Below are 72089 nucleotides of genomic sequence, written 5' to 3' on the forward strand. Positions count from 1 at the left end.
TTTTTAGCCTAGCAGTCTAAAAACAGACTCTGATCACTCCGCTGTGAACCAAAAATAGAAGTCCATCTATTTTTCCCAACATGACCAATCATCCATAAATAGCATCCTGCAACTCATAGACCATGATCCATATGTCTAAAAATAGACATAGTCTAAAAATAGACTTTGCGCCATAATTTGCCTGCGGGCCCACTTAGTGAAGGTGACTCCTTTCCACTAAGCTCCATCATATTGTTGCATTCTCAACAAGCATTTCTTGTTGCACACTTTTCAAAACTCCCTCTCAACAAGAAAGGCTTCCTCTCAAACCCAATCTTGTAACTTTGGAATGTTCTGCATGCAACACATCTGCCCAGTCCACTTTGCTCCAACAACACTTGGAACAAAAACACTCCCAACTGACCACTCTATTGGGCTAGGAACATAATCTGATGCTGGAGCTCTACCTTCTGCTGACAAGTGCTCCCTCTTTGACATCTGCATTACTGCAACATCCCCATGCATCTCACACCATTGCACACCTCTCTATGCTACCTAGCACTGTGCAAAACACTTGTGCCTCTCGCATTGCTACAGCCTGCTAGCTATGTGCCGTCCTGTGATTCCCTGCACTTTCACTCTCTCTGGCGCTCCATCCACATCTGTCTCTACCCAATCAGTAAGTTCGTGCTGCTCCACATCGGGGTTCCCGTAGCAGGGTCTCATCCAAGAGGTTGGGTACGTCAAGGATCCTGCCCGTCCTCCTTGGGACGATCACTATATATCACCCCACCTCCTACCTGGAGGTATGGTTGCATGCAATCCCTCAGCCCACCTGGCTCGAAGTTTCCCCCTACTGGAGGTCTCTGCATGAGTAGATGTCTCTACTCGATCTCCTCTCAGCTTCCCTTGTTGTGGCTACTCCACAACCTCCTGAAGCTGCTGCACCAATCGTGGCTCCTCCACAATCATCTGAGACTTCTTCTGGCTCTACATGTTGAGCGGTAATATACACTCCCTCTCAACCACCAAGTCTCCATCAGTTTCCTTGCTGCTCAAGGCTTTGCATGCATCTACATGCAACTGAGATAGGTTCTTGACTCGAAACCCTATCTTCCAGGTTTCTCCAGTTGTCTTGCTGCGCAGGAAAGCCTTTCCCTCGCTGAAGACAACATCATATCCCTTGTCTTCTAACATCGCCAGAGAGATAACATTCTTCTTCAATCCTGGAACATGCATCACTTCCTTCAATCTGAAGGGTTTACCAGACTCCCTCTCAAAGGAAATGATACCGATACTGGCTGCACTGCGTCTACCATCATCGCTCATCTCGATGTGCACTCCAAGATCTTTCTCATCCAGATCAGAAAACAAATCGGGATCTCCTGTCATGTGAGAAGACGCACCACTATCCAAGAACCACATCGATCCCATCACACTTGAAACCAAGCATGCGATCAATGAAAAATCAAGCTCAAACTGCGAGGCTAGAGCCTCTCCTGCTGCAGATCCAACAACGTGCTTGCTCTTCTTCTTCTGTGGACAATCTATGGCATCTCCATCCTCAGCTTTCATGTTTCTGAGTTTATCCTTGAGCGCCATTCCACCAACTCAAACCTCAACCGCTTCTGATCTAAAATTCGTGAGAACAAAGAATTTCTTGTACAGAGATTGACTGTATGGGCATTCACCGGATATCTCACCTTCCAAAAGAAGGATGAATCCATAGGCTACCTGGCCTGATTACAGAGTCGGCTTGAAGAAATAAAAGGTAAACACTTTCTAAATAATAGATATGATGATCAATCCCGCTTTGATATCCTGTAGAACTTTTTCTACAAATCAACCAGCTCTGATACCATGTAGAAATTTTGAATAATAAACACTTATTCAACAGAGATTATCCTGATCATGCACTATTGTGAAATACATGCACAATACATAAGCTCCTCTATGTTGATCATCAATTTAGCAGCATCAAAAACAATGAAACATCAATAGCATGCACGCATTAGCACAGTATGTAACCTGGGGAAAGCTTACAGCTGAAAACCCCACACTATATGTATATTAATGATTGAGAACATGTAACAATACATAGTACAATACTCCTCACAAGTACTTAGTACTATCTCCACCTATTACACACAATACAGCTCAAATCTGATCTCCAAATCTCCTCCGCTGCTTGCCTGCCTCCACTACACAATCCTGCAAGAGAATGAATGAGTATGGCTGATCGAAACTCGTGTTTACTTGGCTGAACCACGTGAGCACAACCTAAAATTTCCTTGGTATTTTCCCACACTACGCAATCCTCATTGGCATTACTCAATCCATGCATGTGCAAAATCTTATGCACAACTGATAGTCACAACTCACCCTTTTACTTACCTCTAACACCTATCTCTGTTGAACTCTCCATGCACTAAGTTAATTGATGTATTCTTCAATTGCTTTATGAGTTAATAATTAGTGAATTAATTAACAATAAATTCACACAACTCATCACTAGTGTATTCTTTAGTTAGACTAAATACAACTAGTTCAACTAATTCAAACTGAACACAACTCCATCAACTCCACATCCAACTCCACAGAACTCACATGCATGAGTTCTAACTGAAGTCCTCCATGCAATAGCTCAACTAACACATAAGAAACCACGTGGTTCCTTCTGTCAGCTGCATGTGCCACATCCGTAGCTCGAACTAAAGTGCTCCAAGAGAATAAGATAATGTTTAGAGTCCAAATATTACTAAGGGCTAATAATATTTGACTGTTTCTATTTTTAGAGTGGAAGTCTAAAAATAGACTCAGATCACTCCACTGTGAAACAAAAATAGAAGTCCATCTATTTTTCCCAACATGACCAATCATCCATAAACAACATCCTGCAACTATTAGACCATGATCCATATGTGTAAAAATAGACATAGTCTTAAAATAGACTTTGCGCCATAATTTGCCTTCGGACCCACATAGTGAAAGCGACTCCTTTCCACCAAGCTCCATCATCTTGTTGCACTCTCGACAATAATTTCTTGTTGCACACTTTTCAACAAACTGCAGATAAAGAATGATGGTGTATGAAAAAGTTGTGCTCTAGGAAAAACATCAAGAAAACATTTCCAAATAGTGACAACAGATCAAAGGAAGCTTTGGACTTGATTTATTCTAATGTATGTGGTCTAATGCTTGTGAAATTGCTTGGTGGTTCATTGTACTATGTGACACTTATTAATGAATTATCTCGTAAGAAATGGATATATCTCTTGAAGACTAAGGATGATGTATTCGATAAGTTCCATGAATTCAAAGTTGAAGTAGAAAAATTAACAAGTAGAAAGATCAAGATACTAATATTTGACAATTGAGGAGAATACACTTCGAAGGGATTGTTTCTTTCTACAAGCATGCTGTGATTAAGAGGGATTTGATTGTCCCCTATAATCCACAACAGAATGGTGTAGCAGGATGAAAGAATAGATCCATCGAATAATTTTTCAAGGCCATGATGCATGATTTGGACATGCCATTATTATTATGGGGGGAAGCATCACAAAAAGTTGTGTTCATTCAAAATAGAAGTCTTCATAGAGTTATGGAAGTTATGACTCCTAAAGAAGCTTCCTCTAAAAGGAAGATAGAGGTTGGTCACATGAGAATCTTTGATATTATAGTATATATTCTTGTTCCTGAGGATAATAGGAACAACATTGAGCCTTTAGGAAATAAAGACATATTTGCTAGATACAATGAATCATCGAAAGATTACATAGTATACATTCTAGAGTAGTGATGAATTGAGGTTAGAGGAGATGTCACTTTTGATGAGAAAGTGGCATATTGGAAATATAAGGAGGTCTCTATAGATTTCTTGGATGAGGTTAAGCATGAGGGATCAAGGGAGGAACATTCAAGTTTTAAAAAATGTATTAGAAGGTCAGCAATGCCTCACGACCTAGCAAAACCAATGTTATTTCATAGAACAAGAAGAGACTCGCATGGATTTGATCCACATTAGAAGAGATAGAAGGACATATAGCTCTTGATGGAAAATTTAGAGAGGTGAAGAAACCTAATATGTTCTCTAGCTATGCATCTCTCATGAAAAAACTCATTGACAAAGAACCTTCCACATATGAAGAAGCAGTTGGCTAGTAGGTATGGAAGGAAGCAATGAACGAAGTGTACGAATCTATCATGAAAAGAGATGTCTGGGAGATTGTGCCAAGGCCTAAAGGGAAGTCATTGGTTACTTGTAAGTGGATATACAAGATTAAGCATGCTACATGTTATCACAAAATCACAACTGAAGGGCTGCTGATCAGGCAGACTCTGTGTAACTATTTCAGACCAAGCTTTTGACTAAGGATTAGCCTCCCTAGCCTGAGAGGGCTCTCTCAAGAAAAGGTTATTGATTTTGAATGTTGATAAGAGGGCTAACTCTTGTACAATAGATTTAATGTAAGCATAACTGGTTGGAAACACACCAAAAGATATCTCATTGGGCTATGGAGTCTATAATATCAAGTAAACAAGAAAAACACAGTGAACTCATAGAAATCAAGGCTCTTAGCATTACAAGTCAAACATATCCCACCACACATAGCTTGCTGTATACACAGGAAGTCAGAGCATATAAGTATGAATTCTGAGTGATTGCATACAACAAAACCATAAAATAACATAAGGTATAACACATCATCACTTCATTTGACCGTGACAATCCTTCGAGAATCTTGAGAAGAGTATAACTCTGTTTTACTATTACTGTCAAAAAAGATCTTACAGTGGCCCAAAACAACACACTTTTTCTATTAAGTATCCAACCTTTTTTACATATCAATTCTTCCTATATATAGCCTATCAAAAACTACTGTACGAGGCTCCTCAACGAGCATGAAGGGAGCTCGTGTTTTTACATAAATGACCTTAACCATGACATAAACCAACTGATTAATTACAAAAGTTATGATGGTACGAAAACAGGGGATTCCATCATACTGGCCCTTTAAGTCTCCTTCCTTGTATACCCTGCTATGTTCTTCAAAGCTCACCACCTGTATCATTGCCATAACAACCATATCCAAACTAGAAGCATGTTCAATGTATATACAGCTTCGGATTCCTGATGCAGAGATGATTCACATAACCGAAAAGAAAATGAAGCCTATATTCTTGGTTATTGTCCCCCTCGGTGTCCACATATTAATGATCCATATTTGAGCCTCTTACACCTCGGATAACCTCGTCTGATTAAAAAGAATTCATGAACCAGCCATCCCAGAGCCAGACAAGTGGATTATCTTACACCTCAGCAGCTCTATCCAAACCCTAAATTCTCGGAGATAAAGTGACTTTTTAGCAAAAAACAAAACTTCGCCCATTTTTTAATATTTACCCTTGGCCTCTTTAACAAAGTATCTGACTGATCTTCTAAACTCCCCAGGCTTAGTATTTGACCATTTGTTAAAATATATGCTGACCTCAGCATTCCATTTCAAGCTTTAATCATAACCAGTCATCTACAGCAGTTTCGTAGCGCGCTACGAAACTGCTGTAGGTCATTAAAATCAATTTTATGAGCCTCAAACAGTATCACTTCAAATTTATAATTCTTCAATCATTCTATACCAGCAAAAAGACACAAAAAGTCTCAAAAACTTTTGACAAGATAATGACCCAAAATATATCAAAATTTGAGAATACACAATCCTTCTTGAATCATTTAGCTAGCTTGTCTAGCTTTTCTCTCAGACTGATGACCTCCTTCTTCAACTTCTTATTCTCTGCTTTCAGACTTATGTTCACTTGTTTCATAGTTTTTGCTTGTTTTAAAGCTGGTACTGTCCATACATAGGCATCAGACACCGAACTAGCTTGACTGATCATTCTTGCTTTACCTTTCAACACAGCTTTCCTATAATTGGTATACCTGACTGCCTTCTCTTTAAAAACATTTGAGACCTGAGGTATCTCCTTACTTACTCCAGCTTGTTTTTTGATGGCAACCATATTGCCACTTGGACTTATAACCACCTTTTTGTCCTTACTCTTATTTTTAGCTGCTTGGACCATTTCAGAGAAAATTTCAAGTGCCTCTGTCCTAGGCAAGTCTGAAGAGACTTTCTCTTTTTGAACCTTTTCTGCTTCCTTCATTTGCCTCCTAGTCATTGGTCTACGGGGTTTAAAAGCATACTCTACCCCTGGTTCTTCAAACTTTAATTTTTTAGAAGCCTTTGACTTCTTTGAACTTTCAGGAGAAGACAGTGTTAAATCAATATGCATTGGTGATACCAATTGATCTTGTTCAATTTCAAGGGGTTCAACTTGAATTGGGTGCTCTTGTTCTAATTCAATAGCTTCCAACAAATCATTTAAACTACCCCTAGACACAGGACTTTCTTCCACAGGAGCTAGTTTTCCCTTTTCTTTATTTAGCTGTCCTCTAGTTCTTACTCTTGAAACCCTTTCCACTTTATTAGACTCAAATTCATCTTTTCCTTTGTGAGTCTTCTGTTTAGATGATTCTGGTGTTTCTTTAAGAGATAACTTAGAAGCTTCCTTTTCAGATACTTTGGATGACTTTGAAGTTTTGATTGTTGATGCTTCAGGAGCTTTTTCAACTGCTAACTTAGGAGTCTTCTTTGTTTTAGCTCCAGGTGTGTCTTTGTCTGTTACAGGCCTCTCTGGCTTCTTTGTTTTAGCTTTGGACTTGCTATGGTCTGTTATTTCTCTTCTTAACTCAGCCAAAGTAGTACCGTCACTCCTATCTTCTTTTTCTCTTACAGGTAAAGGAGTTAGGCTCGTTTTACTAGGGAAACCGGCCATGAATACAAACGAGTCCCAGTCCTTACCAATTTTATGTAGGCTATCCAACACCAGTAATTTAACCAGACCATGATGGAAAAGAGAAGTTTCATAGGCTTCCTTCTTCAACTGAATTTTATCACACATCTTAGAAATACTCCTGAATAAGTAAAAGGGTATGTCTATGGAGCTCTTACCAGTAAAGTGTAGCAACAGCTTGAAATGATATGAGTAAACTTTGTTGTATCGGCCTTCACACGTCAAATACTTCTGAATGCATGACAATAATGTAGCATAATTCTCCTTAAGATAACTCCTTGGGACAGCTCTGGAGAGATCTTCATTCACATATGGTGCCTTTAAGAACTCCTTACACGGACCCATATCAAACTTGAAATTCTTGAACCACTCTTGACCACCTCTTGGGATTTCTGTGACTTTAGAAATAACTTCAGGTGAAACCGGGAACTCCAGCATGGCCACTTTTGAATTTAATCCCGTAAAATTCACTGCAAATGCCTTGGTAACTTCTGCATTTCCACCTTTGAGCTTTTCACAAAACCGCCAACAACCAGTAGCTCTGAATGCCTTTGCTATTTCCTCATCCCTGAGGGTTACATCTAATCCCTCCGGTTCTGTTCTCACACATCTCCCTGAACGATGCTCTTTTTTCTCCATATTTCTTAACACAATTCTTCACGAGGGAATGACAATGGTTTGCAGCACAATAACAGATTTTACGCTGTAGAAATCAGGCTCGCTTGCAGAAGTCTATTTAGGATAAAGCTCAAGCTTTCATCAAGCAGAAGACATTCATTTGTTATGAAAAACATATTATGACACGACCACTTTCTATAACGTCCCCCAAACTGACACCTAACTCAATGAGATCAAACCTGATGGCAAAGTAATGACGAATCATGACAGACAAATGGTGTGAGGAAACAATCATGACCGGACACGTGACTCATCACCTCTCGGATTAGACAGTTAAGGAAAAACGCTGCATAAAAACCCGAAACCCCGATTTCGTAGCGCGGGCAGTTCAAATTTAAGGGAATGCGCTACGAAATCGCTAACAAACAAGCCGCTACGAAAACGTGCAAACAGATTTGAGCAACAGACTTGACCAATCATACCCGCGCTGCGAAACTGCGCAAGTACCTAAGACATGACACCCGCGCTGCGAAACTGCGCAAGTACTTTTGACAAGACATGACATAACTAACTATGATGAAAGATGACCAATGCCCTTGTCTTTACACGAATTTCATTCATAACTCTTGCATTTTCAAAATTTGAAATTGACACAAGTTAACAAAGCTATTTACAAGACCACAAGACTCTTCAAAATTTATGGACAATTGTCATATACATGGACTATAGTTTCTGGTGATAACACTACAAATGATAATATTGACAAATAAAAGGTGTAGCTTTTGCCTAGAGGATTCTTCCAAAAAGAGGGAGACGACTATGATGAGACCTTTTCTCCAGATATCAGGTACACATTTATTAGATCCATCATTTCTCTTCCTACTTTGATGGGGTGTAAATTTCACCAGATGGATGTGAATACTGCTTTCTTCAATGGTGTGATTGAGGAAGAGGTGTACATAGATCAACCTCAAGGCTTTGAGGTATTTCAAAAGGAATATCATGTTTTCAGGTTGAAGAAGGCCTTTTATGGACTCAACCAAGCTCCAAGAGCTTGGTATACTTATATTGACAACTATATGATGAGATTAAGATTTACCAAGAGTGAATCCAATCCAAACCTTTATTGTTAAGGTTGTTAAGAATGCACTTGTGATATTCTTATTATATTTTGATGACTTGTTTCAAATAGGTGTCGAGTCTCTTATCATTTAGTGCAAGAAGTAGTTGGCTTCTGAATACGATATGAAGGATATTGGGTTGATGCGCTACTACTTGGGATTAGAAGTATAATAGAAACCTAGAGAAGTCTTCCTTAGTAAAGGAAAGTATGTGTTATATATCCTTCAGAGATTTCGCATGATGGATTGAAAATCCATAACAACTCCCATGGTAACTAACTTGAAAAATTTAAGAGGCTCTGACTTCAGATTGGTAGATCCACCTATGTACAAGAAGTTGATTGGTTGGTTAACACCATGATGGACATATGATTATTCGTGAACACATTGATCCAGTACTAGGTTGAGCCAAGATATGAGTATTTTATTGCATCAAATCACATTTTAATATATTTTCATGGTACAATAAATTATGCCTTGAGATCCGTTGCAAACAAGGATGTACAACTTCAGGGATATACAAATGTTGATTGGGCAAGAAGTGTTGAAGATAGGAAGAGTACCTCTGAAGTATGCTTTAGTTTGGGGTCTGCTATAATATCATGGATGAGAAGAAAGAAAAGGTTGATTGTACTCAACACTCCTGAATCAGAGTACATCATAGCTAATGAGGCTTGTACCATAGCAATATGGATCAAAAAGTTGTTTACAATATTTTTTAGGAAAGAGTTGGAACCAATGGTGATACATTACGATAATCAAATTTGTGTGAATCTTTCATAGAATCAATTACCAATACATTTGTGACCTAGTATAGAGGAGAGAAATAAGGCTCGAGTACATCTCCACCAATGAGAAGATAGTTGATGTTCTAATGAAATTGTTGCCGGGAGAGAAGTTTGTTTACTTCATAGAAAAGGTAGGGCTCATGGAGATTACCCCTCTCATTGAGAGGGAGTGTTGATAAGTCTAGAGCATGGATGGACATTATCCCAAAATGGTGAATGGGTTTAAGAGACCCGGAGGTCTCAATAAGAAGTGTTGAGTGAGTGTCTCTTGGAGGAGGATCTTGATCACACACCAAGAATAGTGGAGTGAGGTCTTGGATCCTAATCACACACCAGGCATGGTAGAGTCAGTTGCTTCAACATGTGGACCTTAATCACAAACTAGGAAGTGTTCAGTGAGTTCCTAGACCCTAATTACACATCAATTATCATGGAGTGAGGTTCTTTCAGCATGTAGACCTAATCACCAATCAGGAAGGGATTGAGTGAGGTGTTGGCCCAAAGTGCTCACCAAGAAGGGTGAGTGAGTGCTTGTTAGTTGAAGGTCTCAACATTTTGGCCTAGGTATAGGCCATGGGATTTGAGGAATGATAACTATGGAGGAGTGAGTCCTAATATACTGATGACATTTACATGGGTTTAGTACCACCCTAGATATGGCCACTGGAAGATGTCGATGATAGATGATGATGTTGGTAATGATGGATGACCTTTTTATTTAGAGAAATTTTCTCAATTTTAGAACATTTATGGTAGTGATTATGAATACATCCCTAATTAAGAGACAGTGTTGAATTTGTAACTATGGTGAGTATTCATAATGTACATTTGGTTACTTTATGTAACTGTGTTTATCATTGTAAATCTTATTATAAATGCTTGAGTTAAAGGAAAATTTAATTTGATTCAATGATGGCACCAAAATCGCACTAGCACCAAGATCATGAATCCACTCCATACACATCTGTGCATTTACATTTATTTCACAAGATTTCCTGAAGCATTCACCGTGCACACTCAATATAAACATATAATTCATGACCACCCATATCTTTCTTTCCATTAAACACATTGAATACTTATTCTTCATAAAATAATATCACTCTCCACCATTTAACACATGCAATAAATTTAATTTCACTAACTCTTAAATAAGATTTATTTGCCCAATTAACACCCCTAGACAATTCTACCAATTCCAAAATGTAAGAATTACTCAATGATCGTGCACATAGACACTTCATACATGAAATATATTAAACTTCATTTCATTAGAAAAAAGTGTACATACAAAAATACTCAAAACCATTTGTTTCTCTCTATGAACCTTATTTCACATTCATTTGGCCATTCCTTCCCGTTGCTCATAGGATTACAATAAGTAGAATTAAGAAATGGAATATATTTTCTAAATCCTAAAAGCACTCCATAAATCACCCATAAGTCACTCCATAAATCGAATTTTCCTAAATCCTAAAATAACTCCATGAATCACCCATAAATCACTACATAAATCATTTTTTCCTAAATCCTAAACTAACTCCATAAAGCACTACATGAGTCATATTTTTCTAAATTCTAAAGTCTCTCAACCTATCCCTAGAATATCTCATACTTTTCAAGGTATCTATTTTGTCTTATTTCTATCCATAGTTGTTTTATAAATAAAGAAATTAAAATTATTTACAATAAGGAAACAAAATTCCTTTTCCATGTTGAAACCACGTTTGGAGATTTGTCTCCAAACATATTGATGCCTTGGAAGCTCTAATTCTCTTCCATTAGACTTCTAAGGTAGAAAAAATTTCATCGTCTCTTGACAATGATTTTTTGTCGATAATGTCCTCCTAGATCCCATACATAATTTTGTTGTTGATCATTGGCTTTTTCATGTTGTTGTATAGTTGTTGCAGCTTGAATTCCACTATAATTTTTCTTTTTCCTTCCTTGCTAAAAAATAGTTGTTTTCACCATGTTGTTTCTTACTATTTCAAGGGAAAATTTTTGTGCCACGAAAACAAACAAAATATACAACCATTGAAGCATACTTTTAGATTCATTCCACACTTGTAAAAATTCTCTCTAAACTCTCTGTCTCACTTTGATATGTTGATCAAGCTCTATCTCCACGTTGCCAACAAACTCTTCCTCCTTTTACATTGTTGTGTCCTTGTTCACAACAATTTTTTCAAATTGTTCACCCTCATTTTCTATTCCACTTGTATGAGTTTGCAAATTGATAATCAATTATTTTTCACCTACATGCACACAATTAGTGTGAAGACAAAAATCTATCTCTACTTTTGGCTTATCATTCCTTATGAGCCTCCCAATCAAGTATTGCTCCTCTTCTCTGCTGAGAACAAAATTTGAACTTTTTTCTCCTCTATCTTCCTCTTTCTTCATGACAACATCAAAGGGATGTTAATCATCGATAATGCGTGTAATAATAAATAAACCATTAGGAAAAACGTAAGGCTTTTCAACCTCATTTGATGTATCAATTAGCATCAAATCTCCACCAACATATCTATCTTCTCCATGGATTTATCCTTCCTCAGGTTCATCTCCGTGAACTGACTCCTCACACTCAAAAAATTTGAGTTCTTCCTTCAACCTGTGTCTCAACTTCTGTCCCTGCTTCTTAGCACATAATATTTCAACATGTCACATAACCCATTTCCTCAGGTTCTTCCCATACTTCAAGTTCTCCTCATTCTATTGTAGCAGATCTGTAAGCACATTCAACTATGCCTTCACCTCAATGAGTTCCTTCTCAAACTCTTCATCACTAATTTTACTTATGCTAGCTACTTTGGCATCTCTATGGATTCCCTCTTAATTATTCAAATGAAATCCCATAATCATCTTCATCTTCCCCTTTCTTGAGCTTCGGGCTACCCAATGTGATGTGAAAATCACCTCTATAGTAGCAGACCTCATTCCTGCTAGACATTCCTCACCAAGCTTCTCCTCTAAGCTCAAACTGTTTTTATCCTTGGTCCCCTTCTCTGGAACCCATTTTGAGCACTCCTTGTTATTCAATTTTCTATAGTCACTCTCCTTCCTTCATCATAGTTGTGTTAGTGGTCATAATTCTGAGCACATCCTCCTTCTCAATTGTTGCTACTTGTCAACAATATCCACAAATTATAAAAAACCTAAAATCAATTTACCTGCCACTTTCTTAATCTCGTTCTATTTTTTCCCCATACTTTTGTGCAAAAGTATTATGTTGTCTCCACATGTCCTTCTATGATACCACTTAATAGCACCAAAATCACACTGGCACCAAAATCATGAATTCACTCCATACACATATGCGCATTTACAGTCATTTCACAACATTTCCTAACACATTCACCATGCACACTCATAATAAAAATATAATTCATTGAGCCCACTATCTTTCTTTCCATTGACCACATTAAATAATTATTCTTCATAAAATAATACCACTCTCCACCATTTAGCACAAGCAATAAATTTAATTTCACTAAATCTTCAATAAAATTTCTTCGCCTAATTAAGACACATAAACAATTCTACCAATTCCAAAATGTAAGGATTCTTCAATAATTATGCACATAGATAATTCATACATGGAAGATATGAAACTTCATTTCATTAGAAAAAAATTATACATACAAAAATACTCAAAACCATTAGTTTCTCTCTATGAGCCTGATTACACATTCATTTGGCCATTCCTTCTCATTATTCATAAGCTTATAATAAGTAGAATTAATAAATGAAATATCTTTTATAAATCATAAAAGCACTCCATAATTGATAGCACCAAATCTACCTTGATACCATGTTCATGAATCTACTCCATACACATATATGCATTTACATTCATTTCACAACATTTCCTGAAGCATTCACCATGCACACTCAATATTAAAATATAATTCATGAGCACCCATTATCATTCTTTCCATTAAGCATATTGAATAATTATTATTCATAAAATAATACCACTCTCCACCATTTAACACATGCAATAAATTAATTTCAATAATTTTTCAATCAGATTTCTGTATCCAATTCACACACATAGGTACTTAATTATACCAATTCAAATTTTAATAATTCTTCAATGATCATGCACATAGACACTTCAAACATAGAATATATGAAAATTCCTTTAATTAACAAAACTTTTACATACAAAAATACTCAAAACCATTTTTTTCTCTCTATGAGCCTAATTGCACATTCATTTGGCCATTCCTTCTCATTGTCTGTAGGCTTACAATAAGTAGAATTATGAAATGCAATATATTTACTAAATCCTAAAAACACTCCATAAATCACCCATAAATCACTCCATAAATCAACTTTTCCTAAATCCTAAAATCATTCCATAAATCATCCATAAATCATTACATAAATGATATTTTTCTAAATTCTAAAGTCACTCAACCTATCCCTAGAATCTCTCATACTTTTCAAGGTAGATTCTCATGATAAAATCTTATCTATTATGTCTTATCACTATCCATAGTTGTTTTAGAAATAAAGAAATTAATATTATTTACAATAAGGAAATAAAATTCATTTTCCATGTTGAAACCTTGTTTGGAGCTTTTTCTCCAAAAGACTTGATGACTTGGAAGATCTAATGCTCCTGCATCAGTAAAAGTCCCAATGTGACTTTTAAAAGATGAAAATTTGAAAATTTGAAATATAAATTTTGGCTCCAAAAGTGACAACTTGGCTTCCCTCCAAGTCAAGTCGGCCCTGGCCAAGAGGCACATCCATTCACCCAAGACATAATACTATATAAAGGAAAATTTACCTCCTCCATTTGGGTATTCACATTATCTCACATAAGACAATTTCTAGGCAAGAAAGTGAAGGAAAATAAGGACAAATTAGGACAAAAAAGAAGGTTGATATTTCCCTCTTCTCTCTCAGACTAGAAACTCACATTTGTGGATTGATCTCTCTCTTTGTGGTTCACATTTTTCTGGGGAAACTATTGCACTGGCTCAATATTTTTGGGTAACTTGGGCAACAAGCTATTCTATGAAGGCTAAAATTTTGGGTCAGATAGGAAGAGTGAAGTGAAAGATCAATTTGGGTGACTTGACTTGGATAAGAACACAAGGTTTTACCATAGGTCTAGGTGTGTCTCTCATTGAACAAGAAAACTTTCTCTATTGAGAAAGGTTGCTAGGTATTTCCACTTTGTGGGTTTCACCAAGGTAAGTATTGGCTTCTTTTGTATGTTTTGATCTCTACTATTCCATTCTTATTTATGGTTGGATTTATGAATCATAATTGTTGAATGATATATTGGAATAAGTAAAAAGAAGATATACATCAAAATTAATTATCATAATTTCATAAATATTCTGCTAACCCTAATTGCACTGAGAAAATTAACATAGTTAAGAGTCATAACCTTCATCTGACTCTAAAGCTTTCATCTTTGTCACTAGTGACTTCTTTACACAACACCCATTTATGTTATGAGTGGGGCTCTTATGGAACTCTCACCACTTTCCTGTTTCTTTCTTCGCCTTCCTATTGTTATTCTTTTCTTGCAACTTTGATGGGTTATCTTGGGTTGTTCCACCTAGGCTTTGTCCTTTTTTTTGTAGTTTTGGTGTTCCCTTGCCCTACTTTAGATTGGTAGAACCAAAGTATCACTTCTTCTGTTTAAATTTTTTTCTTGATTCGATATTGGTATGCTGCACTAAGAAAGGAGGTGTCTAAGAACTCCATCTTTTCCTAGATGTATTTGTGTAGACAACCATAATACTTGAGCACCATATGTCACTTAGGGTGTTTGATACCCAAATTCATGTAAAGGGCATGAAGGATATCCGTGAACTCTAGCACTTCTTGGTCCCTTTCCTATCATAGTATGGTCCATTTTATATATTTTTCTTCATATCTTCTAATAGGGTAATAGTATTCCTTAATGGAATCCTTAAAAGAGTTGCAAGAGGGTGTGGATGAAAATAGTGCAGTATCCTCCATGGCCCTCTTCTCACAATATGCTTCCCACCAATCCTTGTTAAAGGGGGTGAATTTAAGCAACGTTATTTAGTATTCCTTTCTTTATCAGAAAAATGATGGACCAAAAAATACCATTCTGGCATATTTAACCATTTATCTAGAGAATATTCATCTATCTAGCCTTCTAATACATGAATATAAAAATTAAATTATACCTTAAAGGGGGCCATTCATCCAAAGTGGTTGTTGGAAGAAGATGTGTCACCTATTGGTATCTTCCAAAGGGTATGGGAAAAGGTATCCATCATTTCATTCCTCTATCGCTCGAAGGATTCTTCGAGCAACAATTTGATATGATATCCTACTCCCTTGTCTTTATTTTATTCTGTCATGGGAGGCTATTAGGGTCAACAATGATGGTGTTTCAAGGAATTAAGAGTTTCTAGTCCCAAATAATTATATCATGACCTCGTGGGTACATGCATAGAAAATTAGAGAAAGAGAAGACCACTCTTATACTACTAATAAAAATTTATGAAGGAACAAAATGAAATACAAGTTTAAACAAAAACATAGATATACAGTGACACTAAACTTCAACTAATAAATAACCAATGTTGAAAATCGTTTACAAGAAAAATGAAAGAAAACTAGCTCTAACACTCATAACTTTCCTCTGAGAGGATATGTGACAACTACTCTCCTCTTTGAAATATATTACAATGATCCTCTAAGGCCTATTTATCATCATGAAAAAAATTGAAACCATAAATATCCAAAACCATAACCCTAGGAGATGAAGTGCCAAAGGATTGTGTCCTCATGGGATAAGTTGGAACAACAACTTCTCATGGTCGTAACTTTGGCATAAAATCTTCATTTGGAGTGCACGATAGCTCGTTAGAAATGTTTATCTGAGGATGAAAACATTTTGATTGCAAGGCTAGTATTGACCTTAGTTTTTCCAATTTTCCCCAAAAATGTCATTTATGGCCTCAAACAACTTCAAAAGTTTAGGACCTAGAAACTACCAAAAATAGAAAAATGTCGAATTAGGAAGATATGTTTAAAAATGGGACACTAATAGGAAATAATGTTGTGTGTCCAGGTGCAATAGGTTGGTGGCCACCAATATCCTCCTAGATTAGTCCTCCCCCCTTAGGAAGAAATTGTCCCATTACATTGAGTGCCTCCATGAGATGGGGAAACTTCTACTAAACTTTGCCCCTCGTGAGCTACTTCCCTTGGTGTAGGAGTTGGCCTACTTTTACAACCTGATATAGTCAGATGCTCTGTTGGTGATTTTTTTTATCTTATGCTTCCAATACATAACCTTTGCCTCCCATGGAATTATAGGTGTATAGCTGAAATTAAATGGGGAGGATATATTTTGGATTCATAATTAATAATTCAAAAAATAATTGTTTGGTTCAATTAGTTTTATATTTGTCTATTTCATCTATTCATGCTTTGTGCTCACGCGAGCATTTCATGTTTCACTTTCATGACAAAACATCTTCTAAAAGGATTGACAAGCAACAAAAGAGTCAAATATTAGCATAGAAATGAATCTCCTCCAAGGAACAACTTAAGAAGAAATGATTTATCCTAATAAGATCATCCAACTAGGTATCAAAATTCATTTTTTGGTTATTGTTTCTCATGTGTGATATTTGTACATAAAGCAAGGGATTGCAAGACCTAAAACTATTCTAGAAATCGATAATATTATCAAGATTCCAAGAACAGATGTATAGGAAATTAAATCAGAAGTTATAATGACAAGTCATATAGGCCATTCACACTAGTATTCAACCCCAATGTATGATGTTACAAGTTCCACAATGAAGGACATATAAATTTGATTGTACAATGAACATAAGATGGACCAAAGAAGGTTTCTCTACTAAAATAAGGAATGTCACTATGGTATGGTGAAGAAAGAAGGAAGAGTCAAAGATAGATCTGACCACTCATATCTAATTTATTGGTGAAGGCTTATTCAAGTATACGCAAGATTTAGATTGAGTTGGAACTTAAAGAAGAAAGAGCACGCAAGAGTATGGGCATGAGATTGAAGGAGCATATGCATAAGGGGAGATACTATCAAAAACAGAAATTGAGTAGTTCAAGAGTGGATATTGGGAAACATATAATGGATCAAATATTTGCAGGTGATTACAAGGGGATTTTGACTACAGAATGAAATCATGCATGTAAAGATGAAGAGCCCACTTATCGGGGTAGTTCATTCATAAGAAGGAATGAATCACTTACCTTGGCCAAGGAGTATAGGAGTTCCCTCTAGCCTTTGACAAGAGGAATTACACATAGCAAGAAAATTTCACAAGAAGGGAATTTATTGACAAAAAAAGAGTTTATTCACATCACATGTAGCATATTCTCATAGTAATAATTCATCTACGAAACATCAAGTCCACATGAAGATATAGGAATGGTTATAATTAGTAACCTAATAAGTAGTCATCATCAACGTGTCCCTTTTCCATTGATGTTGAAGGGAGAGAGTACGTAGACACTAAAGAAACAGGAGGAGTTTGGAGAGAAAGAAAAAATTGAAGGAAAGAGAGTAGATATCGAGAAAGAAAAGGAGGCATTTTCTATCTAGCAAACTTTAGACCAACAATTTGACAAGGGGAACTACGAGTAGCATGACATGGGGAGTTTAGTCCATTATTGTCAATGACCATCAATGTTTGATGGTGTTTCCATCCATAATAAAGGGGGATATTGTTGGACATAGTGTTGGAATTGGTGAGAACCAATGCCATTGATGTCAAAGGGGAAGTATAAGGAATCACTAATATCATTAATAAGCCAAAGGAAGCAATTTAATAGTATGATGTATTAACAATCTCACATCAAATGATGTCAAAGTACATAGAAGTTTATTGAGTTTTTTTTGAAGTTGTGATGCTCAAATGAGTCCATGGTTGGCATGGTTGGATAGAACTCTTCACGATATTTCCAATGGTATATCACACTAGGCTAAATGCTTCTTGGTTGATAAGTTATGTTAGTTTGAAGTTAAGAGTTGCAATAAGGGGAAAAAGACCAAATTTATAAATAGAAACACCAAATTTGTTAAATTTCATGCAACTTTGGACCATATATTTGTCCTTGAGAGAAATTGATCACATATGTCATGTGAACTTGCACACTATTTAACAAGGTTAATAATCAACCATATATGGGTAGATATGACCATTGAGATTCACATGAATGATGGATGAAGCTTCAAGGTATGTGAAGGTTAATGAGGGCAATTCCTTCCATGTTGGTCCAATCCCTTAGTGACACATTGCAAGTGTCTATTAGACCCCTTAACTTAGTGATTGTGATGTGACACCCCTTACATGGATGCTAAGTTGGAAAATTAAGTCTGGACACGTGGAAAATAGTGACACATGGTGATTCGAGATTGACTTAAAATGATTGTTGGAAATAATACTGAGAGGGGGGGTGAATCAGTATTATCAAATCAATATAACTTTTTCATTTCCATATTCAGATTCATAAACCATGTATAACCAGAGTATCTATGATTCAATTAATCCATTAAATGATGATCTTTAGTTAGTTCAACAGAAATTCATTAACCATATGAGCAGTAAAAAAGTGTAGTAAAATGGAACAGATCATCACACACAAGAAGCACACACGAACACCATGATGTAACATGGAAACCCAATGTGGGAGTAAACCACCTATTGCAATATGTATCTATCTTCTTTCAATTAGAAACTTCTTTTACAATGCTTTTATACTGGAGCAGTCTTATACCAATACACAGGCTTCAACATATAGAATTCTAAAACCTTCTCTCGTTCTCCAGATTCTCCTGGAAGGGAGCTACAACCCCCTTAGCTCTTGTACTAGCCGATCCATTTACTAGTATGTAGGTGCCAGCCTACTGAAATGCTCCAACCTTTACTCGTTTTCCAGCTGCTAGTGGAAGGGAGCTACCACCCTGTTAGCTCTTGTACCAGCTGATGTACTCGTACATAGGTGCCGACCTACAGCAGGCTACAACCTTCGCTTTCATCCTCTAGGTACCACATTTCACACATTTTCATACTGGATACTCATGGAACAAAACATCATAATATGAAAAGCCATGTTTGATCCAATTTTCATACTGGACCCATCAATATCATGGAAGCACACAATCAATCAATCATTTGAATCGCCCAATCACCATATCATTACATATACAAGGATAATATGTGTGTTAGCAACCAGATCTAGTCTATCAGATCACATAAGGATAAGTCATTATGAACCTGATCCATTATAGATCTCATCCATCAATACTGAAGCTAAACACAATCAATCAATCAATCACTTCTCAGAATGTTGTTATCAGAACATAGTACCAGTAACCAGACATCACTTCAAAACCCAGACCACTGCAGTAATAGACCAAATCAGCTAAAACATATTTTCAGAGAAGTTCGCAACTTCACCAATAGAAAACTTGTGGGTATCCGCACTTCTACCTTGTCGAGGTTGCGGATCACCGCACCTGCACCTGCGTCTCGCCTGCGTACCTCCGCACCTGCGCTATGTCTCACTTGCATAGCTCCACACCTGCACTGTGTCTCGCTTGCGCAACTCCGCACCTGTGCTATGTCTTGCTTGCACACCTCTGTACCTGCACCTTCACTTCCCTGCGATTCTCCACATCTACACCGTATCGTGATCTGTGGGTATCCACACCTGCAGCGTCTTCTGATCTATGGGTATCCGCTCCTACATAGCCTACTGATCTATGGGCATCTGCACTGCACTTTCTTCTGATTTGCGGGTATCTGCACCTGCACTGTGTCGCACCTTCAGTCCTGTGGGTATAGATAATTTTTCAGGCTTTAAGTATACCCCAAACTATTAGATTTACAGATCTGATCATGCGTCAAGGAGATCTCGACCCATCAGTAGATCCGTCTTGTAATGCTCAGATTTCTCCTTGATACAAATCCAGCTATCACTCACCAACCGATCACAAGTATTTCAGATCTTGCTCACCTTAAGATATTCAACACATGAGTGTCATGTCCAATTGATCTCCCTCGCTTTTTATAGTCTAGGCCTTTCTCAAACCATGGACCAAAACCATAGAGATCCAATACTAGGGATCCAAAACCGAGGTTCAAACCTTTAGATGCAAAAACTACGGACCAAATCATAGGTTCAAAAGTGTTGGACTAAACACCATGGACCGCCCATAAGATTTCCCACGTGCACGCGATTTTTTTGCATGAAAGTGTGTGAACTGGGGTCCGCACCTTTTGAACTGTGAACCTGCGAACATGTCCGCATGTTCTAAATGATATGCCTACAGAACCTGCCGATGACTGCACCTTTTGATCGGCACACCTGCGAACTTCTTATTTTCTTCATTCTTTGTAGGCTAATCATAAATCTTTTCTACTGATCTATTGCACTTATGATCTGTCATTTGTATGAGTTGCCATCAAGGACAACACTTGAGCCGTAATGCCAACAATCTCCCCCTTTGGACTTGATGGCAAAGGTAACTTGTCATACTAAGGACTGTCATTTGATTCCTTTGAGTTGTCCTGCATCCCATGTATTATGTCACATCTGATATCTCTTCTGTAGATTCATCTGATTGTATATAAGTGAGATTTTCTTCTATGAGTGGGTTGCCATAAAGTACAACACATGCATCATAATGCCATCAATCTCCCGCTTTGGACTTGATGGCAACAACCAAACTCACTCTCCCCCTTTGACATCAAGGGCAAAGGGCGTACCAAGATATTCTCTTTCCTTGATAAACATTCTGCTGTCCACACTCCCCCTGAGTATCTGCTGAAATCTCTGAATGAGCTCCCCCTTTGTATATGCCAAGGTGTACCAATCTGACCATACTCCCTCTGAGTACTGCTGAAGTCTCTGTTCTATTGAAGAGTGTTGTTCATGCTCTCCCTAAATGTAAGCAAGGTCTGCAAAAAGATATTCTTCAAGAAGAACATGACTCTATACATCATAAATGACCTTCCTATCACCTAAGACTCATACATATATCCATCTCCCACCAAAATGGGGATATACAGAGCTTGACTCATGCACCCAATCAAGTGGGGATACATCAAGGTTTACACATGATAGCACAAGAGTATAACATCATCCATCCCAGGCATAGTGGGGAAACCAACATAGGCCATTACATGACCTTGATAATGACTGAAATATTTCATCATCCTTCTTATGCATGGGGGTACAAATTACATCATATGATGAGAAGAGATTTCATCAAGTGACTACAATAGATAGAGACACGCTATTACATCATGACCTTTACATTGAGTGAAATACATGACACTTATAACAGAGATTAAACATCTAAATAAGACCATGATAGTCATCAACAACTATCATACATAGTGAATGATTAGCTCCATAAGCATCTGCCAATAGCATCTAGACCAGCAACCTGTATTAGTGTATAAGTCATCAAGGTATGTCTGCATCAATTCATCCTTTTGAACAGAATTCTGTATATACAGAATCATTCACATTCTATCATATGTGAGAAACACCATAGCCATCCAGATCTGCATGAACCAAGTATCATCAATTGGGAACATCTGCATCAATCAACATATGTAAGTATCAACCTATCATCATATAGGTAAGAACTCATCATCATCATGTCTCCAACAATGCAACTTTGAATAATCATCCATGTATCTAGTACAGTGTATCTTGAGCTCAAAATGACTCCTTGATATCATCAACAACAACCATCCTCTTCCACATGAGCGCTAAGAACTATAGGAATCCTGCATCATAACTGTATTATATGATCTTTATGCATATGATGACAGCAGCATATGAGTGACTCATCATCAAGCAATGAAGATGTGTATTCAAGCTTTGTACTTCTCCTTAACCTTATGAAGATCACCATGTAAACACCATATATGTATCATCAAAGAGTCAACCATAAATCTGATCAACTATGTAACCCCAAGAATCATATGACAACAATATATAAGCATCATCACCAAGGACCATAATGCCAACAATGCATTATTAAAAGCATAAACTCCCCCTGAACTTGTGCCATCTGTTTATTGTTAGATCTGAACATTCATATATCAACAAGAATTATTAAGACATCATCATCATCAAGTTAGACGCAAAAACACTTCTAAACATCTTACAAGTGTCAAGAAATTTCCACACATCATCAGCAAATTGTAACCATTATCAACTAGAGAAAATAATAAACTGAATCATATCAGACCTTGCTAACATATACGCGACTGAGAAGTGACTAGCTCGCGTATATATGCGTCTTCCCTTTATCAAACTTGCGTATGAGATTTCGGAAACTGAAGTTTTACACTTTTAGCTCCCTCTGAGTCTGTGTATTGTGCTGTACCACATCTTTCTGTCTGTACTTCCTTCTTCTTCCATATCTTCAAGTGTGATGATGTTTTCTTCTTTTGGTATGGTGTCCATACTTTTTTCCTGCATTTCTTAGCTATATGTCCAAGCTTGTTACATGCATAACATCTTATATGTCTCATATTCCTTCTATAGCAGTCAAAAACTCTGTGACCGAACATATTGCAAACAAAGCAATATCCATTAAAGTACTTGGAATGTGATGATATTTCTGGATGATGACCTTGACCCATTCTGCATCTGGTTGCAACATGTCCAAGATTATGACATACATAGCATTCAACCTTATTCATAGTAGGAGCAAAATATTTTCTTTGAAGAATTTCTTTCCTTGGTTGACCTTTCATCTCCTTGCTGAGCATTTCAGATTTTGCATTAGAGTCCCTTGTCTTACTAGATTCACCTTTAACAGATTCATGAAAACAAAGACCAGCTTTCATAGCACGAGACATTTGACTACTAAGAATATCATCCAAAATCTTAGTACTATCTTGAAATCGTAAGAGCTTATCTTTTTCTTCTAATTTATCCTTCAGAATATTTACCTCAACCTGAAGATGCTCTTCCTGCTTCTTTATGTTCTCTTCAGCTTTCCTTCCTTCTTCCAACTGATGTCCTAGATCGAGAACTTCATTTTCTTGTTTTTCATGAGCTTGGAGAAGTTCGTTATTCTGATTCTTTGGTTCTTCAATATCTTCCTTTAGCGAGAGGATCGTAGCTTCAAGACTTTCATAGTAACTGGATCTATCTCTAAGTTTCTTGATTTTTGTGCTCTTTTCATTGACTTCATCTCTTAGTGATGTTACTTCATCCTGCAAATTTTTATATTTGTCCTTGAATAACTTCCTTACCTTGTTTCCTTCCTCTAGTTGAGCTTTTAGTTTGGTAGATTCTTCTTTGAAGGCACATTCCCTTTTGTTCAATAGATCTTGTTGATCTCTAATTTTGTCTGTAAGCCTTTTAAATTCTACCTCTATTTCATATCTTTCTTGCTCACCCATAAGAGCAAATTCAGTTGTTTCGCTATCACTTTCATCATTTCCAAATGGATAGATACCTGTATCACCAGAGGATAACAAATTCATACCTGATAGATCATTTGCTTGTTCATCTTCATCATGAAGTGATTCTGAATGTGAAGTGCTTCTTCCACATATTCCCCAATTAATTCTCCCACTATCATAATCTTTCTGAGATGTCTTCTTCTTCTTAGGTGCTTTCTTCTTGAGCTTCTTTCCCATTATTCTACGAATCTCCTTCAAGCGATCAACCTTCAATCAAAGGACCTTATTTGATGCCAATTGTTGGAAATAATACTAAGAATGGGGGGGGGGGGTGAATCAGTATTATCAAATCAATATAACTTTTTCATTTCCATATTCAGATTCATAAACCATTTATAACCAGAGTACTTATGATTCAATTAATCCATTCAATGATGATCTTTAGTTAGTGCAACAAAACTTCATTAACCATATGAGCAGTAAATAGGTGCAGTAAAATGGAATAAATCATCACACACAAGAAGCACAAATGAACACCATGATGTAAGGTGGAAACCCAATGTGGGAGAAAACCACCTGCTGCAATATCTCTATCTTCTTTCAATTAGAAACTTCTTTTACAATGATTTTATACTAGCACAGTCTTATACCAGTATGCAGGCTTCAACCTGTAGAATGCTACAACCTTCTCTCATTCTCCAGATTCTCCTGGAAGGGAGCTACAACCCCCTTTGCTCTTGTACTAGTCGATCCATTTACTAGTACATAGGTGTCAGCCTACTGAAATGCTCCAACCTTTACTCGTTTTCCAGCTACTAGTGGAAGGGAGCTACCACCTCGTTAGCTCTTGTACTAGTTGATGTACTAGTACGTAGGTGTTGACCTACAGAAGGCTAAAACCTTCTCTTTCATCCTTCAAGTACCACATTTCATACATTTTCATACTGGATACTCATGGAACACAACATCATAATCTGAAAGGCCACGTTTCATCCAATTTTCATACTGGACCCATCAATATCATTGAAGCACACAATCAATCAATCATCTGAATTACCCAATCACCAGATCATTACATATACAAGGATAATATGCATGTTAGCAACTAGATCAAGTCTATGAGATCACATAAGGATAAGTCATTATGAACATGATCCATTATAGATCTCATCCATCAATACTGAAGCTAAACACAATCAACCAATCAATCACTTCTCAAAATGTTGTTATCAGAACACAGTACCAGTAACCAGACATCACTTCAAAACCAAGACCACTGCAATAATAGACCAAATCAGCTAGAACATATTTTCAAATAAGTCGCAACTTCACCAATAGAAAACCTGTGGGTATCCGCACTTCTACCTTGTCGAGCCTGTGGATCACCGCACCTGCACCTGCAACTCGCCTACGTACCTCCACACCTGCGCTATGTCTCGCTTGCGTAGCTCCGTACCTGCACTGTGTCTCGCTTGCGCAGCTCCGCACGTGTGCCCTCTCTCGCTTGCATACCTCCACACCTGTGCCTTCACTTCCCTGCAGTTCTCCGCACCTGCACTGTCTCCTGATCTACAGGTATCCACACCCGCAATGTCTTATGATCTGTGGGTATCTCCTCCTGCATAGCCTACTGATCTGCAGGCATCCGCACTGTGCTTTCTTCTGATCTGCGGGTATCCGCACCTGCACCATGTCTCACCTGCTATCCTGCAGGTATAGATAATTTTTCAGGCTTTAAGTATACCCCAGACTATCAGATTTATATATTTGATCATGCGTCAAGGAGATCTCGACCCATCAGTAGATCCGTCTTGTAATGCTAAGATTTCTCCTTGATTCAAATCTAGCTATCACTCACCAACTGATCATAAGTATTTCAGATCTTGCTCACCCTAAGATATTCAACACATGAGTGTCACGTCCAAATGATCTCCTTCCCCTTTTTATAGTCTAGGCCTTTCTCAAACCATGGACCAAAACCATAGAGATCTAATACTAAGGATCCAAAACTAGGGTTCAAACCTTTAGATGCAAAAACCTGAACCAAACCATAGGTTCAAAAGCGTCGGACTAAATACGATGGATCGCCCGTAAGATTTCCCACGTGCCCGCGATTTTCTCTACATGAAAGTGTGTGAACTGGGGTCCGCACCTTTTGAACTGTGAACCTGTGAACATGTCCACACCTTCTAAATGATACACCTGTGAAACCTGCCGATGACCACACCTTTTGATCGGCGCGCCTGCGAACTTTTTATTTTCTTCATTCTTTGTAGTTTGATCATCAATATTTGCTACTGACATGTTGAACTTATGATCTGTCATCTGTATGAGTTGCCATCAAGGACAACACTTGAGCCATAATGCCAACAATGATGACATGGTAGGAAAGGATGAGGTTGTAGGTGATGATAATGTGGTAAGAAAGGATGATGTGGAAACCTATCATGATGCCATGTGGAATGTCCATATAGCATTTTTTGTTGCCCAATAGGGGCAAATTTTCATGACATGTGGAACCACTAATGGAGTTCCACGTTGCAATTGTGACATCATAATGACATCATCGTAGGGGTTTCCAATGACCCTTGGGTATAGGTCATGGATTCTTGAGCATTATTCCCTTTGAAAAATTTGCCCCTTGCGCATATATAAATATCCATCGAGATACAAATGAATGAGAAAGGTAATGGATCAACCTGTGAATGGATAGCTTTCATGGTTTGAGCGAGGATTTTAGTTATGGAGTTAGAGGTTCTATACAATCCCTACAATTTAGATTTCATTATAATGTGATTGTATTGTGGTAGTTTTATGTGGATCTTCATGATTGGTTCATTATATTCTAAGTTGGCTCTTTGTGATTGACGCACAATTTTTTTGGTTGGTTCATGACAATCTGATTGGATTAAGGTGTTTGAGGTGGTTATTTGTGAGTGGTATATGGTAGCTTGATGTGGATCACTATGATTAGTTCTTGGTATTTGAGTTGGTTGCCTATGATTGGCTTATGATAGTTGAGATGGATCTCTATGATTAGTTCATTGCATCTTGACATGATTCTTTGTGATTATTTTGTGGCAGATTAATGCAGCTCTTTGTGATTGATTCATGATAACTTGAAGTGGCTCTTTGTGATTGGCCTATGACAACTTTATATAGCTCATTTTGATTGGGTCATGGAATTTGAGGTGAATTTCTGTGATTGGATCGTGGTAGTTCAAGTGGATATCCATAATTGGTTAAGTTTCCTCATCATGAATGGGTGTTCATGTCCATTTTGGCCTTTGTAACATGTTAATAGTGTATAACATAAAATATATGCAGAGTTTAACTAAGGTTTACGATAGCACAATGGGTAAATTTTTTTGTTATTCCTCAGGAGGTTGAGGGCTTGAACTCAGTTAGGAAGGTTGAACTTAATTTTTATTTCACCCCAAAAATTTCCATTTTGTTGAACCAATAAATAAACGACGATGAAATTTTTTCATAACGGTTGCTAAGAAAGTGATTTTTGTAGACCGCACACCAGAAATATCCAATCTGTAGATAGATTAATATTTCTAATATTTGATGGGTCATTTTGAGGGAAAATTGAAATTTAGAAAAGGGGTTTTGGTTGGATTTTTTTTTTTTTTTGTGAATTGAAAATGGAAGCTGCAAACAATTTTTTGACGTCGGGGGGGGGGGGGGGGTCATGATTATTATCAATATGAATGTATGAATAACCTTTCATATTTTTAAGTTGTAGAAGATTAATGAATAACAAAAATGTTGATATGGTTGTCATTTGAGCTTGTGGATCCATGTTGAAACATTGTGAAAAGTGGTCCACTGAAGAAGAAGGCGGGTTCCTCCACCAAGGTTGGTGCATCTATCAAGTTGAAGCTTGCTGCAAGTTGATGCTTACATATTTTGGGCGTTGGTTCCTCCAACAAGTTGGTGAATATATGTAACCTAATTGAAGATGGCAAAAATAATTTGTGGTTTTTTCCCACAAGGGTGTCCACATATATCTGGTTTTCTCTTATGATAATTTGATGATGTTCTTTAGTGGCGCATGATTATGGTTATAGTTCTGATTGATTGGTAATTGTTTAAATTAATTAAAGCTTTACATTACACTGATTCACCCCCCTCTCATTGTAACCTTTACTCTAACACGAGTAATAGGTGTTTTGTTGTTTTCCTCTTGTGTAATAAATCCTCATATCAATCCATCATTGGTTCTTTGAGTTCCTTTATTAATTTAGTTAACAAAGTCACAATGCAATTTGAACCCATTTCTAGAAAGAAAAGGTTGATGTGGCTAAAACCCTCAAGTTTGTATCAATGTGTAAGTATGCCTATCAAACAAGATGGGAGATTCATGGAACTCTTAATAACCTTTTCTTTCTTACTTGACCTTGGTGTAGAATTCTTTGCCTCGTTTTTCTTGTCATTCACAATGATCAAGAGAGTGATAGGATGATTCTTTAAATTCAATTTGTTTACTTAATGCACACTATAACAACTTTTGATATAATTATTATGGGATGTTTGTATTGCCTTAAATTGTTCTAATTTGGATGATTTAATGGTGTCCCTAATTTTATTAGTGATTTATATATAATCTTTACACATTGCAAATACGTTTTGGTTTTTTATTGCAACATTTGGACATTTGTTTCTCATTATTGTGTTGAAATGGGATCATGAAAATCGAGGAAGACCCAACATAACCATGTCCTCATTAGCCTTTCTAAGAATAAACTATTGGTTCATATTTGAATACAACAATATGAGAGGTACCTTCGATCCATATTAAATTATTAATCATGTTAGATGTGCAGCCTTATCAAAATGTTAATCCACATTGATCTTATTAACACTAGCTACTATTGTGGTATTAGACTTACATTTTGTAATCCACTATTGTAACCATTTACTACCGTGAAGTTTCCATTTCTAACAATAACCATAGAGTTTATAAATTGTTTATTTTTATGCCATAAGTTGAATACCATTTATATTAATAGACATGTAATGAGTCAACCTTCATTGTAACTAGAGTTCTCTTTTTTTTTTTCTTCCTTATCGGGTAATAATGGCATTTTATGCTGGATAATTTAGCACAAATTCTCCTCTTAATTTTTCACTCATGAGACACACTTTTTTAATACCCTTAATCATTAACCTATTAGTTTTAGAAATAAAATCATTTCTTATAACATTGTGTAATGTGATGCATGTAATAAAATGAATTTGTTCAAATGTTTCAATAGAGTGTTCAACAACACAAAAATTGAGAGAGGTCCCAAATTCATCCATTTAATAACATTACACAAATATACATTGAGACAAGATGAGACAAGACCCATGGTTGTGCAATATTTTCTTTAAATGTTTATGTACCACCTTGATTTTTCTAAAAATGAACATGGACCTAGATTCTTGTGGAAACCTTTTAATTCTATTAGTAGAATAAATACCATTTACACACTTCTAATTATGTGATTCCTATCTCATTAATGTTTCTATTTGAACATTCTCAAATTATTTTAGAGGGCATTCAATTTAGTTAACTATTTATTATATATCCTGTTTTGATTTAATAAAGGCATATGTCTACACATCTTGATACATATTAAAATGGAATATATCCATTAAAAATTTAATATCATTCACATCAACGCATCTATATTTTCTTCCATTATTAGGAAAATAATTTCTATTTAAGTTTTAATTGGGTTTAACTAGCATGGATGAGAGGAATGATATCCTTTCCATGTAGATTCAATTACCATAAGTGACATGTTGAGTTATTATCTGATATATTGTTGTAATGGCTTCATGCCTTCTTTGATTATTCCCAAGTGGATAGAAAATGTGTATTCCCCTAGTATAATACCAAGATATTCCTACAAGGAAAAAAATAATTTCTACTTGGGTAGGCTATTTCCTTAATTTTAAAAAATCTAGTACAAAAGTTCAGTGCAAAAGTGTCTAAAATCTAATATCCCAAAAGATATTATCACTAATATGCAACACGAAAGATGAATGGATGTTAAAATATTTTATACACTCAAGCTATAAGGTATCACAAACCATTAGTCTTCATTCATATTAATTGAAATTAGGCAATGTATATATGACCTTCAACTAAAGGGACAAGCTCGGTAGTTAAGACATAACTTGTGGCTAGGTAGGAACAAATTCACTTTTTTTTTTCATTATTTCATTACAAGAAACACCCATCCTTATCTTAAATATATATTTAATTATAATATATGTTTCACACAAAATGGTATTAGTTTTAAGAATAAATATCTTATACAATGTTATGGGATCATGATTGTAAATGAATAGTGTTAGTAGATATAATAACCAACATGAAATGGTCCCTCTACATCCACTTCATTCTAAATAGAATTTAATGGGGGCACAAATCAAGAGGTGGGTCAGGAGTAGAAATCTCATCAAAATTGTGTGAGCGTTCTCCTTTTTGTGAGTGTAATATTGGTAATAAATGGAACTACCTTTTTTTTTCTAGATATACTAGCAATTAACATTTCATTTAAAAACTAACTCATTCCTTGCTCTCTCTCTCTCTCTCTCTCTCTCTCTCTCTCAAACCCACCTCAACCATTTCACCCCAACTCATTCTTCCATACCCCATTCTCTCTCTTTCTCTCTCCTTCTTTCTATCTTTTTTGTTGACACCTAATCCTTGTGATTGGGTAAATATATGTAAATAAATAAATGAGAAATTTGAACAGTCATCGGGAGATGAACTGAACAGTCTCTCCCTCGTGTATATAATAGACCTACCTGATTGAATGAATATACGAATTAGTTTTTCTGCCTAATCGAGTTACTACCTGGCCTGACATGGTATCAGATCCAACTCCTTTTTTAGCTCTCATGCTCCTTGTAACTCCTATGTCTGTCTACCATATTCCTTTTACATGGGCTCTCTGTCAGCTAGAAGGTGTCTGTCCATGAACGTTTTTTGTTCTGCCATATTCCATTTATAAAACCTACGCTTAGCATTAAACTGTCGCCTGACATTCATCTGACATGCGTTGGACATTCTGCTAAACGTTGGTTGCCTGACATTCAACTGACAGACTCTTATGAAGCTGGTGGATATTGCGGATTGTATCAATTTATGAAAATCAAAAGATAACATTACACCGATTAACTGATTTGTTTGATTGTTTCAACAGTTTAACTTTGTATTTGAGTCCGAACGGGCACTGTTGTCTTTAGCGCATGCACAAATATATAACCTTTAAACTATTGAAATGCTCGTCTTGGAGGATTTGAATAGCCTCTCACCTGTTATATACTCCTTACCAGATTTTCACCCGCTCTTTGTTCTTCCACCTTCCCGTTGCTGTTCATGGCAATGCCTTTACCAACTACACTTGATGTTGAATGTAATCTTACGTTATCTTTCAAGTGAGGGTTTAGTGTTCTCACTGAGCCAAGACCATTGGACAGAGATAAAAATGAAGGCATAAGCTCTACAACGCACAGTTGCACCTGTTATATACTTCTTACTAGATTTGTCCCGCAGTTGTGCCTTCTTGCCTTCTATCCTGGAGGGTATGTCTTTTGATTGTAGTTGCAATAACCTTGTCTCAATGTATATGCAAATAACCTTGTGCGTATAGCGTATTAACTACAGATTGATATATATTGTATGACTTCCATTGCTGGGAATTGGATAAGAATTGTGGGTGACTACCATTGCTCGGAATTGGATAAGAACTGTGGGTTATGCGCGCTGTAAAAAGGATTTTTGTTTCTTGGTTTACAAAATGCAAAGATAGTATCCTTTGAATGCCATTCTAGAGGATCTCTTAGTTGTCTAGAAATTAAATTTGGAGAAGCGCTTAAGTTTTTTTGTAGTTTTTTGGCGTATTTCATGTGGCTTAAAATGAGAGATACATCTGTCTCAAATTATTCTAAATACTTCTCTGCATGACACAATATCTGATAGTCCAAATTCGTGTGGGCTACATTCTTTAGTTTTTCTTTGGTGAACGCAGTGCTGTTGAGGGTATTTTATATTGCCATATTTTATGCTTTAACATTGTGCAGAAGCATGCAAATTGACATTTGAATCTGTTGTCCCATTATATCGGAACTATATTTTTTCATTAAGAGTAAAAGTTTTGCAACCAAAATTTTATTTGCTATAGTATGCATTCAATCATATCTATGGTGGGAATAGTTCTCACTGGCAAGGAGAACTATCTTGAATGGTCACAGATGATAAAACACACCCTCATTTTCAATGAGTTGTGGAAAGGAGTGTGTGTAGGAGATAGAGACAATGATTCAGTACAACCTACCTCAGACAAAGAGCTTGTCATTTGGGAAAACAAGAACAACAAATCTTATGCATTAATCACAACATCTATAAATTAAGAGGTGAGTCGCCATATTTCATCATATTCAACTGCCTTTGAAGCCTTACAAAAGCTCAAAGAACTCTATGACCCACATTCTGCACCTGAAGTTGTCCAACTCATGATTAAACTCTTCACTCTTGAACTGCAAAATAATGATCCTCTTTCTCTTGCATCTGAAGTAAAGTCTATAATGCATGATATCAAATCTACTAAGGTTGAATTGGATATTCCTCTTATCGTTTTTCTCAAGGCACTTTATCCTACTTACTCCAATTATCTTGAGTCATTGCAAGCAAATGGAAATCTCAAAGATATAACCTTTGACCCTCTTGTGAAAAATTTTGCTGAAAGAGAGAAAGCTTTTGGAAAGAAGATAACCCCTGAATCTTCTTAAGGGACTGTGTGCCTTGCTCATAAAGAAAAGCATCCTGCTCAAGATTCTACAAGAGGAAGAGGTGGACGAAGAGAAAGAGGAAGATATTTCAGAGGCAGGGCGGCAGACATTCTCAAGGAGAAAAGTCAGATTTTCATTACATTCGCTGCAAAAGAAATGGATCACATGATGCTTCTACATGAAAGCGACCATGGGATAAAATTGAGCAGAAAAGAAACCAACAGAAAGGTAAAACTGATGATACAGACAAAGGTAAAGCACCCGAATCCGCTCACTATGTTGAGGCACAATGTAACATTGGAGTAAATGAAGATTTGTTTAATGCTTCACTTGCTTCATGGAAAAATGATTGGTTGCTTGATTTAGGAGCAACCTGTCACATGACTCATAGAATTTTTTTTTTGAAGATTTCACTGAAAATGTTGATGGAGCAGTATACTTTGCAGATCAATCAAAAATCAAGGCATCAGGGATTGGCACAATCAGGCTCAAACTGCCTGCTCTTCCAGACTTTCTTCTGGATCATGTTCTATATCTCCCACAACTCAAGAGAAACTTGTTGTCCTTGGTTCACATCTGCCAGTAAGGCCACTCCATTCATATGTTTGATTGCAAGCTTGAGGTAAGAAAAGCATTTGACTACTCACTTGTCATGAGGGGAATAGAAAAAGAAAGGCTTCTCAAACTCCAAGGAACCTCTGTTCATGTACAAAATTTCTCATATAATTCTCATCATGAAGAAGGTACACTCCCATCAAGTTTATTATGGCATGCTAGATTTGGACATTTGAACTATGACACTCTCCGCTTGTTGAAGAAAAATGGTGTTGCTGGTTTGCCTACAATTCCTAGGAAACTTAAGCAATTTGATGCTTGCATTCTAGGAAAGCATAGCAAACAGTCTTTTCATGATTCACATTCAAGAGAACATAGGAAAATTGAACTCATTCACTCAGATTTATGTGGGCCAATGCCTGTTCCTTCTGCAAATGGAAATAAATATATCATGAAATTTATTGATGACTACACCAGAATGTGTTGGGTTTATTTATTGAAGAACACATGTGATGCTTTTCAAACATTCAAGAATTTTCATAAATGGATTGAAAATGATGCACAAGATCATATTGGGTCTATTCGCAATGATAATGGAAAAGAATACACATCAAATGAATTTGAAAACTATCTTCACCAAGGGATCAAACATCAAACAACTGTGCCTTATAATCCCCAATAGAATGGTGTAGCTGAAAGAATGAATAGGACAATCTTAAATATGGTATGATCCATGCTCTTCTTCAAAAATGTAGAGATAATGTTTTGGGCTGATGTTGTTCTATGTGCTGCATATATAAAGAAGAGATGTCCGTCTAATGCTATAAGAAACAATACTCCTTATGAATTGTGGTATGGACATGTTCCTTCGGTAAAACATCTCAGGGTCTTTGGTTCCACCTATTATGCTTTGATACCAAAGGTACATAGAAACAAACTTGGTGCTAGAAGTCATAAGTGTATCTTCCTGGGGTACTCAAACACCTCCAAAGCATACCGCCTCTATGATGAAGTAAATAAAAAGTTTGTTGTATCTAGAGATGTAATTTTTCTTGAATCATCCAAAACTGACAATGTTGTTGAGCGGCAACTTGATCACTTGGATAGATTCGCAAAAGCAGGATCATCTCAAGAATTTCATAATCAGATTCCACATCTTGAAGGGGGGATTCCTATACTATATCAACATGTAGAATATTCTTCTGAAGAACACTCTCCCCTACATAAAACTCCAACAACAGATGATGCTTTAAGTGATGTAATTGACAGAATTGGGAGACTCAATCTTGATTCAGTCCCAACTCAATCAACAGAGCAGCCTGGACCATCTCAAAGAGGTCCCCTAAAGTGGCTGACAAAGACACTTGAAAGTGTTCATCCTAATGAAGTTGGAAAGACAAGAACCAGAAATTCAAACCGGCAAAATGGAGGTGATGTAGATGACTCTAATTCACCTATTCATATGGATGTTTCTTATGATTGTGAATTGAACTTGTCTACAGATTTTGAACCAACTTCCTTCAAAGAAGCTGCTTCTCATGATGAATGGAAAGAAGCGATGAAAAAGGAGTATGATGCCCTCATAAAGAACGACACTTGGAAGCTCGTTGATCCTCCATTAGGAATCAAACCAATTGGCTGCAAGTGGGTCTACAAGAAAAAGTATAAAGGTGATGGCTCACTTGACAAGCACAAAGCTAGGCTTGTGGCAAAAGGTTCTGCATAGAAGGAAGGGGTCGATTATGAGGAGACTTTTTCCCCCACAACAAAATGGGCTACCATCTAGACACTCTTTGCACTAGCAGCTCACAACAGTTGGAAAGTCCATCAAATGGATGTAAAACTTTCTTTTTTGAATGGAGATATAAAAGAGAATGTTTTTATGTCCGAGCCTGAAGGATTTTCTCTGAAAGGACATGAACATAAAGTATGCAAACTTGTGAAGTCCTTGTATGGCCTCAAACAAGCACTGCGAACCTGGTATGAAGAACTAACTGAGCATCTTCTGAAACTCAATTTCAATCATTTTGATCTTGATGATGCAACTTTATTTGTTAGGAAATTTGGCAAAACAATTGTATATCTTGTGGTATATGTAGATGATGTTTTAATGACAGGGAACAATGAAAGCTACATTGCATCCATAAAGAAGGAATTGGGGAAAAGTTTTGAAATTTCTGATTTGGGCTATGTTCATTACTATCTTGGCATTGAAGTAACCGAACATCCAAAGTCCATATTTCTTTTTCAAAAGAAATACATTGGAGATTTGTTGAATAGGTTTGGCATGAGAGAGTGCAATCCTCTTACTACTCCAATGGAACAAAACTTAAAGCTCACATCTATTGAAGGAAATGAATTTGAGGATGCAACAAAGTACAGATAGCTTGTAGGAAGTCTCAACTACCTAACTACTACCAGAGCAGACATTTCATTTGTTGTTGGAATCCTCTCCACGTTTATGCAAAAGCCTTGTGAGGGACATTGGTGTGCTGCAAAAAGAGTTCTAAAGTACTTGAAGGGAACTCAAGACTTTGGAATCAAGTACACACACGTGGATGACTTCAATTTGATTGGATAATCTGATTCAGACTTCGATGGAGACAAAGAAACTGGGTTATCTACTTCAGGATATGCTATGAGTCTTGGATCGGGAGCTATCTCCTAGAGATCACACAAACAATCAATTTCGTGGCAGCAGCTGAAGCAACAAAAGAAATTGTGTGGCTCACGAAAATTCTTGAAGATTTGCAGGTAAAACAAGTAAAATCAATTCCACTCATGATTGACAACACCTCTGCAATAAACTTGGCCAAGAACCCAAAGTTCCATGATCAAACAAAGCACATCAATACTAAATATCATCTCATTTAACATCATGTTGAGGCCAAAACAATCCATCTCCATCATTGTTCCACAAATGAGCAAATTGCAAACATCTTCACCAAAGCGCTTGGAAGAGAAAAGCTTGAACGATTCAGAATGATGCTTGGACTCACCAACATCCCTTCAGATTAAGGGGGAATGTTGACACCCAATCCTTGTGATTGGGTAAATATATGTAAATAAATAAATGAGAAATGTGAACAGTCATCGGGAGATGAACTGAACAGTCTCTCCCTCATGTATATAATAGACCTACCTGATTGAATGAATATACGAATCAGTTTTTCTGCCTAATGGAGTTACTGTGTGGCCTAACATTTTTTTCCCTTAACCCCTCTATCCCTCCCTCTCTCACCCTCCACACCCCCCCAATCCCACCTCGACAATTTCCCATGAGCTTCTTCTTCCCTACCCGACACTCTCTTTCTCTCTTCTTTCTATATTTTTGTCCCTTAGCCCCTCTATCCCTCCTTCTCTCACACTCTCCACCCATATGATCCCACCACAACCATCTCCCATATTTTAAAGTCACTAGTTGCATAAATGTGTGCGTGTTCCTAGCCCAAGAAACACACACACTTTTTTACACTAAGAAAACACACATACTATAAAAATGCACGTGATTTTTTAAATATATTTCTTTTTCATGGCATGAATACTACATGCATGGTTACTTGGTTTCTTTGGATATAGGTTCATGATCACAAACCTAGTGGTTTGGGATGCAATTACATGAAAGCATCAAATTTTGAAGCACATATATATCTCTATCTTTGACAATTTTTTTTATGAGCTAGACAAATCCATTTTCCATGAAACCATATACCCATATAGAGTCGACTATATATATTAAATTAATAGTTTTTACTATTTTCAATAAAAAGAATTTCTACATATATCAAAATCTTAAAATACATTCATCATCTATTTTCTATATAATATTTTTGGGCCTCAACCATTTGAGGAAAAAATTGTATGGTGCACTAATAACATCAAGGCCTACATTGTAAAAAAATAATGTTTGATAATGTTAATAACCTAAATTTAGGTTGCACTAATGGAAGGCCTTGTAATTTCAAGGATATAATGGTATTCATAATTTAAAGAAAATATAAAATTAAAATTATGATTTCTGGAAAAATAGTTTAGAACAAAAATCTGTTCCCTACAACTCAACAAGTTTTTTGTACTCAACAAGATTCCATCATTTAGATACCCAAATGTTGCACTAACAAAAACATATGATTTATATTTTGCATAAAAATTAACATGTCAATGTTAGAAAAACTTAATATTCACATAGTTAGATGCAATTTCTATAAACAAAATTATATATTCTAAAAGCCAACTCATTTTCTTACATTTCATCTTTTTACTCCATCTTCAAATTCATAATGTAAGTTCATCTAATTATATCTCCAAGTTAACATACATTTGTATTTCCAATTTCCCATTTCCACTAACATGTTATGAGAGACCATCATTAGCTTAAACCCACCCAAGTGCTTTTTGGCCATCTTTAGAGAAAATTGTATGATATGCAACATTTCTCACAAGACTTTATTAATCAAAAGTTAAAAAAATAGTTATGACAATGCCATCTTTAGACATATGGGTGTTTTCATGAACTAAAAGAAAAAGTGTTAACAAATATGGCTTCAAAGTTGAAAACAGATAATATGCAAGAAAAATATAGAGAATACTAGTATACTTAACCCGAAAAAGATCCCAGCAAAACCAAGTTATCATGTGCAACTTGAGTTGAGGTTGGTTCATCATAGAAGCACTTAACAACCTAGAAGAAAAAGGAAAATATATCTCTATATCAAAATAGAAAAATCCTTACATTAACCTATTTGATTGATCTCTTCATTTCCACCACTAAACACCATATCTCTATTTCAAATGCCCTTGGTAATTTAGTAAAATTAGATATGACTTATAAATTTTTTATAATTTAGTCACTCTCGGTAATACTAAACCATGTTAAAATTTAGGAAATTTAGAAAATTTATCAAATAAAATAACTTACCCAAAATTAAATTATTTATTAAAACAAATTTAGAACTAAAAATTTCCACGAAAAGAAAATCTATAACTTTCTAGCTCCTATTTGCACTTTTACCATGAGCAAAGCTACGTGTGTGAATTGGGTGGAAAAAGAGACTTTAGAACCATCCATTCCAATGACTTCAAATTTCTTGTCGAAATAAAACAAAATCATCTGATGACTTAAGTGAAAATTTAAATTACTCATAACATTTTCAAAATAGAGCTGTTCAAAATTTAAATTACTCGCAACATTTTCAAAATAGAGTTGTTCACAGGTTAGATGCTAAATTTTGTTTTGAAATTTTTGTTTAATATTTTTATAATGAACATGGTATACCGCTTAAAAAATAAAAATAAAAGATAGAAAACTTAAAATCAGAAAGTAGGTTTAAAAATTCAAAGAAACTTAAATATGACATTCCAAATCCAATTTAGTTAAAAACCTTCCACCTAACCAACAAAGTTTAATTATACATTAATAAAGAATAAATCAAAACACTAAGATAATCAAACCACCTAAATAGATTATACCAGGTTGGGAAACAACGCTCATAAATTTAGTTTTCCACCTTATAGATATATTTAATCATATTTAATGTAAACAACATCAATATAAAAAACCATTAGTAAATTTTGGCATAAGCCAAAGCTTCCAAAATCCAATAACAATGATATGCTAAATACCACCATGAGGGCTATTCACTTCTTGCCCTTTCAGTTCATTTTTCCTTCCTTGCAAAAGTCTTGGAGCTGCACTATCATCACAGTTATATCATCAATAGACTCTCTGGCTACTGCTACTTCTACAAGCTTTTTACAAGCAACCAGAAGACCTTCTCCATGCTCCACTCCCAAGCAGAAAGGCCTGGCAATATCCACGGCCTCCTGATTACTGACCACATCCCACAGCCCATCTGATGCCAAAATTACAAACTCACAATCAGATAAAATTTCAATGATTCTGGTCTCTGGTTCAGATGACACCAATTTTTTCATATAGCCATTGCCTATTGCCCTAGATACAGCGATCGGTCCAACTCGTGAAATTCCATAGTAATCAGTTACAGATCCACCCAATTTCTCTATGCGTTCTCTCTCGTCCTCCCTCCCAGGTTTGTGATCACATGTCAGCGCTTCGGCCTCACCTGCACAAGAATCACCATCTCTACTCCTACTAATAACTGCTCGTGAATCCCCAGCATTGGAAACCACTAGGTTTCCATCTATAATAAGAGCAGTTACACAGGTACTCCCACCCCAAAGCCCTAGTTTCAAAAATTCCTCATCTGTTCTCAAATACCCAGCTTTAACAGCCTCCTCAAGATTTTTCTTACTAAGAAGATCAATTTTATTAGCAGTGTTAATGTCTGATTCTCCAGCTAATTCTGATTGTTCTCCCAGTAGGGCGTTGAAAATATTGTGTCCAATATTTTCAGCTGCAAAATTTGCTGCTTCCCAACCGCCGTGACCATCAAACACACCCAAAAATGAGGCCTTCACGTTTCTGAATTTAGAATTGGGATCGTCAGCTGGAAGAAGAATATTAACCGTCATGGCTTTGTGGGTGTCCTCCATTAATTTTCCTGTCCCAGGAGCCTTTTTGGATGAAACTGCGTAATGAAAACCTTTCACATTCATTTCTTCGGGAAGCTCCACGGCCTCCTGGGATGGCGCAGGCCTCAGGGGATGGCCATACTCAAATACTATTTCTTCCTGGGAATTTTGATTCGGACTTATTGGGGATGGGAATGAAGGGGATCTCGATGGAGGAGGAAATGGTAAGGATTCATGGGATGATGAGGAGTCACCTCCACCTCTTCCTCTGACAAATCTTTCTGTGACAATTGACATCCAAGAAGAGGACGCCCACATTGAGATGTACAGATTTCTCCCCAAGACACAGATAATAACGAAAATAATTGGAAAAATTCTTCTGCGATCTGTGTCACTCCTCGTTTGCGAGGCTCGGAGTCTCTGAACGTATATGTATAGTGATTTGTAATTCTGAAACGGCTAAGTCTAAACTTTTATATATAGATGGATGTGTAACGCTCAAATGACGTAAATTTGAATTTGAATCGGCTATAGCTATCGTCGCTAGGCTTTCTATCAAAAGGTGAAGTGACTCCGTCAGGAAGGGCCCCCTTATCTAGTGCGTAGTTTGTTTTTTTCCTCCATCGTCGAACTCTCTCAGCGAGTCTAATAACAGCCATTTAGTCTAGTCGACTCTACCGCAAGGACCTGATCTTAGTTGTATGGACCCTAATTTTATGGATCCAAGAGAATTGAATCTGCTTCTCGTCATAGAGGGCCAATGACTTAGGCACATGACTCTGATTTTAATTGTATGGATCTAAGAGAATTGAATCAGTTTCTTGTGATGGAGGACCAATGACTTGGCACATGACTATCTTTCCTGATAGAGAGCCAATGACTTAGTACATGATTTTAATTTCTTTTTTCCTCCATCGTTTAACTTTTTTTTTTTTGACTAGTCTAATAACAACCATTTAGTCTAGTAGACTCTACCACAAGGACCTTGATCCTAATTGTATGGACCCTAATTTATGGATCCAAGAGAATTGAATTAGAGGGCCAATGACTTGGCACATGACTTCAACCAACTAGATTACCCATGAGGTGATATAATGTTTAGTTTAATGAGGCAACATTTTATAGAAGGTAAAACAATTAAAGTGGTGATATGGTCTATGAACTTTTTTCCCTATATATGCATATTGGATATATAGTGTGTTGTTTAATAAGGTAATTTTTTGGTTCTTTTTTCTTTTCTTTTTTCTATATTTTTTGTTTATTTATTTGGAATTTGATTATAATTAGAAAATTTGTATCTTAAAGTTGTTGTGTCTATGCATTTAGAGTGTCTTAGGGATTTTTAGGGTATTAAATTTATTTTTGCATTCAAAAATTCAATTTAAATGATAGAATACTATTGTCTTAAAAAGAATTGACTCATTTGATTATGATAAAAAGGCCAAAAAAAAGTTGTCACATTAGACAATACTTAATATGTAACACAACGTCTCTTATTTAAGTATGGGGGTTTACGCAGTGCATTATATTATATATCATTTTGGGATTCAACTGCGTTAAGTAAGTCATTCATGTATGACCATTTCCATGAGAGGTAGTAGTAACTAACTAATTTCTCATGATTTTTGAATAGTTCACTTAGCACTCATTGCATCGGGTAACATAACAACCTTATTTTTGGTATAAGGTTGTTATGTTACATCGTATGCCATCTCATAAGAGTCAAGGTGCCTAGCTATTGACATTCAACATGTTGGTAAAGTAAGTTTTATGAGAAGTTATCATTTAAGTGCATGTGGTGGCATGTGGTGGAGATTGTAGTGGTGATAGAAGTATTGTATATATCTTAAATACACTTACTATTTAATGGAGAGTTTGTATGATGTTTCTTGTCATTGTTATTAAAGAGAGGTGCCACAATTGAAACAATGAAGCGATCTAGAGGTTTGCCTAAACTATGGAGCTAGAGAAATGTTTTCTTTTATAGAAGATTGATATGTGTCAGCATTTATGGTTTCTCAATGGTCAAGTTGATCAACCATTAGTGTAATTAGTGAATATAGTAAGATTAATCCAATAATTTGTGAATATAGTAAGATTGATCCATTTATAAGGCTATCTTAAAAATGAAAGTGATACTAGTACTTTTTGGATCATCAACTTCCAATATGTTTTCTAGGGCTTTCCCATGTGTTTTTAGAGGCTCTAATGTCCATTGAATAGGCACTTAAATTTTTCTTTAAATAATCTTTTTAACAAGCTAAATAAGACCTAAAAATAAAGGAAAAATTTAGGGGCAAAATTTCGCAAATTGCCTATTTTTTGGACATTTTTTGAAAAAAATACCCACCCATTTGGTTGGAAATTCATCTATTTTTTACACATATATGATACAATGGGAGATATTCCCCAAAAAATTACTAATTTTAATAGTAACATACATTTTTTCATTGAATATTTATCTACATTATATATGTATGAATTTTCAAACTAGAATAGTTGCCTATAGTATTATAAATAGGCATAAAATTTATATCCTTAAAAAATACCCTATTAAAAATGAATCAATAATTGAATAGATAAGGCTCCTATTTTTCATGGATACCTCAACTTTGCTAAACTCAATGTGTGTTATTAATGCTCTATTTAGATTTTCCTTAGCTTGTTAGAAAGATGATTTATAGCATAAATTTCATGCCCAACCATTAGGTATTCAAACATCAAAAACACTTAGGAAGCCCCCAAAAAATACATTGAAAGTTAATGACTTGAAAAATGTTAGTTTCAAGACTATTTTTGAGATGCCCCTAAGATGAGTCTAGTTTGATGTTTTGAGATAATATATATAGGGCTAGTACTTATATTTGTGGGTTGATGGTAAGTTCTGAGGGTGTTGGTTGAACTTGTAGTATTAAGAGGAACACTATATTTCTTTATTGTTGTGGAATGCCTCTACCATTTATTAAAGAGTCTATGTGATGTTTTGTATAATTGTTATTAAAAAGACACTAAATGAATAAAATAATCTTAAAATTTAGAATAAAAAGTCTTTGTAAAATTTATGTTATATTTTGTGTTTTCATTATTGAAGAGGCACCAAGTGATTCAAGCAATCTTGAAAAAAGTTTTGAAATCAAAGAATTGTCATCTTGCAAAAGAGCATCAAACAAGTTTCATCGGAGATAAGAGTCTCCCTTTAACATCCCTTTAGAAGTAGTAATATATACTTTGCATCTAATTATAGATTGGAAAAAATAAAATAATCATCAATAAGGAATATGATTACCAATGTCTATTATTTGTTAATTCGAAATTAATGTATTCCTACAAACTACATTTGGGTTTTACCAAATGAAAATCTTAAGCCATCATGGCAATGTTGTTGCATGTATTCTAATGAAATAATAATACTAATATTGTTGTTATACAACTCGAACAACTTACCTACTAAGTAGGTTCAGTGGGACTATCCACGATGATTGAATGAATGGCTTATAACTATTATTCTTAATTTCGTAATCAAAATTTTGCAATTAAATATCACTCTTAACTTCTGAATTAAATACTTCTAAAAACTTTAGGGAAAAGTATGATGTATAAGAGTAACCACTTGCAATGCAACACTTTTTTTTAAATTCATGTTTTTTTATGAAGACAACGAATTCTTTTTATTTTATTAAAATAAGAAAAACATAAGGTGGTTTACTAATCATCGATTGAATTATTCAAGAACCTCTAATAATAATATATTCATCAATAAGGAATATGATTACCAACATATATCAATGTCAATTTAATATTACTAAGGTCACACTATCCACATTTTACCAAATGAAAATCTTAGGCCATCATGCATGTTGTTGCTAGTGGAATAATAATACTAATGTTGTTGGTATACAACTAGAACAATAATACCATATGAGATTCTTGTTCAAAAGGTTAACTTGAGATTACGATTGAGTACGAGTCTCCACCTTATTTGAACTAAATGTAACAATTCCACGTCAAAATTTCATGTAATAATGTAAATAAAGGCAAAATAAGACCAAGCTCACGGGACACGTATTACAAGCTAAATATTGGGCAAAACATCATAGTGGGTGTTCATGTGGTTTTTTATGGCTAAGAAAATTGGCAAAGGTTTTGAAAATTCAAAGAGACAATTATTGGCATTTATTTATGAAAATAATTGAAAATAGGATAAAAGGAAGGTGAAAGGTCACATATTGCATGTGTAGAGTAAAATGAAAGAAAAATAGAGGAAATTGAAGAAAATAGAGGCCTCAATGATGGAAAAAAAAAATGAGGCTCAGTGTGTAGCTTTTTTTAGTTGAGCCTTCTCTCATTTTTGGGTTGGAGCTCTCTCTATTCTCTCTCTCACACACTCTTCCACACTTAGATAATTCTTGGAGCACTCTGCATTGGAGAAACTAAGGCAAGGGAAGGATAAAAAATCAAAGGAAAGTAAGGATCAAGCAAGGAAAAGTTGGATCAAGTGGCTATAAAGGGATTACTTGCAGGTATCAAGTTGCATGTATGATTCCCTTGCTACTTTTGGCATGCATGGTACATGCATGTGACTATTTGTCTCTCTTACTTTCATTGGCATGAGATTTTCCAAGTGTGGCAGTGGTTTCAACTTTGCCTTTCCATTTCCAGATAACCATGGTGTGATGGGGTTCTTTCATTTGGTTGAGCTTTGGATTTCTTGATGGTTTTGGAATCGTGTGAGGTGGTCTCAGGTAAATTCCTAAGGGCCTAGGAATCCCTTGACCAGTAATGGTAGGATTGCGATAAAGGCTGAGGGTGGAGACGAGAAAATCCCTCAAGGTATTGGTGAAAAAATATGGAGGCATCGCAGCTTGTTTAGGGACTAGTGAATCCTTGACCAGTTTTGGCGAGATTACGGTAAATCCTGGTAGTGTATGTTTTTGTTTAGGCCTACAAATCCCTTGACTGATCATGGTGGCATTGTGGTAAATCGTGGTTGTGTAGGTGCTTGTTTCGGGCCTAGGTGTCCCTTGACAAGTTTTGGTAGGATTGTAGTAAAGCTTGGGGAATTTTGGTTTTTTTGTTGTAGTTCCCACGTTCATGATTGGAATATGGCATGGGGGTGATTAGCTAAAAGAAAGATTTGGCTAAACTCAATCTATGGTGGGGTTGTACATGGAAGTACGTGACTTGGTTGGTTTGTGTATATGTTAGTAAGAGCTCTTTCCCTAATGTACTTTTTATGATGTGGCTTTGATGGTTATTCTATGATTGTTATTATTTTGGTTATACGTTTGTTATAAGCATGGGTTCATGACAAATTTTATTTATGGATCTTATCATGTTTTGTTTGGTAAATGATTGGTTATTGAATGCATAAACTAATAGATTTTATTAAATCTATTATGAGAGGGAATCGGACCTTCTTGATGATGTTTAGATAAGTATGAGACACCTATGTCTAGATATGCATTTATAACCTATAGATTACATGTTCACAATGTGTTTGACAAAATGGTTGTCATGATTAGACCTGGTTATGTCAATTTCTTGAATAAGTTTTAAATTAATGGCTTTGTCCTAGTGTCATTTATAATTCTGGAAAGTTATATCAAGTTATGGGTTGAGGTCTAAATACTAGCCCTGAAAAAGTGGTTCAGATTGTGGGGTCACATGCTCAGAACTCAGAAATATAGACTGCATTTGTTGGGAGGCAGGGTTATCCATGCGACTGTAGGGTTATGGTTGTGAGCTTTCATTTTTATGCAAGCAATTAGGAGTCCATATAATTGAAAATGAAATCTAGCTCGGGGTTTGGACACCTCAACTGGTTGTTTAAATCATGTGGGTCATGTAACTCCTAAGGAAGGTCAGTAAGGTTTCATTTTTTCAACTCCATTTCCTTAATTTGATCTAGGAGGTTGAGTCATGTCATAGTATCCCTTAGCTCATTTTTACCTTCGTAGTTCAAAAAAAATGGGTAGATAAGGGAGGGGTGGTTACAAATTGGTATCAGAGCATGGTTCGATGCTTGGACTAGGTGTGCAGAATTTCATGTGTGTCACGCATTCATATGAGTTGTATACATGGTTCATATACATGCATTGTCATGGTTATGGTTGTCATGCATGAGGTCATGGTATGCAGTTGGTATTTTCATGCATGATGTCGGTATATTGATGTGATTATGATTATACATGTATCATGCTAATTTGGATTGATTTTGCAGATAAGATAGCCTCCCCTGAACTTCACTAAGGTATGTTGATTATGTTTATAATTTCATTTAGATGACATGGTATAATTGTAGGAAGAAGAATATCAAATATGACTAACAAAATGGTGGATTACAGTTCAAGTGAATCCTCTTATAGATGAGATGAGAAACCAACTCTCCGAACATAGAAGACACATTGATAATTTTGAAGGCATAGATAAAACGTTGTGAAGTAGATAATGACACGATCATTTAGTCATAAGAGAGACTTTTCATAACATAGGAGAAACAAGTAGAGGTCAATGCGATTATCCTTTAGAGTTTGTTAGATTTGCGAAGATTTGGACAACCACATATCAGTTACATACAAGAGGATAGGACTAATGGGGCATATGAGAGTAGGTATCATAGTTGGCACACGCCAGAAAGAGATGACATAGTTAGAGATGGAAGGTTTTTGGATAAACCTGATAAGGGAGGCAATGGACATGGGTTCTACTCTAGCTCTAGTTTAGACAGATATCATGGTCATCATTGCTATCATCCTTAAAGGAGAAGTGACAAGGGATATTTATTAGATGAGTTTAAGAAATCCAAGCCACCTACATTTGATGGAGAGTTGAAGAAACTAGAAGATGCAAAGGCATGACTGCTTGGGATGAAGAAATTATTCCAGTTGCATAACGACATAGAGAACATGAAGGTAAAGATAGATATTTTTAGTCTCAAAGGGAAAGTAGACATCTGGTGGGATGATGTGAAGCATGTCAAAGACATCAAGAAAGAGGAGTTGACTTGGCATGAATTCAAGAAGAAGTACCTTTCATAGAGTTACTATGATAGTAAATCCAAGGAGTTCTATGAGTTAAAGATGAGATTGATGACAAATGAGGAGTACATGACTAAGTTCCTAGAGTTATTGAGATATTTGTGGTACCCTAAGGATGAGAAAGCCAAAATTCATAGGTTTTTCCATGGATTTCCATTAGCATTTAAGGATTAGATTGAGTATGATGAGCCTCAGTTACTAGAAGAAGTAATTAGGAAGTTGAAGAACTATTATGAGAAATCAAAGCGTAAGATTGAGTCTAAGTATGGTTGGAAAGGGAATGACAAGACTAAAGGTAAATGGCCACCGAAGAAAAGAATACCTCAGATGTAGGTGAGCAATAGAATGTTGTTCCTTACAAGAAGTTTAATGTAGTTGAGAAGGGACATGGGTTGCAGCCTAGAGAGAAACAAAATAGAGGTGAAGGTAGGAGACAGTTAGAGTGTTGGATATGTGGCAAGGATAATTTCAAGAAGGATTGTTTGTCATATCAAGGTGTTAGGCCTCAAATTTACAATGCTCAGGAGGTGCATATAGTTGGGGATGGTGGACAGAGAATTCCTTGAATCTATGCAGCATTTGATAACAATCAAGCATATCACTAGGCATATATTATTAAGATGGACGGTAATATTTGTGATCGAGTTGTTTCTATTTTTATTGATCGTGGATCAAATTATAGTACTGTTAACCCTGACCTAATGGATAAGTGTGGTTTGAGAAAAGAAGTGCATGCAAATTCTTGGTTAGTGCAATTAGTGATAATTACTATGAAAAGAGTTCATCATTGGGTAAAAGCGTGTGCATTCAAGATAAATGGTATGCCTACATCAACACATATGAATTTACTTCCATTAGGATCGTAAAGTATGCTTTTGGGTATGGATTGGTTGTATCTTCACAAGACTATGATGGATTGTTATGAAAAGGAAATTGAGTGCTTAGATGAAAATGGAAAACATAGAATATTGCAGGGTAGGAAGAGGGCAACATCAGTCAAAATGTTTACAACTATGTAGGCAAATTGTATTCATAGGAAAGGGTTTGTGTTATTTGCAGTTCATATCTCCAGTGATAAAGGTAATGATGTTGAGGATGCAGAAGTCTTGAAGAGGTACCTGGTCTTCCAGTAGTTGTAGGATGTGTTCCTAGTAAATATTTAAGAGTTTTCACCTCACAGGGAGTTGGAATTTTCCATTGAGTTGGTACCAAAACCAACACCAACATAAAAGGCACCTTATAGGATGAGCATGCTAGAGCTGGTGGAATTGAAGTTGCAGTTGAAGGAAATGCTTGACAAGGGATACATTAGGTCAAGTGTGTCACTTTGGGGTACACTAGTATTTTTTATCAAGAAGAAGGATGGTACTCTCAGGTTATGCATTGATTACAGGAATTTGAACAAGGAAACCATCAAGAACATGCATCCATTACCGAGGATTAATTACTTGTTTGACTAGTTGAAGGGAGCAACAATTTTCTCGAATATTGATCTGAGATCAGGATATCATCACGTATGCATCGAAGAAGAGGACATCTACAAGAATTCTTTTTAGACGAGGTATGGGCATTATGAGTTTGTTGTAGTCTATTTTGGTTTGACTATTTCTGTAGCTACTTTCATGTGTTTGATGAATAGTGTATTGCGTCCTTAGTTGGACAAGTTTGTGATTGTATTCATTGATAATATATTGATATATTCTAAGAATGAGGAAGTGTGTGCCAAACACTTAGTAGCAGTATTGAGGTTGCTAAGAGAGAATCAGTTGTATTCTAAAATTAGTAAGTACAGTTTCCTTCAGATGGAGGTACATTACTTAGGGCATGTTGTTTCCAAGGAAGGCATAGCATTTGATCAGAAAAAGATAAGAAATATCATGGAAAGGGCAACTCCTATAAATGTGGATGAGATTATATCATTCATGGGGTTAGCAGGTTACTACATGAGATTCAGCAAGAACTTCTCACAAATTTTCTATCCTATTACATCATTGAAGAGGAAAGGTGATCCGAATGGAAAATGGCATCAACCCATGGTACTCATCCACCCATATTATTCATCGACCCATGGAATTTACCCATAGTATTGTAAATGGCATTCGCCCGTGGTATTGTAAAATCCACCCATGGTATTCATTCACCCATGGAATTTACCCATGGTATTGTAAATGGCATCTGCCCGTGGTATTGTAAAATCCACCCATGGTATTCATTCACCCATGGAATTGACCCGTGGTATTGTAAAATCCACCCATGGTACTCATCCACCCATATTATTCATCGACCCATGGAATTTACCCATGGTATTGTAAATGGCATCCTCCCGTGGTATTATAAAATCCACCCATGGTATTCATTCACCCATGGAATTGACCCGTGGTATTGTAACTGAAAAATACTATAAGTAACAAGTCACATTTTGTAAAAGGACAGATTGTCCGCCACAATGTAGCCTTTACAGTTATTATCGGTTTTAATAAAAAAAAGTTTCTTTGTGGTTTTGTTTATTGGACATTCTCCTTATTTTTCTTCTGGCAATTCAAGTTTTCAGATCTTGGGGTCCTTTCCCCCAAGATCCATTGCAAGTTTTCAGATCTTGGGGGTCTCTCCCCAAGATCCGGATCATTGGTATCAGAGCAGGTTATGATTCCATGGGAACGAGGGTTTGATGCATGTTTCAGTTTCAAATTTTGCAGCAATATTCAACAAATTTCAGGCATGTGCTACAACCTCCACAGAGCACTTTCTTGGGTCAAGCAGGAAGAATTTTTCTTTTTTCATTTTTTTGTAGGATTTTTTTTGGGCGGCGACTTTGCAGATCAGATCTGAAACATTTGGTACAAAATTTACAAAATAAAATACCAGATCTGGATTCCTCTCGAAAAATCACCCAATTTCAAAAAAAAAATGGGTCAAATCGGAGTCCGGATGTGGGAGATATCGCTGATTTAAAATCAGCTATTTTATGAGAATTTTTGTGACGGCGGAACTGCCAGATAAGGATTTCCATCACATGGGAAGATGCAACATGGTCCTTCTGCTTCCAAAAATAGGTTATAATAAATATTCTGAGTTATATTGGCCGAGTTATGTCCATTTTAATTCTGGAGCAGCATTCGGAGTGGGTTTCCATTGGAGACATGCCCTCCCACCCCACTTTAGTAGGCACCTGCTTCACATTCATCAGTTTCAACATAGCAGCAATCGGCTTGGGTTATTTGGAGATGTGCCCTCCCACCCCAGGCTATGTAGGCACCTGCTACTTCATTAGCAACCAACATCACGGTTGTTGGTCATCCACAAACCCACACTTCATCGAAGTCCATTTGCTAGGCCGTACACTGTTAGTATCACAGTTGGTCACAAGCATTACAGGGTATCTCTATCCTCAGATCTTCGTTCTTCATGGTTATGGGTCATCCACAAACCCACAGTTCATCGAAGTCCATTTGCTAGGCCACACACTGTCAGAATCACAGTTGGTCACAAGCATTACAGGGTATCTCTATCCTCGGATCTTCAATTATCAGGGTTTTGGGTTAACCACGTAAAACCCTTATCTTCAGTGGATCTTCATATTCAACAAAGGCTTTGCAGGAGGGAACTTTACGCAATGGGGACCATTGCTTCTTAAGGAGGGAGGAATGATCCGAATGGAAAATGGCATCAACCCATGGTACTCATCCACCCATATTATTCATCGACCCATGGAATTTACCCATGGTATTGTAAATGGCATCCGCCCGTGGTATTGTAAAATCCACCCATGGTATTCATTCACCCATGGAATTTACCCATGGTATTGTAAATGGCATCTGCCTGTGGTATTGTAAAATCCACCCATGGTATTCATTCACCCATGGAATTGACCCGTGGTATTGTAAAATCCACCCATGGTACTCATCCACCCATATTATTCATCGACCCATGGAATTTACCCATGGTATTGTAAATGGCATCCGCCCGTGGTATTATAAAATCCACCCATGGTATTCATTCACCCATGGAATTGACCCGTGGTATTGTAACTGAAAAATACTATAAGTAACAAGTCACATTTTGTAAAAGGACAGATTGTCCGCCACAAGGTAGACTTTACAGTTATTATCGGTTTTAATAAAAAAAAGTTTCTTTGTGGTTTTGTTTATTGGACATTCTCCTTATTTTTCTTCTGGCAATTCAAGTTTTCAGATCTTGGGGTCCTTTCCCCCAAGATCCATTGCAAGTTTTCAGATCTTGGGGGTCTCTCCCCAAGATCCGGATCAAAAGGAAAGAAATTTGAATGGACAGAGGAATGTGTGACAAGTTTTGAGTAGTTGAAGCAGTTATTGACAAATGCTCCAGTTCTCAAGATTTTAGTTCTGAAAAAATAGTTGTGGTGTTTATAGATGCTTACAGGAGAGAACTTGATGGAGTCCTAATGAAGGAGGGACAAGTAGTATGCTACGATTCAAGGAAAGTAAATGACCACATGGAGAACTATGTGGCACATGATCTTTGTTTGAAAATGATCATTCATGCATTGAAGATGTGGAGGCACTATCTTCTTGGCAAGAGGCTCATTCTGATGAGTGATCACAATGGTTTGAGGCACTTGTTTGACCAACTGAATCTAAATACCACGCAAGCTAGATGGTTGCCCATGCTCAGTGAGTTTGGATTCAAGATCAAGTATATTAATGGAAAGAACAATATGGTTGCATATGCTCTTAGTAGAAGGATACAACTAAATCATATAGAAACTATGAGTTCATATGGGATATATTTACTGGATTGGATCTTATAGACATGACAACAAGATGACAGGTACAAGGAGCTTAGGCATAGGTTACAATAGCAAGGTATAATTGAATAGGATGTGGACTATCATATCACGATATATGGTTTGGTTAGATTTAGGGACAAGATGTATGTTCTGAACAACAATTAGATCAAGAAGCTTATCTTGAGGGAATTTCATGTTAAGTTGTATTCAAGTCATCCAAGATATCAGAAGACATTGACAATGGTGAAGAAGTTCTACTATTGGCCAAATTTGAAGAAAGAGGTGGGAGAGTTTGTTGCGAGATGGTTGGATTGTCAATAGGTAAAAGAATAGTGTAAGCATCGAGGTGGGTTATTATAGTTGATCTTATGGGATTCCTTATATTGGGGAAACTCATCGCTCCATTAAGCAAGGAATTCAATAGCATGCAACAAACATTAAACATAATTGTTCTCCCTCTTCAACTATAGATGAACATGCTCAGAAGTCTAAAAACCATGTCTGCAATGAGAATTCTCATGTCATCATGAGGATTGATCACTTCTATCACAGGAAGTTAAGGGAAGCCATCGAGATTGAGAAACATGTGGTTAGTATTAATAAGGACGATGGTTGGAAATTGAGTTGGAGTTGGATTTATGCTATTCCCCTTTTTCCTCATTCTTCTTTATTTTTTCTCTTTTCTTTACCATTTCCCTTATTGTTCCTTTTTCTTAATAATTTTTTTTTTTACTTTTTTTATTTTTTTATAAGTTATTTATCTATTTATTTTATTTCTATTTATTTATTTTTATTCATTTATTTATTTATATTTAATTATTTATTTTTTTTCCTTAACTAATTAATGATCCTTTTAGAGATTTTTCTTATAATATAATATATTGACCAATTCAAATAATTGATTAAATATTTATTAATATAATTTTGACTTCTTGATTTATTGATTTTTTATAATATAACATATTGACTATTTCAAATAAAGGATTATATATTTATTTTTTGTATTAGTATATTAATATATTGACCTATTCTCTTATCAAACATTCATTTTTTTTTAATTAAAATACATTATTCTCCTAACAGCTATCTCTAGAACTGGATGCATCTTTGTTATTTAAACAAGTTGATAGAATGATTTTTTCACCTTTGTCTTGAGGATGAACCACATTAGTTGGTTTGAAAAGTTGACCAACAACATAAAATATGATTAATCTCAAAGTCAATATCAAATCCATCATCATTGTATATCAAGGAATATACCCCACCCAATTATTCATAGGGTATGTCCTTTTAGGATAATTCCTATCTTGGAATAACACATCCTCAAGGAATTTCCTCTTCTACTAATCTTAGCTACAGGTCCAAGAGTCTTGTAAGGATGTAACCTTGTTGCATCACAGAGGCATGATACCATGAAGCACTATTATTAGTCTATGAGGAGGCTTATAGCCATATTTTGATTGAATGTATATTTTATGCTATGTAGCCATAATGTTTCTTATGGTTCTATTGTCTCTTTCAATGCACGTGATGTGTATTCAATTTAATTTACACGTGTCATAAATGTCTATATAGAACATGATTAGAAAATGCATCTTTAAATGTTCTTAGATTTCTATAAATATGTCGATATTGGATGAAATCCAAATATCTTTCTAGAAGGTGAACCCTAAAGAACATGTGAAGCATAGTTGGACTGCTAATTGAATAGACATTAGTCAATTGTAGTACAACAAGTTGTGAGTTGAGTCTCATAACTATATCACAAATATCCGAGGAAATATATTAACACAATTGTTCGATCACTCTCTTATACTCAACATTATTATTGTTAAAGAGAGCGATAAAAATCCCTTGTAAACTCACTAACTCGCCATTTATAGGATATGTAGCCCATGATGTAGAAGATTTCTATAAATATGTCGATATTGGCTGAAATCCAAATATCTTTCTAGAAGGTGAACCCTAAAGAACATGTGAAGCATAGTTGGACTGCTAATTTAATAGACATTAGTCAATTGTAGTACAACAAGTTGTGAGTTGAGTATCATAAATATATCACAAATATCCCAGGAAATATATTAACACAATTGTTCGATCACTCTCTTATACTCAACGTTACTATTGGTAAAGAGAGCAATAAAAATCCCTTGTAAACTCACTAACTCGCTATTTATAGGATATGTAGCCCATGATGTAGAAGAAAGGTTTCAGGTACTACAACTAGCACCATCAACGTAACCAATGTATGGTTCAAGGGATGTCAAAATCTGCAAACAAAATTTAAACATAACTAACAAAAACTGTAGAAAAATTTGAAGGGGACACACTAAAGATATGCTCAACACACTTATATAGAACATGTACACGATGCACTACGAAAAATATCAACCATAGTATTCATTAATGTATAACCCATTTCTAGGTTGCACCAAGGGAACTCCATGAAAATCAACAAGCTCATAGGGCTCCTTTAGCAAGAACACATTTAACATTATATAGACCTAGCCACATTGGCTCGAACATACCCAATCTTAATTTATCACAATCTTTATTGTATTGTGAAATAATATCTGTTTCTGAGAAGACAATAAACTTGACACTCTTGTCATATTACACCTTGATACGTTTCTTATGGGCTTCATTAGCCATTGCAGCATCACGTCGGGTTTCATCTAACTGTGGCATATGTAACATATGTTCCTCTTATGTGGAAGTGGGAAGAAGTAGTTCAACAACAAGTTTAAGAGATATAATTTCAAATTTGATTGCAAGGATTGCCTCCAAACCATAAAAATTTTGGAATGGTCTCAACTCGATAGTATTCCTAATGGAGGTTCGGTACACCCATATGATCGTCTAAAGGAAAAGATGAAAATGTTATTTATGGACCCCTATCATGCATTGAAGCATTGTTTTGAGAACTTTTTTGATTTCCTCAACTTGCCCATTCACTTGAGGAAAGTACGGAGTGGAACTCTCATGGAAGATTCCCACCTTGGCAGTCAATTCACACATCATCTAATTGTGTTAAATTTTTTCATGCTCCATAAACATAGCCTCTCGAACACTAAACCATTTAGTGACATGGTTGAATAAAAAGAGAGGAGTTGTTTCGTTGCTATTATTGTATGTAGCCATAACATCGATCCACTTGGTAAAATAGTCAAATGCTATAATGATATAGTCATGCCCCCCAACCGAGTGAGGGTTACATGTCGTGAAATCAATGCCCCATTTTTCAAACAGCCCTATGACTATAAGAGGTTGCAAAGGAGTGGGAGGAGCATGGTTCTTATCATCTTATATCATGGAAACATTACACTTTTGGATGGCAAGGATGCAGTTGCGAAATATGGTAGACTAAAACTAACCAAGACACATGATCTTCTATACGGTGGCATAACCAAGGATATGACCACCACATGCCCCACAATGCCATTCATTTAAGACTTTATCGGCCTCCTCATGAGTGAGACACCTTCGAAATACCATATTGATAGCATGATGGTAGAGGGTGTCATCAATTATAATGTAATTTTTAGCTTTATATCGGATACGCGGTAGACCATAGTGAGAGGAATCAAACCAAAATGTACAGGTTTCGAGATATATGACAATGTCTCCATATCATGGGTCAAATGAAAAAATTATGAAAAAAAACTCATCCATAATATCATCATGAGATATTGTCTTAGTTTCAGGAGTGGGAAGGTCGAAAATTAGCTTAGCAAAAACTAAGGATTTCTTCGACTCCGATTTGATGAATTCCAAATCAAAATCTTGTATGACGACAATCCACTTGGAGTACTTGATCCCCTCTAATTGTAGGATTTTGAATATGTATGCTTAGATAACGTTAATGGTTATCTAATGAAGTGATTTATGTCTCCTTTAATCAACAATTATTTGGATGACTACTTAGTTGGCTTCAATTACTGAACAAATAGATCTATCCTACAATAGTGAGAGTAAATACTTGAGAAAAGCTTGTGGTACTCGCCTCTCCCTCATATCCATTATGGGATCATGGTATGAGTGTCCCCTTCTCACAATGCAAAAATAGATTTATTGTTTGATCACTGCATAGCATAGGATTTATTTTTAAATAGAGAATCGTTTCTCAATTCCTTAGAAGTACATACAATTTTAATTTTGGTTTCTTGAGTTTTATATGGTTTAGAAGCACTTCCATTCATAGACTTTTACATTAGCCATTAATAACTCTGTTTTCCCTAAATTAAACTCATCTTTTCCATATGTAAATGAAGTTGTGCATAAATGAAGAAAACAATGTATGTTGTTGTAGGAGTTTTTGATCTTCACGAAGATTCATCTGACTAGCCTTGTCCAAGTCTTCTCCACCTATAATGCTAATGTCGAGAAAACCCTAATGTGAGTTTCTTTTTTGTAGCAAAGTGGACATCTTCCTTGACCAAGTTCAACCATATTAAAGACGTGGGCTCAACCTTGGGTAGTGTGCACCTCGTTTGTGGCTTATTGGCCCATCACACATCTTCCCCACACTTTATTCCACCTTTCCTACCTCCTTATTGATTTCAACCTATTTCCCATATTAAAACAAGGCATCATGTAGTATAACTATGGAATCTTGTAATACTGCACGATAACAACCTCTTTTAAGCTCAACTTGAATAGAAATGATCATATGAGCCTAGTTTAGGCCTCCACTTGGATTCCGTATCCTTAACACCATTCTAGACCTTTTTCCTAGTACTTGTATCCCCCGCCCAAAAATCAAATTGGTTCAATTATCATTTACATTCATAAAATGGAAAATCAAAGACGCTTTTCTACAATTTCTAGTTAGTACATGCATGAAGCATTCGCAATAGTTTTTTAATAACTTCCATGCTTATTTAGTAAAGATAACTAGATGTTAGAAGCAAGGTTAAGTTAGGTGGCTTTTGAAAGAAATATGTGTAGACTCTTAGCTAGATGATTTCATGTCACATGATAACACTTTCCAATTGAGCATTTTCATTCCATATAGTAGGCAACATTTCCTTTCTAGTCAATACAAGAGTGGTTTGAAAAACCCTAATGGTCTATAGCCATAGCTGAAAAGTGATAAAAGTATATCGTTGCATCTAATGTGTATACATAATTGTCACCTCCAAGTTTCTACAAACCCGAGGTTGATGAAGTAAAGTTGGTATCCTTAGGAGTTCAGGCATCTTTGTAGCAATATTAGAGCTCATCATAATACATACAAAATAAATGAATATTTATTTAGTTTATCAAAATCACTAAGAGTGGCAAAGATTAAATCACTAGCTTGGTTTATTCTACATAGCAAGTCCCTTCGAAGGTAATGATAGTGGGGAGGCTTTGAGAGTTCAGCTCAAAAAAATATTTCAATTAAAAAAACATAAATTGTGGTGCCCAATTTGTGTTATAAATATAGCAAAGGTTAGATTATCATCACCTAGTAGACAATGGCACACTTGGGAGGAAGTGGATAACCAATCCTCTAAATTTGACAATCCATCTTTAATATGATTATTTTACTATGGAACTTCATTCACTTAACTACTAGACATTTAGAAGATTATTTGGCTCTTATGTGAAGACATGTGGTGACATTTGATAAATCTTAGAGTCATTGAAGTACTTTAGCTGCTAAATATTTAGTTAGAATATATTTTAGAATCTGTACTAGGATATTTAGTTAGAATATATTTTAGAATCTGTAATCTGTAGGGAAAGAACCTGTTCCTCAGCCTTGGCGAAACATGCAAATAAGACAAACCACCATATATGCCTTGAAAACACAAAAGTCATTGCAAATGAAAAACACTATTTCAAGTGAAAAGTCAGGGAAGCCCTTGACATCATAAAACACCCGCATAACCTCAATAGGGATGGAGGCTTGGAAATTAGTAGGAATTGGACCTCACTCCTCACCCATGGATTAAATTGACGCCCTCTCTTTCTCTCTTTAGGGCTAGCTAATTAACTTTAAAACTCATCTTTAGCAATTCATTAACATCCTGAGTAATTAAAAACTTGCAAGGATTAAATAAAATAATCTTAATTACCATAAAATTACAATTACTTAAACAAAATCATTAGGGTTAAATTAATAATTATTTTATAAAATATAATATAATAAAAATCCTAATGCAAAAACAATTTAACTCAAACAATAAAAAAATAATTATTTTATGAAATAGAATATAATAGAAAAACTTAATGAAAAAACAATTTAACTCAAAAAAAAAAAATATATGTACAAAATAGAATATAATAAATAAAAAAACCTAATAAATGTGGTTAGACTCTAATTTAGTGGAGAATTTTTATTTTTAATTTAGAGATCATAGTTAATTTTCCCATATTGGGATAATATTGAAGGATCACATACATGATAAAAAATATGTGATAAATGTAGTTCTCTTTAATGTTAAATGAAATTGTAAATAGTTTTTCATAAAAAAAAAAGTGATGATGCCCCCTTAGTCCCCATATTTTGAACACATTATGAACTATTTTAAAATGCTAATATCATTAGTTCAAATATTGAGAATCCTAGAATACATAATAATTCCATTACATGTAAAAGGATATTCTACGTGTTAACTCAATGATTACAAGATTATGTTAAAATGGAGATGTAGAGTAATGATAAGCCTCACATAGATTTGATAGCAACAATTAATACCAAATTCTACTAAAAGTTTTAGACATTTCTCTTTAGAACTATTTCTCCACCCCATCTAATGGTTATCTTAGTGGCTCATAGGAAAATGGAAAAAATTATTAACCCACAAATTTGTTATCTTGATATGTAAAATATATAAGTTATTTTTATTTTTATTTTTTCTTTTACATATATTGAGTTACTAAATTTCAATTCTATATTATCAAATTTCACTTAGTATTTAGTATATATGGTTAAAAGTGGAAACTAAGGCCAAATTCCACTTTGAAAGACTCCTTTGAGGAAGATAATTATGGGATTAAATTCCTCTTCTAGAGAAAACCAAAATGAACCTAAAAATCATAACATTTGGTTAAAGAAAAGTATGATTTTGAATTTTTTTAAAAATTAACGAGATTGGCCTCCTATATGTCACCTCAATAAAACCAAAATCACCTCTCTTCAACCGCATGGAATTGTATATATAGAGGAACCTTATCCCTAATTTTGGACATATCCACTTGCTAGAAAATATTTCTAAGGCAACCATGGTCTTCGAGGAAGTTTGAGAATTGATTGTTGGTGATATCCACTTGCTAGAAAATATTTCTAAGGTAACCATGGTCTTCGAGGAAGTTTGAGGATTGATTGTTTGTGATATTCTTCACTACGGTCCAGTCTCTTCAAGTAGGATATTCGCAACACATGAAGGCCAAGGATGAGGTTACAAAAGGTGTTTGAAAGTATGTTCATGAGTCTAAAGTACACCAGAGGCACGACGGGCCTTCGAGTCTAATCAATGGATGGTTTCGGTTGTGTTCTCCGTGTTTAGATAGCCCGCAATCCCTATATTTATTGGAGGACAACTGCAGGCCTCTTATGGGCTAGTTGAAAGGGAAGTTACGCCTTCTTACTATAGCTAAAGTCAAGCTATAGGCAGACGGGGCAGGAAAAAAAGAGGAGGTTAGCCCTAGTGAAGAAGGAGGTTAGCCGTAGTTATTTAAGGCAGTGTTGAAGGAAACTGAATGGGCTGACATTGTCTACAATATGACTCTAATGAAGTTCCATATCGATTTTTATTTCATCCATCATGTTAACAATTCAAGTTCCATATCGATTGTTATTTCATCATCATGTTAACATGATTGGATTTTTGTAATTGGGCTTTTTATACTGAGTAAAGAAGGTTGCTCTATTTGGACTAGGACTGCGGTCCTCTTTAAATAATATTTGTTGCTTTTTTTTTGGTCCTCTTTAAATAATATTTGTTGCTTTTTTTTTAACTATGATCTCTCGTTAGGATTGAATTTTCAAGCTATTGTATAAATAAAAGATTCTCTTGGGCTACATCTTTTTAATTTGTATATGTCTCTTTCTTTTTGTTGAATATTTAATATAAAAAATAAGAAGAACTGATCAAGGGTTTCCCATCTTGAAGTTGGTTCTGCGCTTCTGTGCTCGTCTCTCCTACATTTATGGTTCATGTTCTTTCTCAGTTACAGTCATGTGATAATGTTTTATGTGATTTCGTAAGGAAATAGATGTAATTAAAATCAAGCTAACATGAAGTAACTATTCTCATCAGGTATGTAGTTGGAGTGAGAGATAGCATAGGAAATATGTTCCTCTCACCTCCTTGCATTAACTATGGAAATTTTCAGTAGCCCTTGAAGTTTCATAGTGACATGATTTTGCATAAGACAATTTGAGTATAAGAGTCTAGCTGTAATTTATATGTCAAAATAATAGGCCTAGTATTCACAAGGTTCTTATACTCTGAAAAATAGTAACCAATATTACTAGAATTGTTGTAATACCATGTAAGAATGAAATACTAAACCTTCCTCACTAGAACCACAAGGAAAAAAAAATGGATTTCAAGTGGATATGCTCTAAAATAATTAGACCTGTGAAGAACTAATAGTCCTATTACCATATAAGATTTGTTGCATAGATGCAAGTGTATTAAAGACTCTAGGGGCTCTATCTACATACATTTCTTGACAACTATTTGACATCTACATGAGTCATGGCTATAAAATGAGGAGACTTCATGCTTACTTCAGCTCAAACAAATCTCACTTTCAAAATTCCAATCCATTCCTATATGGGGATTTTCAAGAAGATTACAAACCAAGGTATAGAAGATTTTATGTAGGAGTTTCAGGACTCATTCAATCACATTCTTCTCCCCTAGAATAGAGAAGTGTAGTGAGAATTTCACTTGAATCAAGCTCAACAGACACCAAAATTTACTAGGACTGAATTCTCTTGAATATGAAAATATTTTTTCATTTAACAAGTATATATTTATACATGAATGTTCATCTAAAATTGTTTTAATAATCAAAAGAATTTTAGCTAATCATATATAACATAAAATTCTTACATTAGATTATTTTTAAAATCAAACCTATATTAGTTTATATCCTTGAAATTTACTATTTCAAAAAATAATGTAACATTTTATTATTTCTCTAAAACAAATTAATTAAAATAAATCAAAACTTTTAAAATAAAACATAAACTAAAAATAATAATAATAGAAATCACATATTATTTTCAATGAATTCTTGGCTCAACATAGTTATATCACAATATATTAAATGCATAACAACATTCTAATAAAAAAATAATTTAAAATAAACTAAACATTTAAAATAAAACCTAAACGGAAAACAATAATAATATAAATTACATATTATTTTGAATCAAACCTTAACTCAACCTCAACATGATTACACATTAGTACATAACAATAAATATAATTATCTAAACATCCAAACATTAACCTGCTTTATATATTTTCTCATAATAAAAATTAAAATACATGTATGAGTTTAAAAAACACACATATATGAAGAAGGTTCAAACCAACCGCATACAACAAAATAAGGTAGACTATAGTCCATTCCTAAATTCACTTGTGTGTACCATCTTTCTTTGCGGATTTGCACATAAGAGACTTGTGAATGTAAAGGATCACACCTCCACTTGAGATGGTACCTTTGATCAGGGTATCAAGTTCTTCATCTCCTCTGATGGCCAGCTGCAGATGCCAGTAGCATTTCCTGCCAATTCTAAAATCTCTGCAGTGGCTGCGCATATACGGCTGCAGTAGCTCCCACCCTTTGATTTTGAGATACTCGCGACCGCATATACGGCTGCAGCAGCTCCCACCCTTTGATTTTGAGATACTCGCGACTTCAATTGGCGGTGGATCCGTCCCAGCGGGAACTGTAATAAGAAAAACATTTCAATCCACATATTACAGGAGCCATTTGTGAGAGTATTTGAATTGTGACAAAGCTTCAAAGAAGATATTTCTCTCAAGGAAAAATCTTGCTAGCATTAATTCATTAGAATCAAGTTTTAGACTCGGAAGTTTAAAGAGAACAAATGGATAGAAATGCATGTCAAAAAATGAAAACAACTTGGATAGAGTTCAACATATTAGAGGAATTTTTCACACAATGCTTCATAGTATTTGAATTATGATATAGTTTCATTGATGATGTTCTTTTTCATAAAAATAAATAAATAAATAAATAAAATAAAATAAAAAATCAATGGAATTGTTATAAATATATTTTTCTATATTAATAATTGGGTTAGTTTGTATTGTGCTTTATTGTTATTGGAGTACACAAACATCAGGAAACTAATTCAACAGTTTAATGTATGTATTAATAGATACACATTGTACATAACTGATTGACATCATATAATCTACATTTTATTTAGTTTCCATTTAGTGTGTTCTACATTGGCAGAAGGTAGTTCATCTACCCTTTTGATTGAAGTGAGCCACCAGTTTTGTGGTTAGCTAAAGCTAGTTTGCATAGATGGCAAGCAGATGTGATCTTGTAGCAAAATTTTTCTTAAGAATGCTTATGGGTTGAAGGAATGGTACCCACAGTGGCATGAAGAAAATGTAATTTGGTAGGCGCATTGGAAAATTAATATGGCCTCAAACACTGACTAACTTAAGTTGAATCAAGATTTTGATAGTCAAATTTGTAGAAAAATGACAAATGCAAATGCACCTAAAAGAACTAAAAACATGCTCCACAAATTAAGAGAGGCCAATATTTTAGAGGTAGAAGGTGTACATGATCAATACATGGACAACAAGGTATAGCATGTCTAAGTAGGACAGTTGCAAGCATGATGACAATGGGACAACAATGAAGCTTGGTGGAGCAAGCAAATAGGAAAACTGCAAACATGATGACAATGGGGCAACAATGAAGCTTGCTGCAGCAAGAAGATAGGACAGCTCCAAGCATGATGACACATTGGACAGCTGCAAGCATGGTGAAGCATGGACAATAACAACATGGTTAAGCATGTACAACCAACATAGTGCTGCAAGTAAATTGGGACAGCAGTATAGTACTTGGTGTAGCAAGTACACAAAGCAACAATGGTGTAGCAAGCACATGGGTGAGGCAATATCACAACTTAGGATATTTCCAAACACTGGACATTAGTGCAACATGGCATGGTGCAACACCCTTGCTCCATGAGGTGCATCATGATGACAAGAACCAACTTGTCTTCCATTGATCTCATGTATCATCTTCTATTGTAAATCTACTATCTCTCTATCTATCCACTGATATATTGAAGAACATATAAGAATAATAAGAAAAATTGATCAAGCATTTCCCCATATTGGGTTTGTCCCTGGCTAGGGACACATCTTGTGTCCTCGTGTATTAGATTGTCTTCTGCTATTTATGTTTATGTTCTATGTCCAGTTTAATTTAAGACTGATGTGATTGCTAATCTTGAAATATATTGAGCTAACTCTGAAAATTGAATAAAATTTCTCTAAACATAGAACATACATAAACTTAACACTATTGCAATGAGAACAAAATTTAGCAAGGAGGATTGAGTAGCATTTGATTGAACATTGTATAGGAGGCTTGTGTTCTTTTACAAACTATTCCCTTTAACAACAACACCCTTCTTGCTTCAAGATAAGTTCTCTTTTTAATCTAAGCTTTGATACTATTAGCACTATATTTTTGGAGGCTCAAGAGGAAAATTGGAGAGGTAACCACAAACCTCTTCTCTACCAGGAGGGCTCTCTTTATGTGAATTTTCAATCACATTCTTAGGGTTTAGGTTAGTTATGAACATCAAAAGCTATGTTATAAAATGCTGGTTGGGTGATGAAGGAGAGGTCCATTGGGCATGGATTCATAAGAGATTTTAGCAATCAATCACAAATATACAGAGCATCTTAAAAGAAGAAGTGGTAGGAAAATTCCTTGATCTTACAAAGTTGTGATAAGGATGATATGAATAAGAATGATGATGTATTTAATACAAAAGGTTGCAAAGATGAATTTTATATTTAATTTCAAAAGGGAAACATTTATATTTATTAACAAGGAAGATAAAAAATAGTATGACTAAATTATACTCAAAATCTTCTTGTAAACAATTAACGTGGTGCATCCATGTATAAACTAGAAGGAAAGACAAATTTACAAATAGAGAGACATCATCATTTATCTTCCACAAGAATCTTGAAACAAACTGCCTTTTTATGGTTGAATTGATTACTTCAATTGAACTCCACAACTTACAATCAAATGAATGATGTTCTCTTTTCTCGGCAATCAATCCTTTCCACTTCTTTTACAAAATGTTTATAGTATGTCTCAAAAGTATTCAGACTTGAAATAAAATTTATTACAAAAATAATATCTACTAAAATGATCTAGATATTTCAAAAGAAAAACTAAATAGTATCAGTTATGGATTGATTTAGAAGTTTTTCACAACCTTCTAAGATTTTTGTTGATGATTGTAGCTTTAATTTTCCTCTTATGTTGAATGCTCCTCATATTTATGATTTTCTTTCCCTTTTATTTTGTCACTCAACTAGAATTCTACTTGATTTACTGGATGAGCTCCAATATTTTATCCCATATGTTTTCTCTAGGAATAAGGAAGCTTACCATGCTTCTAAATCTTTCATCCCATTATGTAGATGTTTCGAAAGTTGGTTTATTAGGAAATATGTGATGAATATAGTGCTAGATAAAAATTTCATGTTGTAAAACTTCAATGAAAGCTTATCCACTTATTATCCCTCTTAATCTAGCAAATTTAGATCTATCCCTAGCTACACTACATAGGTTATCATCTTATGTTTCTAATGGAATAAATTTTCCATTAGAAACTCTTAAAGGTGGAAACCCTTTTTGGTGTAATAGACTGAATTTTCTGTTGTACTTATTCCACCTTATTGTTCGTTTTTGAGTTCAACAACTTATTGTTAGTTTTTGAGTTCAACAACTTGATGGTTTTGTGTGTTTTTGTTGGCCTATGTTCAATCTCAACTTTTATTTGTTCAATTGTTGTCTTAACATCCTCTACCAAATCTTCTTGTTGAAATATAATTTTAAAGAATTAGAATAATTCAGCCATATCGGGCATTAATATTATACTCCATGTTTTGCTTATCTTCTGCCAATATTATATTTGCTAATAATCATTGATCTTCATACTTTTCAAGATGTTGATTGAGCTTGTTTTTATACACTTCTAATATATATGCATTGTGAAGCTTGTTTTTATACACTTCTAATATATATGCATTGTGAGCTTTAATTTTACTGTCTTCAAATATTTTCAATGCTACTAACAATATTTTATTTTCTTTGTTGGTCTAATTTGTTAATGTACTTGTGGCTTCTATTCAATGTTTCTAACAATATTTTATTTTCTTTGGTTGTCAATAGTAAATCTTTGAGGGTTTTCACTAATTTTTAGGAGGATTTTGCATTGGTTGACTCTGTTCTTTATGTTGAGGTTGTTGTCATTATTTGGTTTTCTAATGTACTTGTGGCTTTTATTCAATGCTGCTAACAACATTTTATTCTATTTGTTGGTCAATGATAAATCTATGAGGGATTTGACTCTATTCTTTCTATTGAGGTTGTTGTCATTGTTTGATTTTCTAATGTACTTCTGGCTTCTAATGTTCCTTTTCATTCACTGTTGAGGTTGTTGTCATTGTTTGATTTGATAATGTACTCATGGCTTCTAATTGTTCCTTTTATTTCAAGGGTATCTCCATATCTGTCTTAATATTCTCAATTTGAACATTTTGTTGAACTATCAACTTGAAAAAAAATTATTTCTGTAGTGTGAGCTCAATAATTTATTTGGTGATGAGTGGGTGCTTTATAGTTACAATCTTGAGTTTTTTTGTTTTGTATCATTTCCTCAGCTGCTTTAATGTCAGTAGGATCATATCTTAGTTTAATAGCTTTAGTTCTGGTGTCTTTGGCCAAGGATGACATTCTTTCCATCTTAAAATGTGAATAAATATTGTATGCTTCCATGACTGAACTTGTTAATGTTGAATATGTCATCTCACCCGTCAATCTAATCAATTTCATGAACATTCTAGGTGTCAAAAGCAAAGACACATGTCTTGTAAGATTATGCACTTTCAACCACTAGAACTATAGGTTCCAAGAAAGATAATTGGAAATGTCTCTTCTATGTGTCAATTGAAGACAACAATGTATGTTGGGTAGTAGAAGACAGTTTGCAGAATTCTAAATAAGTTGTGATCTTCAATGCTTCATTCTTCCTCTTAATCTCTGTGTACCTAACAAAATCTTTTAGTTAGAAAGGATATAGTTTTCTAGTGTGAACCCTTTTCTGTGAGGATTCCTCTTGAGTGTTTTTTTATTTCTTCTCTTGAAAACTAAAAAGTATGCAACTTGAGATCTCTGTAGGAGACATGCCTTCCCTTGACCTCTTAGTTTTCTTTTGATATAGGAGTTTGTAGGGATGTCTCACTAACAATTTGCTCTTTTATGTTTCTACTCTTGATTTGCATATTGCTTTATTTATGGTATATGTGTATGTACATAAGGTGGGGTCCTTTCCTCCACACTTAATTTTGAAGTTATCCCTAAAGGATCATAAGACCATGTGAAACCCAATTTTAATTTCATTTGCTTCAGTAAAACATATTCCTCCTTTGTTTTTGCTGTGCTATTGAGGAAGAAAGGGAAAATCTACGCCTTCAACTTAAAATGTGCATTTTTCTACCTTGATACAAAATGCATGTCATCCATATTCATCATTTTTCTCATGTATTTTAAGGCAATGATTCTTCTTGGCAGAAAAAGGGCAATGATTTTTTTGGCAGAAAAACTAGTAACCTGCAAGCATGGAATTCAAATCCATATGTCCTAAGTTCTATATAGTTCTGGTAAAGACATCAGTGTCTAACCTTGGGTTACCCTGTAAAATGTAAAACTCTCTTGATTTATGCTGAAATCCTTGGATAACATTTGTTAAAATTGGAAACTAAAGCCAAACTCCTTGCAAATGAACTTAGCTCTTACAGGGATCTCTCATTGAATTGTAAAGTTGACATTATATATATTTCAATTCAAAAAATTACAGACATAGGAAAAATCAGAAGGAAATTACATTTTTATGAACACATGAAAAGACCCAAAATGCTATAATCATGTAAAGTAACTATTCAATGCAAAAGCAATATTGGAAAACAGACCAAGATAACATTTATGTTGAAACCCTTTGATAACATTTGTTAAAATTCACAACTAAAAGCAAACTCCTTGGAAATGAAACTAGCTCTTACAAGGATCTCTGGTTCAATAGTAATTCGAAACGGTTACCAACATAAACGTTGGAAAACAGACCGGGAATGCTATAATCATGTAATGTAACTATTCAATGCAACATAAATCTCGCAAACACTAGAACCTGTCGGTCAGCACGAGAGGACCGAGAAACCGGATTTTTCCTCTCACTTTTATTGTTAGGGGCGGCCGTGGATTTCCGGTTCCTGAGAGCTTTGCACCTTGGCCGAATTTATTGCCTTTCACTCGCGATAAGCCCTTGGCACCTTTGCCAATTTGATTCTCTCCAACAACCATTGTGTCTGCCTGGTATATACTTCTGGATACTCTAATCAACTAGATCTCTCTTATAGACCTGAAGATGGCCTCTTCTTCCTAGATACTCCTCTCACCCACCTAGACAAGAAGAACCAACTTTACATGTCAATAATTTTCGGCTGTCCAGAAAGCATGGATTATTCAGCTAAAAAATAGAGTAGTGCAAAAGTGCAGGAGGACTATTTGTATTTGAGCATCAAAGGCAGTTGATGGAAGACATGACCTAGTTGTTAATAAGTACTTGATGATGCCGAAGTCCGTATGACTAGAGTACCTGGACAATGCTTTTCAGTTTTGAGAAAAGGTTGATGAGCACCTGTCTTACACCTTCGCGCTTCCGAGCAATCAACAACAATGGTATCGGGCCCTTGTGATCTCTTTATATATAGATCATATATATGTTCCCTCTGTGCTTATCTATATATATATATATAAAGTGTATCGAAGATTGGGTAGGGTATAGTGGGCGGTAAAATAACTTTTGAGGAAGGTTAGGTTCAACTTTGAAATAACTTTGAGTTAAAATTAAATAGTATTTTTAAATATTAAATATTATAAAATATTTTAAATAGGGGTGCGAAATTGAAGGGGGAGGAGAAGTTAAAAGTGGTAAAATTAGAAAACCTTGTGTCAAATTTAAGGAAGATAATTTTTTTAAAATAACTCAAAATTTTATTTAATTTTCAAAATATGAATATTGTTAAACAAGTTTAAGAAATGATTAAAATTATTAGAGGAAATAGCTTTTATAGTAGGAGTTAGTAATTTTTCCTAGTAGGTATAGAAAATTAGATTGTAAATGATAGACCATAAATTTAATGTAAAATTAGTTTAAAACTTATGTCTAAAATGATAATTTTTATTTGTATTTATAATTAGTAATTACTTCTTATTTTAAAAGATGTGTCTAATAATTAATAATTGGGTTGAGAGGTGCTATACCACTCAGTATAAGGGTTGTTAAGAATTATTTGTGTTTCAAAAGTTGTTTTTAATGATTAATAATTGGAGTTTTCTAAGGAGGAGGAGGAATTGTTAGGAGTGTCAAAAGGGCAAAACCATTCAAAAAAGCATTGTAGAGGTAGTGTAGAGGTAGTGTTTGAATCATGTTTTTGATAGTGAAAATGGATTGAGGACATCAAAAACTTCCACTACTCCTAAAATTATAAAGTTTTAGAGCTTTTACTTGGATTTACAAAAGTACATATGCTGTTTTTTCAAAATATAGCTTGAATTTCCATAACTTTCAGCAAAAAAAACATCCCTTAATAATTCTGTTGAGAGGTACTACACCATTTAATAATAGGGTATAGTGGATATGTTTCCATATTGGTATCAAATAATATTATATTTAAAATTCAAATAAAATTTTAGGAAGGTGCTTATTGTAGATTATTGTTTTTGATGGTTTTCAAAAGTCCATGAATGATGGTTTTCAAAAGTCCATGAATTATTAATTTATAATAGTTGTGGTTTGCATATATTTAAGGAGGTTGTTAGTTTGGCATCAACCATTTATTTTGAAAATTTCAAACAAAAATCAAATTACATTGAAAATTATAATAAAAAAAATTAATTTTATGTGTGGACAACATTCTTTTAATAAGACATAATGAGGGAGAGAAGAGTTATCTATATTTAGTATAACAAGATAAACCCTCAACTAGAATTTAATATGGGTTAATCATATGATTTAAGGTTATATAGTTAGATTTTAAATATTTTAAAACAAGTCAATATATTTAGAGAATTAAAGTGAATATGTACAGAGTGTCTTAAATGATCATTTGTCATTTGTGTCTAGTAATTAATAATTTTTTTTCATCTTAAGAGTTGTGCTTATAATTAATAATTGGGTTGAGAGGTGTTATATTGCCCATAATATGGGTATAAGGGAGATATTGTCACACTAGCATTAAATAATATTATATTAAAAATTCCAAAAATATGGTAGGTTGTTAGTTTTTAGTTTGTGGAAAAAAACCAAACTTCCTAAAAGATTTTGACTAACATTCCATAGAATTTTTGGGAAATTTCTACACCAATTAAGCATAGCTATTTTGGGTGCCTTAACTTCTTCTTCTTCTTTTTTATGGTTTTGAAACCATTACACCATCAAAAAATGATTTATATACTCCCTTTGTTGGATATATATATATATATATATATATATATATATATATATATATATATATATATATATATATATATATATATATATATATATCTTGGAAAATAGTCAAACTTCCAAAAGGATTTTGACTAGCATTCCATAGAAAATTTGGGAAATTTTTACACCAATTAAGTGTCACTATTTTGGGTGCCTTAACTATTTTTATTATGGTTATGAATCCATTGCACCATCAAAAACTAATTTATATACTCCCCTAATTTGGTTTTTAAAAAAAATAAATAAAATAATTGAATGGCTAAAATCCACTCTCTTGGCAAAATTTTGGTCTCCATGGAAAGTACCTCAATAGATGTGGCTTTGAGGTTGTTTACTGTATCTAGGGAGGTTTTTTGTTCTCCATCAACCATTTATGTTTAAAAAATCAAACAACAATTAAACTACAATAAAAATAATAATAATAAAATTAACCATGTTCACTTGTGGACATGATTCATTTAATACATTATGATAAATGGTGAATTAGAAATTGATTTGTGTTAACCATAGGATTTAAAGTTGTATACATAAATTTTAAATATTATAAAATAAGTCAAAATATTTAGAGAAATTAAGTGAATATACATGTAGTCTAACTTTATGAAACAGTCATTTTCATTACATATTTCTAGCTAATTTTAATCAAAATCAAATAAGGATTTTTAAGAATTTGAATTTAAATTTTTTAATATACAAAATATGAGAGCTTTTTTATCCATTTTGCATTGGAAAATATATTCTAGACAACAAAAAAATCATACTCATACTTCAAATTGCATGCTTAGATTAGATGGTGAAAAGGGTAATTTGGTGGATAAGTTAGACTAAACCAATGATATTTTATCATTTGAGTCTAATAATTAATAATTAATTTTCATCTTAAAAGTTTCCCCTAATAATTAATAATTGGGTTGAGAAGTGGGCATAAGGGAGGTGTTGCCACATCACCATTAAATAATATTATATTAAAAATTCAAATGAAAATATAGGGAGGTAGTGACTTCTCAGTCTTGTTTGAGGTGGTATTTAGACATTTAAGTCTTGGGATGAACTATGGGTCTCTAAAAGATGTGGCTTGGAGGCCTTTGAATATATCTAGGGAGGTCACTAGTTACCCATCCACCATTTATTTTGAAAAAAAAAGCTATATTCAATAATAGTAAAATAATTAGTTTTATGTTTTGACATTATTCCTTTAATAAAACCCAATCATACTAAGAAGATTTAAAAATCAAATTTCCCTAACAATAGGATTTAAAATTATATAGATAAATGGTCGACATGGTCTATACGAGTTTGAAATTCATTTGAGAAAAATTTAGCCAAGTTATTGTGGCCTAAGGGAGTTGTTATCCCTTAGTGATTTTCATGACTTAAATGGACCTAGACCTCTATGAATCAAGCCACAATTTGGAGTTACAAGTCATCTTAGGACTCACTTTAGCAAACCCAAAAACAAGTGATATATTTAAATGAAAAAATATTCAAATCTTTATTCATAAAGAAAATCTATTTAATACAATTAAGTTAAAAAAATATTACAATAATAATTAAAAGTGAAAAATTCAAGTCTCACTAGTACATGTGGTTGAAGATGGGCTTTCTTAGCAAGGGTGACCGGCTATCAAATGTCATAAGGGGAACTAGACTATGCCTTTTCAAAATTTGTAATTCTTGAGTATATATATATTAACTCATTTATACATTTCTATTGTTTAATTTTTGTATGTCATGGTGAATTATTAATTAGGTAAATTTATCTAGTCTAGGCCTAATATTAAATCTAGCCGGTTCCAAAATAAGGTGAACAATATATCTTATAGCTTTTATGGAAGATATCCTAGGAATTTATGAGTTAGACAGACTCAAGACTCCATGATGGTGGGGAACCTACTCATAGAGCCTTGTCATATTTGAAATGAGGTGGATGGGCTAACATCCCATTGTACCAATCACACAACCATTTCACAATCAGACTTATCTAACATTTGAACATGATTACCAAGGAAATATGGATTTGTAGGGTGATACTATATAAAACCTCTTTGAATTTCGTTGGAGTTTTGCCTTAGTTGTGAGGGATGTCCCTAACCTTCTCCTACTTATGAAACTTCTCAAGTATGAGTTTGTGTACATTTTATTGTTTCTTGGATGTTCCTTTTGATCAATATGAAAATGAAGGTTGTTTGTGGTTTCCATCACGTTTTAACATTTTGGGATAAGGACCTTCTAATGTCAATACCTTAAAATATCTTTCACATCAATATCTTCATATTGAAGGAACATGCCAAGGGAAATTTTACATTTCTTTCTCTTGGAAGAAGTCGAAGAAGCCTCACTTCCGATATTTCTTCATTGAAAAAGATTTATGTCAGTAAATTATTAAATTCAAACTATCTTTAATCGGGGAGAAAGAATATTTCCATTTCTTGGCATTTGGATTGAGTTATGAATCTAATGGAATATTATTAAATATTTGTAAGGATTAACTTTATAATTTTTTTATTTTTTTTAAATACTAAAAATACAATGATAAGAAAATACCATTGGGAACTAAAAAATTATTAAGCATTATATAAAGATTTCCTTAATTCCACTTCATTGAACATATCATATAATTTACATGTTATTAACTAAACCATAATGAACTCATACAAAATAATATTATAACAACATAGGTACCATTCACAAGGAGACGAGCTTCAACTTGACTTGCTGCTAACTACCCTTCTTTGTTGTGAGTCACGTCCAAGTGTGAATGTCGACGTCCTTAATCCGAATGCAATGACCCACCGTTGACCTCCCAACCTACTCATTGGGTACTCTCCTTCGCCATGGA

At 34.9% G+C, this 72089-nt stretch overlaps 1 pseudogene; it reads right to left on the reverse strand.

The window, feature by feature from the left end:
* Nucleotides 1–38802: 38802 nt before the first annotated feature.
* LOC149164320 (putative protein phosphatase 2C 53 pseudogene) lies at nt 38803–39960 on the reverse strand (annotated as a pseudogene).
* Nucleotides 39961–72089: the final 32129 nt, after the last annotated feature.

This window comes from Pinus tabuliformis, chromosome 5_1 (assembly GCF_031772625.1).
Source record: "Pinus tabuliformis cultivar Carrire ecotype Pingquan chromosome 5_1, CPIR1, whole genome shotgun sequence".
Lineage (NCBI taxonomy): Eukaryota > Viridiplantae > Streptophyta > Pinopsida > Pinales > Pinaceae > Pinus > Pinus tabuliformis.